Raw genomic sequence first — 70349 nt, 5'->3', positions numbered from 1 at the left:
GAGAAGAAGCGAGCGAAAGTCTCGCGAGTGGGGCGGATGCCGATGTAGGCCTCCATGAACGTAGCATAGCAAGAAAGGTAAAAAACGGCGTAGCCGGGAAGATGGTGAGGCTGGAGTTGATAGAAATCAAGAACTTGGCGGAAGAAATCGGAGGCGGGAAGGCCGAAGCCACGCTCGAAGTGAGCGAGGAAAACTACAAACTTACCGGGTTTGAGTACCGGTTCGATCTCGTTGCCAGGAAGCCGGCAGGAGACTCCCTCCGGTATCCTCCTGGACCGGTAAAGCCAGTCGATCTCATGTTGTGTCACGTCGGAACCTTTCCAGGCTCCGCGTGTGATACCAAAAAGATCTTTTCCGGAGGCCTGGCTGGAGCTGCCGGCCTCTTGGTCTTTGGCGGATTCAGCTTCCATCCGGGCGAGATCTGCTGTGAGACTGTTGACTGCCAAAACCCACCGGCGGGCAGCGGCCTTGTCAACACCGTAGAGCCGGGAAGAGCCTAGAGCTGCGGCTGGCTGAGACCCCTCCGAGCGACGGCCCGCAATGCTCTTCTGGTCACACGCGGCGATGCGAAGTGCAAGGGCGTGCCACCCGACCTATACCCGGTCGTGAAGGTGATGGGGATGCCTCGCTTAGTTTCTCCGCGGGCATACATGTAAACATTAAATACGAGCCTCGATCGGCTCTCGGGTTATCCCGTGAATCGGCTCAAAGAGCCGATCCACCCATGATTCGTACGGGGTGCACGAATACTTGGTGGTCCTGCTTGATCAAGATAAAGCTAATGAGATCTACGACGATTTAGGGTTTTCACCGCATAATCGGATCATCCTACTCCGAGGTTGGGCCTCGCGGCCACGCACGGTGCTCGTAAGCCGATCCTAAACAAGGCCTAAAAACCAACATGAAGTTGATCCTCGGAACATCCTGTTTAGGACTTGCGAACGCCACCCTACGTGCCACTCGGATCCTCCCCCTTTGTAAGGCCTAACTATTGCAGATATTAAACTAATCCTTGTAGAACAAGGAGCAATCGTAACGGATCAGATCTACTAAATAATGATCAAGCGGGGTGCCGCCCCACACCCGAGATAGGTGTGAGGGCGGCTAGATATGCAAGGGTTGCACTACGTAAGCATGCTTAAACGAAGAACAATGCTAACCCTAACACATCTATGATAACTACGTTGCTCGCCATCAAAAGCGCTTCGATACGAGCAACGCATGAACAACGTGGGGCTTGTGCTGCCTAGATCGCAAGATGCGATCTAGGCGGCATGTCGCTTACCCGATAGAAACCCTCGAGACGAAGGAGTTGGCGATGCGCCGAGATTGGTTTGTTTTGGGTTGAACGTGAGTTGTTGTTTATTCCATAAACCCTAGGTACATATTTATAGTCCAAACGGACTTTCTAATGTGGGCGTGCACTAAACCGTGCACGAGATAAACTCTAACTTTTAATCTAGATACAATCTACCATAATTAAAGATACACGGGCAACTTAGCCCAAATTCTCCGTGCAAGACCGCTTCAGAGTTCTTCCCCGTGTAACCTTCCAAGCCCGGCCCTCCTCTGGATTTGTCCAAAATCTGGTGATAACACATGCCCCCTGGTTTTGGAAATAACATTTCCAAAATCATTATGCTTTCCTTTCGAAGGGTCATGTCGTGGCAGAGCAGAGCCGTTGCAGCATCCGTCATCATTATGCCCGGTCTTCTCAGCTTCTCTGCAAATTCTGATAGCTTTGGCATTGACTCCTTGGAAACTGCAAGGGCATTACACCTTCACCAGATTTCTCATTATTTAACCGTGCCGACTGATTAGCTCTCTTTATCCTCTGTTCTGTCCCGGCCATCGGCACCAAAAAACCCTCTCCTCCTGTAGCAATGTCTTCCTCTTCCTCCTCCTTCTCAAGCCTCTTCCCCCAATCTTTGCCGAAGAAGAAGAACGAGGACAGCCTTCACCCCGCAGTGAACCCCCTCTCCTCCGACAAGGAGGAGAAAGAAGGAGAAGCAACGAAGGCCAAGGCCTCCTCCTCCGCCAAGCTCCCACCGAAGAAGCGCCCCCGCATGTGGGCGGACAGCGAGGACGAAGATGATGACGAAGAAGAAGAAAAGGAGGAGGATGAATCCTCTTCCTCCATCGGGTATCCGCCGACCAAGCGCTTCCGCTCCTGGGCGGACAGCGAGGATGATGATGATGACGAGGAGGAAGAGGCTCCGGCCAAGGGCTGGGGCAGCAGCGACGAGGAGCTCCCTGGGAGTAGCGCCGATGACGTCGACGGCGGCGATGACGAGGACAGCGACGACTAGTAGTATAGGACTAGTAGTAGCAGTGCACTAGGCACCAGATCCCTCTTTTGAGAGCCATCGGCTCTTTCTTGTAAAGCCGCTCCTTGGAATTAATGAAATTGTTCTTCCCATTCATCCTTTAATTACTCCAATTTCATTCCTTCCGCCTGTCATCAATGTTAAGAAAATCGGTAATCGTTAACTGCTCGGTCGGCTTGGAAGTAGCGATTAATCGGAATTCGGACGATTAACTGATTTAATCGGTCGGCTATTAATCGGTGCAACCTACACAAATTAGCACTTAAAAATAGTTTATATAAGAAAAATAATAGTATATGAGTCTCCATATGTCTGGCCCTAGTTCTCTAGAGCCTAAAATTCCAGAAAAACATGTACGCTTCTCCTCCGTGACCTAATCTTCAAGATCACGAGCGAATCAGGATCCACTAGCCAAAGCCATGTTCCTTCCTTCCAATTCTTCTCCTCTCACCTCTAAAGTTTATCTTCTCCCTCCAGCTACCTAGGGTAAGACCCCTCTTACACCTCAACCACATAACCTATTGAAGGTGTCCTCGAGCTCCTACACGAGCTCCTCAAGGTGGTCGAGCTCCTGTATCTGAGGTCTGGGCAACTATGAGTAACTTGCTGGGAGGGCAAGGAACTAGTTGGCAAAAGTGGAAATCGAGCTGTTGGAGGCTGCAATCAAGTGGGAGCTTCGCAAAACCTACTTTATTGGGGAGGGTTAGCGCCTGTACTAGCGATATGCATTGAAAATTTCGTATCTTTTTGACCAAGTGTAGTAGTTAATCGGGAACATACCTAGTAATCGGACTTTCGGTACGATTAATCGGGCTAAAGGATTAACACAAGAGATTAATGGTAATCGGCACGGTCAGGCCCCTAGTAGCGATTAATCGGCCTAGTAATCGCTGAATCGTCCTAGTTTTTGAACAGTGCCTGTCATGCTAAGACCGATAGCAACGCCTCGGACCCCTTTTCTTTTGGACGCTGATGAAGCCGGATTCTAACTAGCTCGAAGGCCAAGAACTTCTCAATTTTTAGGCTGCGATTTGATATCTGACTAAAATTCTTCGCAATTCCTCAGCCGACGACAACTCATCGGCTATTTTTGAGAATCCAGTCCCTTTCCTTCTCTTGCAGTACCAGCACGGTCCAAGCCTTGTACCAGACGACGGCTTTTCCTTCCCATTTCCTCCCTGGGATGATCATGATGCAGTCGCGGCCGAGGTAACTCCAATCGGCTCTTAAAAACAGGGCATCTACCAGGTTTGTTGCCCCCGAGTCTCGAGCCAAGACAAGACGAGACGAGGATACGCCAATTAGTCTGTATGGACCTGGGCTTGATCATGTCCGAGGGAGCCTCTTATACGGAGCCGGCCGATCTGAACATAACTCGGCTTCTCAAAGCGAGAGAACCTTCAAGGTGAGCTGCCCCCGAGCTTCTTCAATGCTCCTTTCCTTTGATGAATCCGATACAATTCATCCTTGACCTGATCCGCACGTTCAGGCTGCTCTTGGCCTCGTGTTCCATTGACCCTCTGATCGTAACAGTTATTCCTCTTGAGTCGATGTCTGCTGCATCGGCTGTTCCAAAAATGTTTTTTATTTTTATTTTATTTGGCCGATTTTTCTTAATCGGCCCCAAATGTCTCACTGCACGCATGTTCGCACATGTTTATCTGCATATGTTCATCTGATTATATGCCCCCCGAGCCGATATCTGCCAGATTACTGCAGATATCGGCTTGTATGGTTAGCCAGGGCACTGTACTTGCACGTCGGCCTCGCAAAAATCCATGCTGACTCTCGTCTGCCGACGTGGCCACTGCTCAGTAGATCGGTGCTGAACGCAAGCGAGAACATGTGATGAAGGTAATTTTGGCCGATTGCCGGAATCGGCCTCCATATCCATTGGAGAGCTGGCTGAAGGTCCTGTAATGTCCCTTCATAAACTTTTTGGGGCCGATCACAAGGATCAGCCTCGCCTGGTTTGCTCATTGGTTTAATCTTGTTACTTGGTCAGGCTGGATAAAACCAACCCAACCTCTGACTTGATGCGCCTGCTGTCGTCCACCTTGAGTGCATCGTAAACTCGTGGAGCACTAAGCTCTGTCGGAAGGACGAGTACCATGTTTGTACCAGCCGATGTCTCATCATCGGCTTTCCTCTGTTTGGGGCGCCACCCCATTTTCCGTGGACGACCCTCTTCATCCAGGGTTCGCTGAACCTTTGCAGCCAGATCAGGTCGTGCCTTCCTTAGCGTATGCAGGTATAACCTTTCGGCTTCCTCCGAGCCGCGCAATCGCCGAACCCTGCGCTTTTGGGAACGGCTGAGTCCGTCGGGGCACCACCTTGGCCGGTGGTACCTGTCTTCTTCTACTTCTCCCTCGTCTTCTGAATCCTCAAGATCTGCCCAACGAGGTGACTCAGCGCGTTTGCTTTGTGGCGGGAGAGGCCCTAGGCGCTCGAACACAGACACGTTGGCTGCCTCCTTCTTCTTCTTGTTGCATTCTGGGCAATTGCCGATTGTGGGCAATCGGCTCATTCCTGAATCCCAGCAGTGTCTGAAGAAAGGGCAGTCCCAGTGCTTGGCGTTGTCATCTTGCTCCCTTGATTTTTCCGTGGCACGGCGCTCGTGCTCCTCCTCATCGTGATCATGCCGACGATGTCTTCTGGCTTCTCTAGCCAGACGATCTCCTTCATCATCATAGTTGGTCCGACGGCGTTGGTCATACTGACTCACATATTTGTTGAGGAGGTGATCGAGAGAGGGTCGCTGATATCTTATATTCTTCACCTCTCCCTCTCGTGACGTAGCGCTTGCCATCATGACGGAGCCGATCGCATGGAGCGGCCTCCTTCGTATCCTTGCTATGAGAGCAGCTGCCCTCATCTCCATCTTTGCCGAGTGGTTCCCGGGTCCTACCATGTTGATGCCGAACGAGGGACCTAGCCGGCAACCCTCGGGGTAGGTGACTTCCACCATGTTAACGGCGGGGAAGGGTTGGGTGTCGACCTTCATGGCGTACTGGTTGAAAATTAGACGCCCCTTCTCTATCGCCGCTTGGATGTGCCGACGCCACACCCTGCGGTCGTTGGTGGCATGGGAGAGCGAGTTGTGGAATTTGCGAGTACGGCTTTCCGTTTAGCTCTTTCGCCGTGGGGAACTTGAGACCTTCAGGAATCGTCAAGCTGTTTCTCCTTGAGCAGGAGGTCGAAGATTTGTTCGGTCTTGGTCACGTCAAAATCAAATCCCCGGGCGGCCCCGGTGGCTTTACCCATTTGCAGGACACGGGGTTCCTCCCCGAGTCCACTCGGCCATCTGCTACTTCTTGGTCTCCCGCGAGCACTTCATCTTCCTCTCGTATCGACCATGACTACTGCACGCTTGAACTTGTCTTGGTACAGGTCCGGTGGCGCTGTTCATATGCCGATAGTTTCGAACCATGTGCGCCGCCGAGGGATAATCTCGCTTGGGAGGCCATGTCCTTGAGCCGTGTTGCAAGGCCTGCTACCGCCAACTCGACTCGCTTCCTTTTCGGTTATACGAACCGAATAACATCGGTTCCTAAGATTCCTGAAGCGCTGGATGTACTCTGTCACCGTTTCCCCGCGCTTCTGATGTAGTTGTGCTAGATCGGCAATGCCAGACTCGGAAGCTTCTGAATGGTATTGCATATGGAACTGTTCTTCCAATTGCTTCCAAGACTGGATGGAGTTTGCTGGCAAAGAGGTGTACCATCCAAAAGCCGATCCCGTGAGGGACCGTGAAAAGAGCCTCACGCGTAGCTGATCCGACACCGAAGCCGGTCCTAGTTGAGCCAAATATCGGCCGACGTGCTCGATGGAGCTGGAGCCATCCGATCCATCGAATTTGGAGAAGTCGGGGAGCCGATATTTAGGTGGCAGCGGGATCATCTCGTAATCGTCGGGGTACGGCTTGGAATAGCCGATCGCCCTTCTTTTCGGCACCATGCCGAACTGGTCTCTCGGTATGGTACCGATCCGATCCGCTGTGCTTGGCTGTAGGAGTTGCACTCGAAGATTCGCCGGGGTGGCGTACTTAGCCAGCCATGTTTGCTTTTCCAGCTACGAGCCAAGCTGCAGGAGCTGGGCTCGGGAGTTTCGTCGGTGTGGCGCACTTAGTTAGCCACGTCTGCTTCTCAAGCTCTGTTGCTGACGTTCCTCCTGTCTTCGCCGGAGTCCCCGGTGTTGTGGCCTGGTTTGTGAGTGCCCAGTTACCACAATCTGGCACATACGTGCACGCGTATCCTTGAGGGATCTACTTAGGCGCCTCAGTCAAGAACTGGTAGTCACTAGGGTCACCACCAATCTTGTAGACGACGAATGCCAGTGTAGTCGGCACTTCAGCAGGTGCTGCCAACGCATATGGCAGCGGTGGACGGGACTGGAATGGCAACTCTCCTTGATGAGTCCCGAGAGCTGGTCCTGACGGCGAGTACCGGTGGCTCATGACCTCCTGGATTACGCGCGAGCGACACGCTCCAACACGTTGACCAAGTTTTCGAGTGGCGATGTAGCGAGTGAGCCACCAAGTAGTTGATCTCTGCCGCGAGGCCCCGGTGCGTTCCTCCGACGGGCGGAGAGATCTATCCCATCGAGTGCACCTTGAGGTGAGAATCCCTTCCATCCGATGCCATGGGAACGGGTTCTGCGAAAGGAGCCGATGAGGTCGGCTTCGAGGGTGGCCTTGATCTCGTTGTATTGCTTCTTGAGCTCGTCGGGCAGCTCCTCGTAGGTGACTCGGGCGTGCCGTCCGCCATCTCGGATGTAGATGGCGATGTGGTTGATGTAGACGTTGGTCCCACCGGGCGTGCCGAGAATGTGTTGACTGCCAAAACCCACCGGCGGGCAGCGGCCTTGTCAACACCGTAGAGCCGGGAAGAGCCTAGAGCTGCGGCCGGCTGAGACCCCTCCGAGCGACGGCCCGCAATGCTCTTCCGATCACACGCGGCGATGCGAAGTGCAGGGCGTGCCACCGACCTATACCTGGTCGGAGAAGGTGATGGGGATGCCTCGCTTAGTTTCTGCGGGGCATACATGTAAACATTAAATACGAGCCTCGATCGGCTCTCGAGGTTATCCGTGAATCGGCTCAAAGAGCCGATCCACCCATGATTCGTACGGGGTGCACGAATACTTGGTGGTCCTGCTTGATCAAGATAAAGCTAATGAGATCTACGACGATTTAGGGTTTTCACCGCATAATCGGATCATCCTACTCCGGAGTTGGGCCTCGCGGCCACGCACGGTGCTCGTAAGCCGATCCTAAACAAGGCCTAAAAACCAACATGAAGTTGATCCTCGGAACATCCTGTTTAGGACTTGCGAACGCCACCCTACGTGCCACTGGATCCTCCCCCTTTGTAAGGCCTAACTATTGCGAGATATTAAACTAATCCTTGTAGAACAAGGAGCAATCGTAACGGATCAGATCTACTAAATAATGATCAAGCGGGTGCCGCCCCCACACCTGAGATAGGTGTGAGGGCGGCTAGATATGCAAGGGTTGCACTACGTAAGCATGCTTAAACGAAGAACAATGCTAACCCTAACACATCTATGATAACTACGTTGCTCGCCATCAAAAGCGCTTCGATACGAGCAACGCATGAACAACGTGGGGCTTGTGCTGCCTAGATCGCAAGATGCGATCTAGGCAGCATGTCGCTACTCGATAGAAACCCTCGAGACGAAGGAGTTGGCGATGCGCCGAGATTGGTTTGTTTTGGGTTGAACGTGAGTTGTTGTTTATTCCATAAACCCTAGGTACATATTTATAGTCCAGCGGACTTTCTAATGTGGGCGTGCACTAAACCGTGCACGAGATAAACTCTAACTTTTAATCTGGATACAATCTACCATAATTAAAGATACACGGGCAACTTAGCCCAAATTCTCCGTGCAAGGCCGCTTCAGAGTTCTTCCCCGTGTAACCTTCCAAGCCCGGCCCTCCTCTGGATTTGTCCAAAATCTGGTGATAACAGAGACCGTCGGATGCTTCGCTCCGATGGCTACTGGAGGGTGACTCGGAGAAGGACTCTTCACTAGACATACAGATCTACCCGAAAAACAGATTTCCCAACAACTACCCTCGCGCGAAGATCTACGAGTAAGAGGAAAAGCAAAAGAAAAGAGGAAGTAAATATTCTACCGGCCCAAGATCTGAACAGCGAAGAAAAAAAGATGTAAATGCGAGTCGAGCCTAACCTGAGGCGGCGGAGACGCTTGGGGAGAAGGTCGCCGGAGCGGCGGCAAGCTCGTGAGGGCCGACGGAGGCTGGCGACGGAGAAGGGTGAGAATCGCCGAAGGAAACTCGGAGCAGTGGCGGTGAAGAAGCACCAGTGAATCTCTCCACGGCGAAGATCTTCGGCGCAGCAAGAGCGACGGCGCAAGTTCGTCGGAGCAGGGCTCTGGCGGCGACCGACAGCGAGGAGATTGCGCGAGGCGAGGAGCTCTAAGCACTGGGAAGTAGGCGAATGCGGAAAGAGATGAAGTGGAACCGCACTCCCTCTTTATAGCAAGAAGAGGTAATGGGCCAGAAACCGCTGGGCCGTGGCGGTTCGCATCGTGGGCCGCCACGTGGCGCGAGGTTACACGCGCAGAAAACATAGTGCCACAGGGAAGCCACACGGATCCGGTACGGCGGTGGGGATCCGTTGTGGCGCCATAAATGCTGCCGCAGAAGCCGAAGGGAAGTGACCCCTGACACTGGCGCGTCAGGTACAGTGCGCATGTCACTGACAGGCACTGTACCCGAGAAATTCTCGACTTCGCCGAGGAGAGAGTTAATGTCAAAGATACCGGAGAAAAAGATACCGGAAGATGCCTTGCAAAGAGAGGAAATGTGAGTCCGGCAAAGATGCCGGAAGAACTAAAAATTGACCACCGGAAAGATTAAACCGGTACCTTAAGTTATGGGAACCTGGCATGGTCTGTTGGATAGAATCCACCGGACTATACCAGCTTCGGGGACTAATGTTGGGGGGATGACCCCCGGTATGCCAAAGGCATGCCAAACCGGATGGTTTGAGCCGTCAAGATACCGGTTTAATGTTTATACCGGAGCACAAAGTTAAGAGTTTGGCTAAGTAAAGCTAAGCCGGTATCCCCAAGAGGGGTATACCGGAACCGGATAAAGAAGATACCAGGCTACCGGTAAGAAGTGCACTGTAGCACGTCGGCAAGACTGGTCAAAGATTCTCTCCAGAGCTAGAGGACAAAGATGAGCTAAGCAAAGTAGCTTTAAACGAAGCCCTGACGCCAAAGAGGAGGGTGACGCTGAAAGAAGCCGGAGGACGTCAGCCTCCCTGATTAAAGAAGACCCCGGTGTCATCTATGATTAAAGTAACTTTGTAAAGTAGTTTGTCTAGTCAAAGATGCCATTAGGGTTTCTTCCTCTGTAAGCCACCCTCTCCCCTATATAAGGAGGGGGCACACCCGTACACAAGAGGATCGACCTAGAGAGAACCCTGTATGCACAAACCTGTAACTTGTTGAGATCAATGAAGAGAAAGATCTAGAGCAGAGTTCTTCCTTGTGTGTTTCTTCTTCTACCTTTGCCTTTGGCTGAGTTCTTGAGGAAAGCATCCGGAAGTTCATCCAATCTAATCAAAAACCCTCCCCCGAATCCTCTTGCGCCCATTCGGCCCCAACTTAAGCCATCCTATGGCATCTGTCTGTCCCCCACGACGACAGGTCGTGGGCCTTCAGTTACTCCCGGGTACCTTATTCGGCAGGCCCATCAGGGATGCCTATGTCAGTGGGATCCGGCCCGGAGACAAGGTGCCAGATCCGGCTCATGGTGAAGGTCGTTCGGATTTGTGATGTGCACGACAAGAAATACTTAACGTAGTCTAGGCTTAGTCGTATCCGGTAGGATCTCTACCCGTGTAACCCTAGATCCAGAGCCTTGATAAGACGGATCCTAGGAGCCCTTGAGATAACTCAACTCATTGTAATCTCACACAAGTTGCCTCATAATCCCAGATAACTAGTAGTAGGGCTTCGCTACCGTCGTGAGGTTTCCGAAGCTAGGCAGGTCGTGTGTCCCCGTCCCAGTGACTCCTCATCCTATGACCCCCCTCTCTCTCCCCTCCATGAGGATCCTCTCACCAGAGTACCGTCGAATAAGCAACGACATGAACCGTCCCCTTTTTCCCCGTTTGCAACTGAACTGTGCCGCCACTAACAACTCCGATTGAGGACGGAGCTCAACACCGCTATTGGAATCAAGGGAAAGGATGGGGGATTCTACGAGAGATCCCAATCCCAACTTGTGTGAGATTCCAACGCCTTTGAGGAAACAGAAGGCTTTAATACCACTTGATATGACTGGACTATGGATTTCAGTACTAAGGTAGAAGAACATGTGAATTTCTACCACTTCTGATATTGAGCATGGAGGATTATGCAGTACCTTACGATGAAGATAAGGCCAGACCATCAAGATAAGAGGCTAAGGTTTAACCCACTTATAGATTGATGCCCAAGCCCAATCCCTAGGGGAGTTCAAGTTATAAAGCAAAACAAAGAAGAAGACAAACTACATAGTGGTTGGCTGTAAAGCGAGTAGGTTCAAACAACTGACTTTTTAGCTTGATCACTTTGGCGTGAAGTTCTCTGAGCCATCCGATGGTGAATCCACGGTAATTGTCTCTTGATCAAGTAACACTTGTAACTGAATCTTACACTCGGGTACTAACAATCCCCCTATTAAGAAACGACTTGCCCTCAAGGAGTAAACAACTGGAGACACTTGTAATTGAATCTTACACGGTTACACTTTGATCCTGAGAACGTACTAGTGCAGGGAAAACTCTCATTTGCAACTAGTTGCACATGCACCCCATATTCAGATGTTACACTTCCAAGTTTTCAAAAATATGAAAAGAAATCTGGAACATATATTATGTTATGCATTATGCGGATCAAAATATTTGAAAATGTCTGTTCTGCACAAAAAAGACAAATGATATGTGAATAGCTCCTTCCTTGTTAAAAAAGGTCTCTCGCTCGCTCCGAACTATTTCATCAAAAGCATGCTACTGGTTTGGAAGATAAGTTCCTGCTTCTTCTGCTTATCCTTACTTTCAGTCAATAACACTATTCACTTTGGTCTTTTTTTCCACAGGTCACATATTATCATATTTTGGATCAAAAATTTAATGTGCACAAGATACAACATTATATATAACCCATGTCCACGATTTTATTTCACACTTGTAACTGAATCTTACACTTGGGTCCTGACAACGTACTAGGGGCAGGGAAAGTACATGTGCAGAACCCAAGTGTCCCTTGTTGCAAAATTGCCGCCCACTAGTCTCCGCGCTGAACTCGGTACGCGGCGCAAGTAGCAGTGTTTCCTTCCTGATGATATCGGCCACCCATCAATCTCCAATCAGAACTTTCCATATCCTTGAATCCTGGTGGATCCCGTAATCGCTTTCCATATCTCCAGAATCCAAGAGTAGCATATTTCCGATCTAAACTTTCCATAATCGTTCGCGTACTCGCTTCCCTGCTCCGCCTCGGCTCCAACCGCCTTTCCTTGCAGCAGAAGCCGCGCGCGTGCTTCGACTTCGAGTCCTGCTCGGCTCCGACCTCCACCTAGGTTTAACCACCGTCCGTCTATATAAGGCAGCAAGCAGCGCCGGCGTTCACCACCACCCGCACCGCATCAACTTTCTCCTCCGGCCTCTCGCGATCGCACGAGCACCAAACTCCGTCCCGCGAGAAGCGACCGATCGGAACACCGGAGGCGAAGCAGGGTCGATCGATGATGCCGTCGTCGTTAGCGGGCACGTCTGGCTCCGACTACGCCGCCGTCGCCGCGGCCGCCGCCGCAGCGCCGCAGGTGACCAGGAAGGCGATGTGGAGCTCGGACGAGGACGGCGTGCTGAAGGAGCAGGTGCGCCTGCACGGCGCGCACAACTGGGACACCATCTGCGTGGCGCTGCCCGGGCGGAACGCCAAGTCGTGCCGCCTCCGCTGGTGCCAGCACCTCGACCCCCGGGTGGACGTCGTCAAGCCCTTCACCCCCGAGGAGGACAAGCTCATCGTCAAGTACCAGGCCGCCTACGGCAACCGCTGGTCCACCATCGCCGAGTTCCTCTCCGGCCGCACCGACAACGCCATCAAGAACCGCTGGAACTCCGTCCTCCGCAAGCACCACGGCCACGCCTCCGCCTCCGCCTCCGCGGCCGACCAGGGGCCTCCGCGCCAGTACTGGGCTCCTTCCGCCTGCCGCCACGCTGCAGGCCCCGAGTTGACGCCGGGCTGCCTCCCGCTGTTTCCTCTGGAGAAGGGCGATGTCAGGATGGACAGGAGAAGCCCTCCGCTGCCTCATCACGCGCCCGAGGACGAGGACATGTCTGATGCCGAGACATCTTCGGCCGCGTCTGTGGAGTGCCTGCAGCTGTTCCCTCTGGCGCCCGGGGATGTCAGTGCCAGCGCGGGCGCGGCGGCGTCGAGTGGCATGTCCTGCGGAGCAGACGACCCGCTCACCCAGCTCAGGCTCGCGCCGGCGGCGACGTTGGTGTTCGACGTTATGCCGCTGCAGTCGTACCAGATGTAGATTTCGTTCATCGTGGGTAATTTCGCTGGTGGAAGTTAACTCCGAATTGAAGAGCTGTGGATGATCAAGAATGTCTAGGCTCTACCGTAACTGAAGAGCTATGAATGTTAGTATCATTAGAATTCTGAATGAGTTTCCCCTAATCGTCTTGTTGCTTTGGTTACCAAGAAAATCCTGACTGTTTGGAAGCAATTATAATGGACGTCCTGTGGATCTTGGATTCTTGGTATCGATAGAAACTCTGAATTCTCTGTAATCGTCTTGCTTGGTTGCTGATTGGTACAACTCTGAAATTTCTGTAATTGTGTTGCTGCTTTCTTGGTTTGGTAATAAGAAAACTTTTCTAAACGTACAGACCCTGAACTTGTAATTTCCTTGCATGTTGGTAATCAACAACTCAACGTTTAGCACTTTTCTTGTTCAGTAATAATCATTATGGAAATTTCACCTTCTCTGACTTTCTTGCTTGCTGGTATAAATCAGTCCATAAAGATTCTACGATCTGCTTGATGGATTTTTTTTTGATAAAGGGAATATATTGATATCAAAAGATACTAATTACACCCAGCCTCTGCAACAACGCCCCACCCTAATGGCAGTACGGATACACACAGCCAAAAAAGAGAAAAGAAAACTAAAAAATTAAAAGTCCCGCTACAGCCTTCTAGACCTAGGAACAACAATACAACCACCACCGTGACAACACCTGAAGTACAGACTCTCCAAAAGCAACGCCTTCAAGAAGGAAACAGTGCACCAGCGCCGTCGTCGCCCGACCAAAGGTCTTAGGATTTCTCCCTGAAGATAGTCTCAACTCTCAAAACAATGCCTCCAACAAGAACATTGACAGGCACAACCAGTTAAGGCCAGACCTTGGGTTTTCACCCTGAGAGGTAAGACTCCGAACTTTCCCTGTGCTGCCGCCCCCACATGCATACCACTGCTGCAAGCCTGGAAAGCCAAGCAGATCCCTCAGCACCACGTTGACTCGAACCTCCTTTAGTCAGTCCACCAATCTGGCCTTCATGATATTCCTTCTTCTGACTTCACCATGGACCAAAAAGTCACTAGATGTCAACACAGAATATAGCTTCGCGGCGCTCCCTCCGGAACCAAACGGTCGGAATAAAAACATGGGTGCGCGCGACCGAATACCACCCGATCCGGCAAACTGCAGGCAAAATATGCACTGTTCCATTCGCCAGCGGAGCTTTCCGGAACTCTGCGGTGACCCAGCATACCACTGCATGTTGTAGTATACAAGTCGTTGATATGATCTTTGTGAAGGGACTTCCTCACAAATTGCCATATCCCTCAGAGTGGTACAACAGAAACATTGCGAGGTCATAACACTCCATACTTTATTACAAACATTGTCTTACAAGTTGGTATTCTCACGAGGTCCTATGAGAACACCCTAAGAGACTACTAAAGTACCATTACAACTTATACTAAATATGAAAAGAGCTCAACAACTTATTTAGGTAAGTTCTACGTTGCTCGGCTCTATGATACTAAGGTATGTTACTACTCCTCCACCTCCGTGTCCTCTGGTCCGTAGACTATCCCATAGTCTACGCCTTCCCTCCGCCGGTAAGATCGGGTTCTTCGTAGACCAGCTCGTAGCTTCCTTCGGTGCTCCATCGTTGATAGCCTCCACTTCGGGATCACGAGTCTAGCAAGGGTGTCGAAAGAAAGTGAGTACGAGAGGTACTCGGCAAGTTCTAAAAGAATAAAAGGTGTTTGATGCACTAGCTACGACCATTGATCAGGAAATCGCGAGGTCAATGCATGTTTTGCAAACATTTCTTCAAAAGGTTGCTTTTATTATGAAAACTATGCCCGTCGGTCTTCACGGGTTGACCGGAACTTCGTGGAGTTCCTTTCCTGCCGCGTTCGCGAGTTCCTTCCCGGAACAAGGAGTGACGGCCACAATTTGATACACTCTGCGGAGGTGCGTTACTTTTCCCACAAGAGATCTCACCCTTTTTGCCATCCGCGAGGACTTGCCCCCGTTCACACTTCCTTTGGTGTGAGGCCAGGTATAAAGATCCAAGCCCACACCGCCTTCTCCGCGACTGCAAACCCACCCTTTTGTCCACCCGTACACCTCCAGTAGACTTCCCCCGATAATACGGCTTTACTCATGGTGTACTTTGGACAATCCTTCATAGATCGTAGAGCCATCATCACTAATGGATGGGGATTTAAAGGCCATCCCAACCTACGGCGAGTGCCTCCAACACCCCGCCGGCTCTACCAATCCGTTGGCGTGCGAAGGGAAAAGATACGACTGGCTTCCCAGAGCCATTATAGATCTCATGGTCAACGCGGTTTGTACGGCGCTAGAATCAACTGGACGGCATTGGTAATTTAATCCTAGGGTGATATAACCCATTGCAATGGAACCTCCACCATATCAACACATACCATGGTTCCATTGCCGGCCACATAGTCATATTCATAGTTGGAAATTAACATTTCATTTGCGATGCAGGGAATGATAAGTATATAGCTTTGCATTAAAAGTAGTAGAAGATAATCAAGTTGACATGAGCAAGGGTGAACTTGCACGTGGACTGCGAGATAGTGCGGTTCAATGCGGTTGATGGAACCTGGACCTCGGGTTACGTAGAAGCATCATTGTCCGGTAAGGACAATGTTATAAAAATCCAAATAATGCAATCATGGATGTATTATTTTATGTTGAATCCCTTTACCCCATTGAATTATTACAATTTAGGGTTGTATTTAAGATTTATGTCTTTGACGGTAATTTACAATTGATTTAAAAGTATTAATCATTGTAATTCACACAAAGTACAACAATTCAAAGTAACATGAGTTTACTTGGTAATTACCTTAGTCATTCCAAAATAATTTGAAATTATAGAGTTACCTCTATAGTTTTTGGAATAAAAGGGAATATAGTAGTTTTCAGGGAAAAATTCTCTCGGTTCAAAAGAGATGACTTGGAATAATAGAATCTCATTTTGAAATGTTTGAAAATAAGTTTTTGAACTTATTTGAGATTTTTCCTTGAATTTTAAATACAAGGAAATAATAATTGAAAATTCCAAGTGATTATTTAAATTCGAAAATTCATGATTTTGAATTTGTTTCATAAATTCCATTTCATATTTTATTACTGGTTAAGATTTATTTTTCATTCATAAATCCAATTTTTATTGGATTTTTAGAGTTGTTTATGATTTATTAAAATTTGGTAAAGTTTTGATCTTTTATTAATTAGAAAAAGACCAAAATACCCCTTGGACTCATATTGGGCCCGGCCCAATAGACTAACCCGAGGACGGCCCAAATAGGCTGGCCCCCTTTTTGGGTTTGGTGGCGGCCGAGCGGCCCACCACTCTCACTCTCACTCGGCCCTCTTCTCGCTCGTCTAACCCTAATCTCCGGCGACCACGAGGCGATGGCGTCGCCGCCATGGCCGCCGCACTGCTCCGGCCATCACCGGCCTCCTCCGCCGTGGCCACCTTCCGATCTAGAACCGCCTCGAGCGAGATCTATCGATCCGTCCGAGCCGTTTCTCTCCTCTCGTCCTCTCGCGGCGAATCGCCTCGGTCCGGATCTCTGGAGAATCGCCATGGGCGATCCGGTGATTCTCAGACGAGCTCTCGCCTTCGTCGTCGACGCGTGCGCCTCCGAGACCGACCCGGCGCGGGTGCTGCGCTGCGGCGCCTGTGCCGTCGTCTCCATGCTGTGTCTTCTTTGTGGTGGTGTTCGTCGGCGTAACGCCGGCGACTTCACTGGCTTTGCGGTCTGCTATGGCCGCGCGGGCATCTGCCTCGCCATGCCATAGCCTACGCCTCCGAGCGCGGGTAAGGTTCTCTGCTCCTCCTCCTTCTCTTCTGTGCGCCTCCCTTGCCACTGTTCTTCTTCCTCCTCATGATCTGTTGCTCTTTGGTGGTCTTGTGATCATCTAGAGTCATACTCTTGCTTGCGCAATCTTCTGTGCTTCGGTTTCACTGCAAGTTCATGGTCGAGTACCGATTCTTTGATGCTGGCACATGTTGATTTGCTTGCTATCTATCTTGTGCTTACTTCTCTGCTTGCTCCTAGCATGCTCTGTACTTGCCATGCTCTCTTGTGCTTGCTCAAAAGCTATCTATTCCATGCTATGCTTGGTTATGACTTGCTTATGCTTCTTGGACTATCATGCTTGCTTGTCTAGGTGTACTTGTGATGCATGCGTGACACTTGTGTGTGTGCCGGAGGTGCACGTGACATGATTCGAGTACTAATTACGCAATCTAATGATCCATTGGATCATTTCTTGCTTGTTGGCAAATCTCTCTGTGTAGCTTGGTTTGCTATGATTGATCAATTTGATCAATTGTTTGTCGATGATTATGCTTGGCTAACACTGCGTGGTTATATGGTTCACTTATTTGGTGTTGCGATGCTCAAGCATCAACTGTGTCTTGTTGCTTACTTGCTCTAGTGGCTATGAATTAAGTTGTATTGCTTAACGAGTATCTTGTTGTCATGCTTAGCATGGATGCTGTGATAAATTCATGCTTAATTTACTTAATTATGATGAGCTGCTTATGCGGTGATGATTTAAATGTCTTGCTTGTATATGAGTTTGCTTGTTCATGATTCTTTTACAAGCAATTAAACTCGAATCCATTTTCTGGATAGTGATGTGGTCTATTTGGCTTGCTCTTATTTGGTGCTAAGTGTGATGTGACCTCAGTAGCCTTGCTATTGACTGGTTGCTCACCTAGTGGTTGGATCTTGTTGGCTACTCAACTTTGCTTGCATATTAGGGGATCATATTAAGTATGAATGCCAATATGCTTGCCTGTGAAGAAATCTAGGGTTTCTGATGGTTGCTTGCTTAGGATCTTCTTGTGTAGTCTTAGTTGCTAATCTATGCTATCTACTGGTGCTATCTGTGCATGTGTTCTTGTTAGTGTGCATCCGTGCATCTTGTCTAGCTTACGTGCACCAGATCACGTATCCGGATGGTTTCGTTTTAGTAGCTTTTGGTAGCGGTAATCCTTGGTGAAAACCAAGTGATGATTTACCCATATGAGCATCTGCTCATCCCATGCTTATGCATATGATGGATTAGATCCATTGGATCTCTTCCGGGAACTAGGTATACCTTGTTCCGGCTCCTAGAAAGTAATGCTTTGTTGATGCGGACTTGGGTTTGTTCACGGCCCTTCACCTCCAGAGCTTGGATGATCTTCTAGGTCACCATGATCTCACGGTGGCTTGAGGAGTTGTGTGTTGGTTCTGTTCTTGCTCAAGAACAGATGAACTATGCTTGTTTTGCTTCACCCTTACCCGATGATCTTATCTGGTCGATCTGTGCCATTGGTTCTAGGGTTTGTGTGCCTATTTATATGGTCTCTACTTCTTCCCTGGCCATGACACACAAGCTGGCATGCTTGGTGACTATGCCTTTGCATGGCCTTGCTTTATTGCTGCCCTGACACACTTGAGCTGTGTGCTCTCATATGCTGAAACTTGAGCCCCTGTGAACTGCTCGGTTTTGGTCTAGCTGTCGATCCTATCTTGTCTTTGTCCTGGTTTTGGACAAGCACAAGTGTCTTGTGACTTGGTTCTGTCCAAGCTGAAGATTGTGTCACTTGCTAGCTGTCTAAGCTGAATCTTGAGCTAACACTTATATTCGGCTAGTGTTTGTGATTTGTTTTGCAGGTTTTGAAGTTGAATATGACCAGAATATGTTTTTCAAGCATTTAGTTTAGGTTTTAGTTATAGGAGCAAATTGTAATCTCCATTTTCATTTACGTTTATTATTTATCAATTCTTGTATCAAGAATATTGTAAAGACTATGTATTATGTGTTGATGATCAATAAAGCTCAAGTTTTTGTTTATGAGCTTTTGGATTTATGTAATGTTTAAATTCTGAATTACATATTGTATTTATGATTTACTTTGAAATTCAAAGTTGTTTAAATTATGAATTCCATTTATATTGTTCAATGTTTATAGTTTAATGTATTAACACTTGTCAAATGCAAACATTCCCCAAAGTAACAAGTTACAAAAGAGATCATGTCGAAATTTCCCTAACTCACATTGCCTAACCCTAGATGCAAAATGAGAGAGAACCTCGATCCCTCTTAGGTTTAGTTGCAATAAGGCGCGAAAATTTCCCCCGTTTTGCAATGAAATGCACATCCCATTTCTAAATCTACCCTTCGTTGTTCCTATGTTCGGGTTATTACGGCCTCTCCCCATAACGAAACTTCGTCCCGAAGTTAAGATTGGTACTGAACATCTCGGGGTAAGACTTCCCGAGTTCTTCTTCCGTCTCCCAAGTAGCTTCTCGCTCGGGATGATGTTGCCATTGCACTTTGCGATATTTGATTGCTCTGTTTCTTAATTTCTTCCATTGTACTTCTAAGATCTTTTCGGGCCTTTCCACATAAGTTAGGTCGGATTGCAATTCTATTTCTTCATAGGTGATAGGATCATCCAGGTGCCTTCAAACATTTTCGAGTTGTGAAACATGAAATACATTATGAACTTGACTTAGTTGTGCCGGTAACTCCAACTCAAAAGCTTGTTCCTCGATTCGCTGATTATCTTAAATGGTCCAATATATCGAGGGCTTAACTTTCCTTTCACTCCGAACCTTTTAAGTCCTTTCATTGGGCTAACCTTCGGATAAACCATGTCTCCCACTTTCGGTTCCCAATCTCTTCTCTTTAAGTCGGCGTAACTCTTCTGACGACTCTGAGCTATCTTGAGTCTATCCCGGATCACCTCGATGACGTCTTGTCTTTCTTTGATGTAATCCGGTGTAAACTCCTTGTTTTCTCCGGTTTCAAACCAACAAATTGGTGATCTACACTTCCTTCCGTACAATGCTTCGTACGGTGCCATCCGAATGCTACTACGATAACTATTGTTATATGAGAACTCCGCTAAAGGTAAATGATCCTCCCATGAGCCTCCAAAGTTCAGAGCACAAGCTCTAAGCATGTCCTCAAGTATCTGATTGGTTCTTTCGGTTTGTCCTCCGGTTTGTGGATGATATCTTGTCTTGAAATCCAACTTGGATCCCAAAGATTCTTGTAGTTGTTTCCGGAATGCTGATGTGAAAATCGAACCTCTATCCGAGACTATCTTCTTTGGTACTCCATGTTTACTCACAATTTCCTTCACATAAATATCCACAAGCTTTTCTACGGTATCTTTTGTGTTTACGGCTATGAAATGAGCGCTCTTGGTAAGTCTATCCACTATTACCCATATCATATCCTTCCTCTTATTAGTCATTGGTAAACCAGTAACAAAATCCATTCCGATTTCATCCCATTTCCATTCCGGTATCTCTAGTGGTTTGAGTAATCCCGCAGGACTCTGATGTTCTGCCTTCACTCGTTGACATGTATGACATTCCGAGACATATTGTGCTATTTCTCTTTTCATGTTGTTCCACCGAACATCTCCTTCAAATCCATATACATCTTGGTACTTCCTGGATGTATGGAATAAGGGGTTTCATGTGCTTCTTTTAATATGATTGACTTCACTCCTGGATCATCCGGTACACGGATCCTTTTCGGAAATATAATGAATCAAAATCCCCTAGATGGAATTCCGATGGTCTTCCTTCGCCAATCCTCTTGATTTCCTCTTGAATGAACAAATCATCCGCTTGCTTTCGGATAATCTCATATTTCAAGTCTGAGTACATCTCATCCATAATCCTCATGGTTGCTATACTTCCTTTGATATCACCTTGAATAAACAAAATCTGAGCATCTTCTAACTCCTTCCGAAGTTCCTTTGGAATCTCCCATTCCGTAGGTTGATTCTCCGTACTTTTCCTACTTAGGGCATCTGCTACTACATTAGCCTTGCCTGGTGTATAGTTGATCTTAAGGTCGTAATCCTTAATCAACTCCAACCATCTCTTATGTCTCATGTTTAATTCTTTACGGGTGAAGAAATACTTCAAACTTTTGTGATCGGTGTATAACTCACACTTGGATCCATATAGAAATTGTCTCCAACTCTTCAAAGCATACACAAGCTGCCGCTAACTCGAGATCATGTCTTGGGTAGTTGTGTTCATGTGGTTTCAAGCTGTCTTGATCCATAAGCTATTACCTTCCGATCTTGCATAAGAACACATCCAAGTCCATTCTTGGAAGCATCACAATACTACCGTGTAATCCTTTCCGAGTTCAGAAGCTGCTAACACCGGTGCTTGTGGTTAACTTATCCTTGAGTGTTTGGAAGCTGGCTTCACACTCATCGATCCACACAAATGGAGTATTTTTCTTGAGTAACTTGGTCATTGGTCCTGCAATCTTCGAAAATCCCTCTATGAATCTCCGATAATAGCTCGCCATACCAAGAAATCCTCGTATTTCCTTAGCATTTTTAGGTGATTTCCATTCCAATACGGATTGAACCTTGCTTGGATTCACCGCTATGCCTTCTTTGGTTATGACATGTCCAAGAAATTCAACACTATCTAACCAAAATTTGCACTTGCTTGAACTTTGCATATAGGCGATGTTCTCTCAAAGTTTGCGGAACTATCTTCAAATGTTTGGCATGTTCTTCTTTATCTTTGGAATAGATTAAAATATCATCTATGAACACTATCACAAACTTGTCCAAGTACTTCATGAATATCTTGTTCATCAAATTCATGAAAATTGCTGGTGCATTGGTTAGTCCAAATGGTACAACCAAGTATTCATGGTGTCCATACCTTGATACGAATCTTGTTTTTGGTACATCTTCCTTCTTGATCTTGATTTGATGGTATCACGACCTTAAATCTATCTTCGAAGACTCCTGCTCCTTGAACTTGATCAAAAAGATCTTGAATTCTAGGTAAAGGATACTTGTTCTTGATAGTTACATTGTTCAAATTTCTATAATCTCCACACATTCTCTTTCCTCCATCTCTTTTATCCACAAAAATAAGCTGGTGTACCCCATGGTGACACACTTTCTTGAATAAATCCCTTCGTTCCAGTTCATCTATCCGAGCTTTCGGTTCCACTAACTCCTTTGGCCCCATCTTATATGGTGGTTGTGCTATTGGTGCTTTGTGCCGGAATCGAGTCGATTGTGAATTCGATCTCTCTATCGGGTGGCATTCTGGTAGTTCCTTAGGAAATACATCCTTAAACTCATTCACTACGGGAATATCTTCAATTCTCACTTCTTTCAAGTCTGTTGAGTTCCAATCCAATCTCTAATTCACTGTACTTATCTCCTTGGAACACTATTCTACCTCAGATGGAGTTGCGAAGTGATCTTGTTTTGTCTCCACGAGTTAATCACCGCTCCATTTTCAGTCAACCAATCCATCCCTAGGATGAGCGATATGTCTTTCATGGGTATGATTAATAAGTCCGCGAAATACACACGAGTCACATATGGTTAGGACTTGTGCTTCTTTCACGTGGGTCACTAAGATCGTTCCCCCGCGGATAGGACGAGTTATAGGGGTTTCTAACTTAGAACATCTAAGCCCGAATTTTTCCACAAATTCCAATGCAAGAAATGATGTGGTTGCTCCGAGTATCAAATAATACTTTGCCAGGATGAGTAAGAATGCTTAGCGTACCTAAGACTGTTTGATCCGACTCTTCCGCTTGTTCCAAAGATGTGCAATTCAGCTTTCCGTAAGGCTTTCCCCTCTTATTGTTGTTGTTGTTGTAGTTGCGGTTGTTGTTATTGTTGTTGTTATTGTTGTTGTTGCCACCTCGTCCTCCGGAGCTCGTCCACTCCAAGACGACTTGTTTGGACACTCCGGCTTAATGTGTCCTTCCTTCCCACAACCATAGCAAATGATTACGGGTTTTCGACAATCCTTACGCAAATGACCTCTCGAGGCCACAATTGTTGCGGATGATCCGGTTAATTGGGTTCGACTCCGACCTCCCGATTGTATTGATTACCGGTGGTAGGTCGATATCGAGGTTTGAAACTCCGATCGGGTAATGGTTTACTAATTGGGTACTTCCTTGGCTCTATACGAGCCCTCTTCCTCCCTGTCCTCTGGACTTGCCTATAGTCATCCTCGAAAGTGATTGCCGAGTCAATCGGTTCTCGGAATTCGGCGGTTCTTGCCAACCTCGGTTGCATCTTCATGTATGGATTCATGCCTTTCATGAACCGCTTCTTCCGTTTCTCCTCTGTATCCACATCCTCAGGTGCATATCTGGATAACCTATTGAAATCCCGAACATATTGCATGATTGGTGCAGTATTCTGTCTCAGTTCTTCAAATTCCCTCTTCTTCAGCTCCACCACGCTGTCCGGAACATGAGCATCCCGAAACTTCTTCTTGAACTCCTCCCAGGTGAATACCTTATCTGGAGGGTGTACTGCTACAAGGTTCTCCCACCATGATGCTTGCTTGGTCCCGACAACGGATAAGTGGTATATACGATCTTCTCCTCATCGTTGCAACCAACGGTCTTCAATTTCCGTTCGGTATCCATAAGCCAATCTTCGGCGTCCATTGGTTATGGAGCTGATGTGAATGGTAGTGGTCTTGCATTTTGGAAGTCCGATAGTGTTACTCCCTTGCCTTCATTACCCCTCTCATTGATGACATGGGTAAAGAAATCCTGCATATTCTTGCTCTGGCTTTCCTGGTAACGCCTTCTATCTTCCTCCATTGACCTCATATACTGTTGGAAGTCTGGGTGCAACATTGGGTGTGGGGGTGGTGGTGCGTTTTCTGCTCTAGCTGCTGCATCTGCCTCCTCTTTTTCTCTTTCTTCCCGCTCTCTGCGAGCCTCTTCGGTTTCTACTAACGCCATTTCCCCCTAGTCCTGTAACAAAGAGCGATTACTCATAATTACACCATGCGAATGTTTTCCGAGCTCAACTCATTGCCCGAGTACTAGTCACACAATTAAATCAAGAAGCAAATCCAAAACAAACATTTATTATGTATATACACCGTATAATACATAACACATTCACAAACTTATATTACATGTGGTATATATAAACCACTTATTTGGCTCCAAGCCCAAGCCAACGGGAATTTAAAATACGTTCTATTACAATACCACCTAGATTACTTTATTCTTCCTTGGAGCTCTACTCCTCATCGTCTTCATTCGCCTCCGCGTACATCCCTGGGGTCCAACCGATACGGCGACTAGTCTTCCGAACACCGTCCGGAACAAAGGTCCTTCCGGTAGGTATGTAATCCGAATCGGACGAAGTGCCGAGACGAGATCTGTCATTCCAAAGTAACTAGATAAAGACTCATACATATCCCCGGTGGAATACGAGTGCCTCTTCTCCGAGTCATCCATGGAGGATTCCTATTCACTTGACCCCTCATCTTCTTCTTCTTCTTTTTCTTGGTTCCGAACTCTCACCTACTACGTACTTGCGATGGTTTAGATATGCCCATCTCCAAATCTACGAAATGGAATCAGTACCTTTCTCTTCCTGCTCGTAGTGTTGGTTAACATTTGGGTTAACCGCATCACTCTCATCTCCTGTATCACAAGGAATTGGCTCCTCCTCATCACCGAAAGGTTCCCCGAAACGCCAACCCGTCGAGTTTTCAATCGGTGACTCCGAGCAATTTATGTTCCATGAGTGGTCTCCCCATATCCAGTATCATATGATGCTGACACATGTGGATAGTGCGGAACAAAGTTAGGTGTAAGTGGGTCTCTTGTAGGTAGATTTCTCTTGAACCACTGGTCACTCAAATCTACATCACTATCTGGGTTAAAGAAGGGTGTAGTATGTTGTGGTTGTGCCCTCAAGTCATGCATCCGAGTTTGGACTTTATCAGGGTCCGTGAACTCAGTTAGCATGTGGTCAATCTCACCTCTCATCTTCATGTGTAAAAGATACATCGTGGTCAATAAAGACTTACAGCTATCCATGTCTTGTCGCTGCAGCTTCGGGACTTACGTGGGCTAACACCAAATGATTAAGAGTGGGATCCTCATCTTCCTCGGCATGAGGTATATGAGAAAACTCCGAACATAGGAGTTCTACTGACTTGTGCTGCCTTATCTCAAGGATTGCCTTGAATAGGCCCATATGGTAGAGCTGTGGTGATAGTTTTGGCTTCTCCGTATGGCATTATACGGCTCATCGGCAGTTTTTCCGGTAGTTGGACCGATACTCCGCACTTGGCTAGGATTTCCCCATCATAGTAAGTATACTTGATAACGAGTATCCGTGGATCGCAATGAAGTTCCTTCGGCATCCCACACGGAGAGCTGTTATTGGTCCATCATAATCACCGAGCCAACCCTCAACTTTCCTCAAAGTCCTCTTGGGAAAAGTGTTCGCCATTATGGCTGTATACAAAAGCGGAATATTAGTAGTGATAATGCATCATAATAGCTATAATAAAGAATTATCGCACTAAAATATATGGTTTTGCTATTCTCAAGTGAATAACCACCATATTTCTAGAGAATCCTTTACTATTTCTACTAGGCTCCTACAGGGTTTCTTCCCTATACTAGGTTTTTCCAACCTAAGGTCGCAACATTTGCTGCGATACCACTGCGGTGACCCGACGATACCACCGCATGTTGTAGTATACAAGTCGTTGATATGATCTTTGTGAAGGGACTTCCTCACAAATTGCCATATCCCTCGAGTGGTACAACGAAACATTGCGAGGTCATAACACTCCATACTTTATTACAAACATTGTCTTACAAGTTGGTATTCTCACGGGTCCTATGAGAACACCCTAAGAGACTACTAAAGTACCATTACAACTTATACTAAATATGAAAAGAGCTCAACAACTTATTTAGGTAAGTTCTACGTTGCTCGGCTCTATGATACTAAGGTATGTTACTACTCCTCCACCTCCGTGTCCTCTGGTCCGTAGACTATCCCATAGTCTACGCCTTCCACTCCGCCGGTAAGATCGGGTTCTTCGTAGACCGGCTCGTAGCTTCCTTCGGTGCTCCATCGTTGATAGCCTCCACTTCGGGATCACGGTCTAGCAAGGGTGTCGAAAGAAAGTGAGTACGAGAGGTACTCGACAAGTTCTAAAAGAATAAAAGGTGTTTGATGCACTAGCTACGACCATTGATCGAGAAATCGCAGGTCAATGCATGTTTTGCAAACATTTCTTCAAAAGGTTGCTTTTATTATGAAAACTATGCCCGTCGGTCTTCACGGAGTTGACCGAACTTCGTGGAGTTCCTTTCCTGCCGCGTTCGCAGTTCCTTCCGGAACAAGGAGTGACTGCCACAATTTGATACACTCGCGAGGTGCGTTACTTTTCCCACAAGAGATCTCACCCTTTTTGCCATCCGCGAGGACTTGCCCCCGTTCACACTTCCTTTGGTGTGAGGCCAGGTATAAAGATCCAAGCCCACACCGCCTTCTCCGCGACCGCAAACCCACCCTTTTGTCCACCCGTACACCTCCGATAGACTTCCCCAGATAATACGGCTTTACTCATGGTGTACTTTGGACAATCCTTCATAGATCGTAGAGCCATCATCACTAATGGATGGGGATTTAAAGGCCATCCCAACCTACGGCGAGTGCCTCCAACACCCCGCCGGCTCTACCAATCCGTTGGCGTGCGAGAAGGAAAAGATACGACCGGCTTCCCGCAGGCCATTATAGATCTCATGGTCAACGCGGTTTGTACGGCGCTAGAATCACCTGGACGGCATTGGTAATTTAATCCTAGGGTGATATAACCCATTGCAATGGAACCTCCACCATATCAACACATACCATGGTTCCATTGCCAGCCACATAGTCATATTCATAGTTGGAAATTAACATTTCATTTGCGATGCGGGAATGATAAGTATATAGCTTTGCATTAAAAGTAGTAGAAGATAATCAAGTTGACATGAGCAAGGGTGAACTTGCTCGTGGACTGCGAGATAGTGCAGTTCAATGCGGTTGATGGAACCTGGACCTCGGGTTACGTAAGAAGCATCATTGTCCGGTAAGGACAATGTTATAAAAATCCAAATAATGCAATCATGGATGTATTATTTTATGTTGAATCCCTTTACCCCATTGAATTATTACAATTTAGGGTTGTATTTAAGATTTATGTCTTTGACGGTAATTTACAATTGATTTAAAAGTATTAATCATTGTAATTCACACAAAGTACAACAATTCAAAGTAACATGAGTTTACTTGGTAATTACCTTAGTCATTCCAAAATAATTTGAAATTATAGAGTTACCTCTATAGTTTTTGGAATAAAAGGGAATATAGTAGTTTTATGGGAAAAATTCTCTGGTTCAAAAGAGATGACTTGGAATAATAGAATCTCATTTTGAAATGTTTGAAAATAAGTTTTTGAACTTATTTGAGATTTTTCCTTGAATTTTAAATACAAGGAAATAATAATTGAAAATTCCAAGTGATTATTTAAATTCTGAAAATTCATGATTTTGAATTTGTTTCATAAATTCCATTTCATATTTTATTCTGGTTAAGATTTATTTTTCATTCATAAATCCAATTTTTATTGGATTTTTAGAGTTGTTTATGATTTATTAAAATTTGGTAAAGTTTTGATCTTTTATTAATTAGAAAAAGACCAAAATACCCCTTGGACTCATATTGGGCCCAGCCCAATAGACTAACCCGGGGACGGCCCAAATAGGCTGGCCCCCTTTTTGGGTTTGGTGGCGCCGAAGCGGCCCACCACTCTCACTCTCACTCGGCCCTCTTCTCACTCGTCTAACCCTAATCTCTGGCGACCCTGAGGCGATGGCGTCGCCGCCATGGCCGCCGCCCTGCTCCGGCCATCACCGGCCTCCTCCGCCGTGGCCACCTTCCGATCTAGAACCGCCTCGAGCAGATCTATCGATCTGTCCGAGCCGTTTCTCTCCTCTCGTCCTCTCCGGCGAATCGCCTCGGTCCGGATCTCTCGGAGAATCGCCATGGGCGATCCGGTGATTCTCCGACGAGCTCTCGCCTTCGTCGTCGACGTGTGCGCCTCCGAGACCGACCCGGCGCGGGTCTGCGCTGCGGCGCTCGTGCCGTCGTCTCCATGCTTCGTGCTGCTTGTGGTGGTGTTCGTCGGCGTAACGCCGGCGACTTGCCTGGCTTTGCAGCTGCTATGGCCGCGCGGGCACTGCCTCGCCATGCCATAGCTTCTGCCTCCAGGCGCGGGTAAGGTTCTCTGCTCCTCCTCCTTCTCTTCTGTGCGCCTCCCTTGCCACTGTTCTTCTTCCTCCTCATGATCTGTTGCTCTTTGGTGGTCTTGTGATCATCTAGAGTCATACTACTGCTGCGCAATCTTACTGTGCTTCGGTTTACTGCAAGTTCATGGTCAGATTACCAGTTGCTGGTACTGGCACATGTTGATTTGCTTGCTATCTATGCTGTGCTTACTTCTCTGCTGCTCCTAGCATGCTCTGTACTTGCCATGCTCTACTGTGCTTGCTCAAAAGCTATCTATTCCATGCTATGCTTGGTTATGACTTGCTTATGCTTACTGGACTATCATGCTTGCTTGTCTAGGTGTACTTGTGATGCATCTGTGACACTTGTGTGTGTGCCAGAGGTGCCTGTGATATGATTCAGTACTAATTCTGCAATCTAATGATCCATTGGATCATTTCTTGCTTGTTGGCAAATCTCTCTGTGTAGCTTGGTTTGCTATGATTGATCAATTTGATCAATTGTTTGTCGATGATTGCTTAACGGCTAACACCGTGGTTATATGGTTCACTTATTTGGTGCTTCGTTGATGCTCAAGCATCACCGTGTCTGTTGCTTACTTGCTCTAGTGGCTATGAATTAAGTTGTATTGCTTAACAATGATCGTCGTTGTCATGCTTAGCATGGATCCGTGATAAATTCATGCTTAATTTACTTAATTATGATGAACTGCTTATGCAGTGATGATTTAAATGTCTTGCTTGTATATGAGTTTGCTGTTCATGATTCTTTTACAAGCAATTAAACTCTGAATCCATTTCTGGATAGTGATGTGGTCTATTTGGCTTGCTCTTATTTGGTGCTAAGTGTGATGTGACCTCAGTAGCCTTGCTATTGACTGGTTGCTCACCAAGTGGTTGGATCTTGTTGGCTACTCAACTTTGCTTGCATATTAGGGGATCATATTAAGTATGAATGCCAATATGCTTGCCCGTGAAGAAATCTAGGGTTTCGATGGTTGCTTGCTTAGGATCTTCTGTGTAGTCTTAGCTTGCTAATCTATGCTATCTACTGGTGCTATCTCGTGCATGTGTTCTTGTTAGTGTGCATCTGTGCATGCTGTCTAGCTTCTGTGCACCAGATCTGTATCTGGATGGTTTCTGTTTTAGTAGCTTTTGACTGGCAGTAATCCTTGGTGAAAACCAAGTGATGATTTACCCATATGAGCATCTGCTCATCCCATGCTTATGCATATGATGGATTAGATCCATTGGATCTCTTCCAGGAACTAGGTATACCTTGTTCCAGCTCCTAGAAAGTAATGCTTTGTTGATGCAGACTTGGGTTTGTTCACGGCCCTTCACCTCCGAGCTTGGATGATCTTCTAGGTCACCATGATCTCTGGTGGCTTGAGGAGTTGTGTGTTGGTTCTGTTCTTGCTCAAGAACAGATGAACTATGCTTGTTTTTGCTTCACCCTTACCTGATGATCTTATCTGGTCGACTGTGCACTGGTTCTAGGGTTTGTGTGCTATTTATATGGTCTCTACTTCTTCCCTGGCCATGACACACAAGCCCGGCATGCTTGGTGACTATGCCTTTGCATGGCCTTGCTTGTTGCTGCCATGACACACTTGAGCTGTGTGCTCTCATATGCTCGAAACTTGAGCCCCCTGCAGCTGCTCGGCTTTGGTCTCGTCGTCGATCCTATCTTGTGTTGTCCCCTGGTTTTGGACAAGCACAAGTGTGCTTGTGACTTGGTTCCGTCCAAACCGAAGATTGTGTCACTTGCTAACTGTCTAAACTGAATCTTGAGCTAACACTTATATTCCGGCTAGTGTTTGTGATTTGTTTTGCGAGTTTTGAAGTTGAATATGACCAGAATATGTTTTTCAAGCATTTAGTTTAGGTTTTAGTTATAGGAGCAAATTGTAATCTCCATTTTCATTTCTGTTTATTATTTATCAATTCTTGTATCAAGAATATTGTAAAGACTATGTATTATGTGTTGATGATCAATAAAGCTCAAGTTTTTGTTTATGAGCTTTTGGATTTATGTAATGTTTAAATTCTGAATTACATATTGTATTTATGATTTACTTTGAAATTCAAAGTTGTTTAAATTATGAATTCCATTTATATTGTTCAATGTTTATAGTTTAATGTATTAACACTTGTCAAATGCAAACATTCCCCAAAGTAACAAGTTACAAAAGAGATCATGTCGAAATTTCCCTAACTCACATTGCCTAACCCTAGATGCAAAATGAGAGAGAACCTCGATCCCTCTTAGGTTTAGTTGCAATAAGGCGCGAAAATTTCCCCCGTTTTGCAATGAAATGCACATCCCATTTCTAAATCTACCCTTCGTTGTTCCTATGTTCTGGGTTATTACAAACTCATCTCTCCAGCCAGATCAAAGCAAACTGACATCCGGTAGATCTTCATCTTCGCTTGCGAGAAACCCGAGGACCGCCACCAAAAAGAAAGCAAGACCAGCAGCCCCCACGCCGCCAGTCCCTCCTGCCGGATCACCAGGGAAGAAGACGGTGGCGCGGATCATGCGTACCACCGTTGAACCGTCACCGGGGCGGAGGCCGCCACCGCTCCATCGAATCCTCCATGGCTACCGACAGAGAGCATCAGGCCCCGGCCAAGTAGTCATGCCGCCCGGCTTCCTCCACCGGCGCTTCATCACCTCCCATGGAATGCCACCGTGGAAACCCTCTCCTCCCCCTCGTCGTTGGACGAAAGGGGCGCCGCCACCGCCACCGTGGCCAAGGCCGGGGCCGGGGCTGTGGCCGGGCCGGGGCCGAAGCCAGGGCCAAGGCCAAGGCCGGGGCCGGGGCCGAGGCCGGCAGCAGCGGCGGCTGGGGTGCGGCGATCCGGGGGTGGCTGCTCGGAGCGGGGCGGGTAGATCCTCCGCCGCCGCCCGGGAGGGAGGCGGGAGAGGAGGAGGCGGCGGCTAGGTTAGAGGAGGAGGAGGATGATGATCTTAAAGTATAGGGAAACTGAACAATTGCATCCGGAAAATTATACAGGTGTATATACCTGTTAGCACTGAATTTACAAATGTTCATTTAGTTACCTTGCTTCTACTTTAAACTTTCATAATAGTTTAGATTGAAATCAGAGCGTCCAGTGAAACAGCTGTTTCTGTTGTTTGCAATGAACTCTGAATTCTGCAACTGCTGGGATTGGAACGCTCGTTTCTTTCCAAATACTTTATTGTAATTTTCTCGCTTCTTGGAAATCAAAAGTATCCTTACGTTCTTGTAATTTCTTTGACTGTTGGTAATTAGCCACTCAAATCTTTAGCAATTTTCTTGTTCAGTAATTGTCTGGAAATTTTGCATTATCTTTATTTGCTAGCTTGTTGGTAGCAATTAATCTAGAAAGATTTTACAATCTTTGTAAGTGCATTTCATTTTTCTTTTACTGTCCGATCCACTTAAGTGGAGTAATCAGGCGTGTCCGATCAATGGAACAAAATCTTCCGTGCATAATTTTTGTTATATGTGTACATGCAACAAAAATTTCGAATACACTCGCCTAAAAAAACAACGAATGCCCAATGGGTTGCAACATAGCATAAAAAGCGTCACCTTTGCAACAAAAAAAACTAAGTCATACAACATACAGAGATAACAACATCATAGGAACACGCCTGCAACATTGAAGAAGTTCATTTGTATAGCTTACGCCTAGAAAGCATTGCAACATTTTACTCGTGCCATGCAACAAAAAGATATACATCATAGTGTATTGAAATATCCTTTGCAACATCCAGAAAACTAACATCCACCATCACTAAGCTCTCCATCCCTCGAGCTCGCCTTAGACGAATACTGCCAGCTAGAGCTCCAACGAATCCAGATATGCCGACCTTCAAACTATCCTCCTCGGACACCCATCTTCTGTGGGCCAGTTGTTCGCACCAACGGCTCAAGAACCACCTGTCTTTCGGACGCGTCCATGGCGAGCTCACCGACCTTCACTCGTGGGCGGTACAACTAGAAGGGTGGAGATAGGCAGGAACCAGCGGAGGAGAAGCTACCAGTGAGCAACAAGATGGGTCAGCAGTGGTGGCATTCATGACGTACTCACCGACCTTCACTCAGGTGGTAGTGCAAGAAAGCAGCCGGCGAAAACAAGGCAAAGGCGCATCGCCGGTGCATACGCATACCTCTAGGGAGAAGCCCCTATCGGCGGAGGATGGGGAATAAGGAGATCGCACTAGGTCCTATACATGGGAGGAAGACGACTTGGAGCGGAGCCTTTATTTTTGGGCGAAGCCTTTTCTTTTAATATTTTTTTTCGAATTCCTCTGTGGTCATCATCAGCCGGTAGCCTTCGAGCGTATATGTTTGGGAATCAAGATTCGACCTTCCTAAGGCCATATTTGGTATTGGAGGCTTTTGTGAAAATTGGTGGGATATTTGTTCTCTGGGATTATGTGAAACTCTAGCTTCACCTAATCCTTTGTAATCTACCATCTCCAACCAGCTATGTACGGGTATAACATTAGAGATTGGAAAAAATTCACTAGAAAAGTGAGGATTAAATTAGACCCAATACACTAGAACCAAACATGTTTCCAGTAATAAGTGGGGATTTGAGATTTGAGGGGGATAGGGGGGTTATCCCCCTAAATACGCTAGTACCAAACAGAGCCTAAAAAGTTCGTTGGGGGTTTTGGTGTTCAGTTAACACGCTTCCATCAGGAAAATTAAGCTTGTCGACCCACGTTGATAGGTACGTAAATATTTGGTACACAGTGTATATGGAAGCAAAAGTAAAACCCTGAAACCAGAGTCGTCAACAAAAAAAAAGTGAACTTGTATAGGCTGCTGTTATTCGCAGCTTGCAGTTTATGCCTTGCCGGACTCCTCGCAGCCTGGTGGCTTGTAGGCGATGAAGCTGACGCACTGCACTTGACGGATGTTGTCGAAGCCAATGATGCGGATATAGGCGTCAGGGTACTCCTTCTTGACCTCCTCCACCTCCTTGGCGACCTGTGCGGCGTCGGTGCAGCCGAACATGGGCAGCTTCCACATTGTCCAGTACCTGCCGTCGTAGTATCCGGGAGTGCTGCCGAACTCGCGGAAGACGAAGCCGACCTTGCTGAACTCCAGGCAGGGAACCCACTTGGAGCGGATGAGGAAGTCGATCTGCTTCAGGAGGTCCTCCGTGGACAGCGGTGGCAGGTAGGAAAGGGTCTCGAACTTCTTGATGCCCTCAATCGGCCACACCTGAATTGTTGACAGAATGCACATACCAGTTGGAGCTCAGCTCAACACTTTGACACACTTGGCACCAAGTGAATTGGGCTGACAAGATAACATGGTAGGCTACATGTTTCCTTCAGAATAACCATACCTGCATGCACCTAATCCTTCCGCCGTTGCTGACGCTGCCGAGGCGAGCGTTGCTGCGGCGGCTGACCGGGAGGCCAGCGGTGGACTTGAGGCCCTGGAAGGGCGCGACGGAGGTGGCTGACGAAGCCATCACCGCGGGGGCCATGGTGCTAAGTATTATTGCTAAGGAGAGAATGAGATAACTAGCTGGGCTATGCCTGAGGCCCCTCCATGCCCGAGTCGCCGCGTTATATATGTCTCGGCGTAGGCTCAGCGCCCGTTCCTTAATTTGATACAGGATGTGGAAGGGGTGGACGACGTTCCCTGGTTGCATGGCGCCTTATCCCTCCGGATCAGTGCAAGAGTTGGTATAGCCGCCCGTCGTCGGATGCATGGCGTGGGTGAGTGCACATGAGCACAGAAAAATTCAAATCACTGAGGAATTAATATTCCCTCTCATATTACCAATTATCATGGTAGTACGACAAGTATTTCATTGCGACGACTAAGTGCACCTACCGTTTAAAGTTCTTTCGAAAGAATAACTCCTCACTCCTATATATAATTGATATTCTACCTTTTGTCTTAAGTCCAACTACTCTAAGAGCAACTCCAGCAGCAGCGCCAGAACCCAACGATGTAAATCACATTTAAAGCGCGCTGCAACAGGATTTAGCGTGCACTGCCGGAGCATCCTTCACCGAAGGCGGCAAAGTGCAGCGCGCGAAAAAGAGCAAAAACAGCCCTTCACCGGATGGTGAAGTAGCGTGCGGCGGGCGGTGGAGTGGCGCATGGGAAATATCTGGCGGTTGGGAGCGCACGCGTCCGCGTATTTTATCGCGTGCCGGATGCTACGTGCCAAATATCTCGCGCGGGAAAAAAATAGCGCGCGTGCATTTTTGCCATGGTGCTGGATCTTGAGAAAGCTAAAATCCTAAAACAAATTCTATCAACGTGTGTGCAACTCTCGGGATTCAAAATAAATATCAATAAGAGTGAAAGGGTTTGTTCCGGGGACACCCAAGATGCAGCCGCTCAGTATGTAGATCTTTTTGGTCGTGAATAAGTTAAATTTTCTATAAGATACTTGGGTATTCTGATTCATTATGGGAGACTGAGAAACGCCAAATGAAAAAATATCTAGAATCACGTGCAGAAAATGGCTATGCAGTTGGAAAGCAAAACTATTGATGGAAGATTTATTATTAATTCTACTTCCATCCTAAAGCTTAAGGCTTATATTTTTAATCAAGTTAAGTAAGTTTAACTAAACTTTTAGAAGAATCTATCAATAAATATGATATTTTTTAGATACCATATGAAAATATATGTTATTATCTATCTAATGACATTAATTTTGTATTTTGTATGTTACTAATTTTTGATAAAAACTTAGTCAAACTTAACTTTGTTTGACTTTTACAAATAATATAAGTCTTTGGCTTTGGGACGGCGGTAGTATGATATTTTTTTTTCAATTACGCAGTCTTGCCCATATTTGATTACTCCCGTCCAAGATTATGTTGGAAAGGGATAGTGAAAAGGAGAAAGACATATTGACTAGATGGGATGTCATTTGCCGACCTAAAGATCAAGGGAGGCTAGGTATTCATGACCTTCAGGTTAAAACCTCTGCCATCCTCGAAAAATGGATGTTCAAGGTTCTCAGCAAGGATTGGTTTTGGCAAACTCTTCTAAAGAAATAACAATATCATGGCAACAAAAGTATTGTAACAAGTTGTTTGGAAAATAGGCGATTCACATTTCTGGGATTGTCTCAAGGAGAAAAAGAAACACTTGTTCCGGTTTAGATCATTTAATATTCAGAATGAATCAAAAATTAGCTGCTGGTAGGATAAGTGGTTAGGGAGTACCACACTACGAGAATAATATCCAGCTCGATATAACATTTTACGTCACTATAGTGATATAATTTTCACGGTTAGATGGTTGGCAATGGTCCGATTGTCGGAGGGGGCCGATGAATTTTGCTGCAATGTACATGATGATGGTAAGTTCTTAGTTAATTGTATGTATAGAGCACTGGTTCATACGGAATTTCCAATCGATAAAAACAAGAAAATATGAAAAATAAAGTTTTCACGCAAAGGTGATTTTTACCAGATATAACTTCATAAAACTCAAATGACATGGGGGCAAAAAGTAGTTCTGCCCATGCTAAGATAATCACTTATTCTTCTCGTGTAAGTTTGCTCGTTCTAAATGCTCAATCATCCAAATAGGTTCTAACTTGTACCTGTCATGTAGTGTTGGAAACGTTTTTATCCACTCAATACATGCAATTGACCACATGTTTAAGACTCTTATTGGAGTAGGAGCGCATGCTATAATATGATCGTTTTGTCTATGATTTAGCTAGGAAAGGGACGTCCTCCCTAAGATGGCGATCCACATCACTGTTGGTGCCACCACGTACCGCAATCTGGTTCTCCCGCACCTTCCACCCATCCCATGGGCGACATATGGCGATTGCGGAGGGCACCCGAGGTTCCTTTTCCCTTTTTTATATACCTTATAATATGAAAAATAAATATCTTTCAAACTAAGTGTCCATATCATGATATGTTTTCACGATTGTGCTGGTTATGTTGAGATCTTCAAAACTATATTCCATGCGAGCATATTTTGACAGTGTTTTTTTGTAATGTCTTTAATGTATCGGCTGCACTACCTTTCTGGCTTTGCACTATCTTCAGGTCTTTCAGTGCACTATCTTCTCTTCTATGCATTACGATGCCTTCTATTTTGCATTGCACTGTCTTTTTTTTCCGGTTGCGGTAGTGCACTCCGTCGGGTTGTTTAGTGCATTGCATTAGGTTAGGAAGTGCACTGCTTCCGGTTGTGCAACGCACTGCAGGTTTTTCTACACATTATTGGCCGGAACCGATCACTATGTTTGACTGCTCTTGGCATTCAGAGCAACATATAAATTTTTCATACTACACCTGTCCAAATGATATATCGTAAGTTCATATGAATTTAGATGTATATATGCACTCTTTAGTGTATAGGTATATCCAATTTTAACAAATTTTTGATATCCTCTTATGGAGGGATGGAGTATATAGTTTGCTCAGATCCGTCGGGCTGGACAATGGGTTCGGTCGGGCAGATCGACAATACTGAAGTAAGTACTGGTTCCCCCTGAATTTATATCGATCATTGTCCAGTTTACCTTGCTTCTATTAAATTCAAATAACAGAACGTCCGTTGAAGCAGGCTTGTTCAGCTGTTTTGCATTGAACTCTGAATTCTGAAACAGCTGGGGATTGGAACGCTCGTTTCTTACGTAACCCGACTAAAGGTTACACTAGTTAATTACAAACCGAGCTATATATAGGACTACTTTAACCATCTCCGCCACCGCAAAGACCCACACATTCTAAAAAAATGACAGTGCTCGTCCCGGCTTCTGCTGTGTATGTTTGCCTCGTCGTCGGCATCCTTCTCTTGGCAATCACGACGGTCTCCACGGTCGGCGGCGTCGCCAATGCCATGGCAGTGGCCAGCAGCAGCAACACCATGAAGGCGAGCGTCTCCCCGGCGCCACCGGCGGCCAACAACTCTGATCAGTACATCTGCTACCTCTGCCGCCAGCGCAACACCCTCATGATCAAGCGGTGCCCCCTAGACGTCGACGACTGCCACATCGCGTGCCTCTCGTCCCCCTCGTCCTCCCAAGCTTCCCGCCGCGCACTGTCACCCCCCGGCCACGACGGCGGTGACAGCAACGTGCTGGGGAGCGGCCCTGGCGGCGCGGACCCCGACGACTGCTACGTCATGAAGCTGTACCCGGACGGCACGTGGGTCATCGTCTACGCGGTCAGCTGCAAGGCCGTCGCGGGCTGCTACCTTGTGTGCGGCGACGGGGACGACGACGTGCGTGGGAGGAACACCTCCCCGGCCGTGCCCAAGGGCCCTATGCCGCACCTCCACGACGCCGAATTCCAGCGCTGCGGCGATCAGATCACCGCGGCCCTCCCCGCCGTCTAGCCACGCCGGCGTGTTGCGATGTCTTCGAGACGCATGGCGCACACAGATTGCTGCAGAAACAAACAAAAATCACTTCTAAGTTCTGACTTCTGACTGAGAAATGGCCATCAGCGTCAAGACGGCTCCAGAACATCAAGATTAGTCGAAGCAAATCTCGAAAAAAGGATTAGCCAAAGTGCAATTTCATCGGACAGCTGCCAGTATTGAAATAACAGTTTATGATTTTAAGAATTGCATCATTTGATTTGGACGGTTTGGATCATCATGAATGAGATTTTAGGCATTCTAGTTTCCCATGCGACTGTAAAAATATTTCTTCCATGTCAATTCAAACTAATCATCAGCAAGCTCTGCATCCGTTGTTCGTTTTCAACTCTCCTCCTCGTTTTGTGGCAAAAAGAAAGTTTTTCGGCGGTTTGTTTTCTCGAAATGGCTGTAGCATACTGCATGGTCAATTGCTTTCTGAGCTAGTCAAGCACGTTATCCATGCATGAAATCGGGCATGTTTAATTCTTGGATTGTTCTTATAGCTCGCCACTCTCCAGGTCGGTCGATTACAGAGAAACCATGATGGCGCGTGTTGCTGCGCCCGTCCATTTTAACAGTAAATACACTTTTGTAATAGGGACACATGAAGCACACTAAGCTAAAGCTGCGTCAGTTTTAGTTTTAGTTAGTTCCTCAATTTTGATAAACTCTATAAATGAACACAAAAATACCAATTAGTAGGAGCATATAAAAACTAAAAAGAGGGCGAATTTTTGGCTAACAGCCTACTTGCTGAAGAATTATACCATGCACATGATTGGTAATTTCCTAATAAAATATGGTTATAATTGAAGTTAATTGTGGCTAATTACAAAGAGGCTCATCTTGTTTTGTTCCATGTTCCTTTATGATATTGTCCACTCTTACACTTTTTACTCTGCAATTAAAAAAAAATCTTAGTTTATTCCCTTGTTAGTCGAATGGCCTATACGAGCACAAATAAGTGAGCATGAGGATGCATGATACATCAGGGCCCAAGGAATGGTGCTTGTGCACTCTGTGGAGGACCTAAGGATGCGGGACACATCTTCTTCACGTTCTCCTTAGCTAAGTTTTCGTGGAGCATTGTGAGATAACTTCTTGAGTGTAGATGGTACACAACTAACTTCCCGCAATTTCATGCTATTCTTTCCAGTTCCTCGGGGTATCCGCGGAAAATGCTTTGGGTACTATTCCTTGCGCAATCCTAGCGTTGTGGCATATTCGAAATAAACTAGCCATTGAAAAGAAAGTGATTAACCATCCCGCCATGTTAGTATATAAAACTATGATTTTCTTGCAGCTATAGAGCATCAAATTGAAGGCTCGGGAAAAAGAGGGGCTAAACTGGATGGTCCAAAAGCTAAGGAAGATGTACCTGTCCATGCCTCCAAGAAGCTGAAGACTACGTCAAAGAAGTGAGGAGATGCTCTCATCTCTTAGGAGGCGTCGTCGCTGGTGGATTGGGAGGCGGCCACTTCTGCAACCGTTTCTTCTTTTGGCTTGTTAGATCTTGAACCTGTTATGTGCCACCTTTATCGCCATGCCTGTGTGCTACGTTTATCTTTCCTCTAATTTGGTTGCTTGGCGAAAATGTATGCCGCGAGCATGTAAAACTCTGTGTTTGTTCCAGACTTTATTAATTTAAAGTCGACCTTAGGCCTTTTATCTAAAAAAATAAGTGAGCATGAAAGGCGTCGTCCACAGTGAATAAAATGTATGTTACACTTGATGGTAATTCAACAGGATGCATGTTCATAGGACTGCTCCACCATCTAAGTCACTGGATATCAGCATGCTAATGCAAACTGGCCAAAAGGATGTTATTCAAAATGAGGGTGTTAATAAATATTAAAAGTAGCACACACATAAACCAAGTACCACTCACAATTCAAGGAGAGCATAGAAAACCGAGCGACTACGAAGATTAATCAACTTGAAGAACCAAGTACCACCAGCGACGACCGATGACGAGAACTCCAGCGGGAAAATCCCTGAGCCGGCGAAATCTGGGGCTAGGGTTATGCGTTCAAGAGAGGGGAATTGCGAACAGAAATGGAGATATACGGTAGTTGTGTTGGTTTTGCATTGTACCCCTCAGCCTTCTCCATTCTTCACGCAACGCTCCTCCAACGACTGACAGTGGGCCTAGATGCGCGCCTCCAACCGCCAGAATACACCGCGCGACGACACGTGGTGACCATCGATGGGACAGCCAGCCATATCCAGTTACCATATTTCAGTATTCTTGAGTATGGTGATAGAGGCGGGCAAGGCTAAAGTACGGGCCATGTATTTTACTCAGTGGTAAGGAAATCGGTAATCGTTAACTGCTCGGTCGGCTTGGGAGTAGCGATTAATCAGAATTCGGACGATTAACTGATTTAATCGGTCGGCTATTAATCGGTGTAACCTACACAAATTAGCACGTAAAAACAGTTTATATAAGAAAAATAATAGTATATGAGCCTCTATATGTCTGACCCTACTTCTCTAGAGCCTAAAATCTCAGAAAAATATGTATGCTTCTCCTCAGTGATCTAATCTTCAAGATCACGAACGAATCAGGATCCACTAGTGGAAGCCGCGTTTTTTCCTTCCACTTCTTATCCTATCACCTCTGAAGTTTATCTTCTCCCACCACCTACCTAGCTAGGTTACGACCCCTCTTACACCTCAATCATCTAACCTATCGAAGGCGTCCTTGAGCTCCTGCACGAGCTACTCAATGTGGTCGAGCTCCTGTATCTAGGCAACTGAGGGTAACTGGTCTGGAGGGCAAGGAACTAGTTGGCGATAGCGGATTCGAGCTGTTGGAGGCTGCAATCAAACGGGAGCTTTGCAAAACCTACTTTATTGGGGAGGGGTAGCGCATGTACTAGTTATATGCATTGAAAAGTTTATAACTTTTTTGACCAAGTGCAGTAGTTAATCGGGAACATACCTAGTAATCGGACTTTCGGTACGATTAATCGGACTAAAGGGTTAACGTAAGAGATTAATGGTAATCAACACGGTCAGACCCCTAGTAGCGATTAATCGGTCTAGTAATCGCTGAATCAGCCTAGTTTTTGAACAGTGATTTTAGTCCCTAAGAAGAGAACGTTTGCCACATAGGTTTCTGTTCTTTGCTCACACACCCCTCTAGAAGTGGAATATTGCAGAACGAATCCATTCAGATCTCACGCAAACCCGCGGTGAGTCCCGACTTCTGACCGTTCCCGTCAATTTCTTATTTGCGTTCAAAAAAATAAGTAAGATTTCTTCTACTAAAAAATTTCAAGACGAAATTCTCCATTCTTTCTGTTTTAAGGAACACACAGTTGCGAACCCTAGTTCGAATGTTGGATACGAAATTCGGTTTCCCTCCCGCAGCCGCAGCCGCAGCCGCAGCACCAGACCCAAACCCCAAGCGGAGGAGGAGAGGCGGCGAGGCCGCGGCGGACATGAGGGAGGAGGCGGTGGAGCGGCTGCGCGGGGTGGTGCGGGACAGCGTCGGGAAGCACCTCTACACGTCCGCCATCTTCCTCGCCGACAAGGTGGCCGCGGCCACGGGCGACCCCGCCGACGTCTACATGCTCGCGCAGGCGCTATTCCTCGGCCGCCACCACCGCCGCGCGCTCCACGTCCTCAACAACGCCCGCCTGCTCCGCGACCTCCGCTTCAGGTTCCTCGCCGCCAAGTGCCTCGTGAGCTCCACTCCCACCCCCTTCCCTTTTCCACTTCGGCATTTCGTCGAACGGGTTGCGCGCGTGCGTCCCGATTATCAAGATCCAATTCCCCTTCCCTAAGTACCCATAGCGCGTGTGGCCTGACATTTCGTCAGGACTTTTGGCCGAATATCTCGTGGGTATTTGCAAGCATCCGGTAGAATTCGTATGTTTTCCTTTCAGCGGGAGGTGCTTGACTTGGATTGAGCATTTTGTCATATATAGTACTCCTGCTGCGGCTACAGCTGGTGGTTTTGTTTTTGGCATGTACCAACTGCCCTGCTAGTGCTCAGAATGATCAGCGGAGTACGTCTGCATTGTTTTGAGTGTAAGCTGTCAAACATATTGGGTGTTCGATTCAGCTCTGATTAGCTGGTATATGATTTGACATTTTGGTTGTATGTAACAGATTGCATGCTTTCTGCTGTGGGTTGCTAGAAGTGAATTGAATTGAGTGCTGTTTTTTGCCCAATTATCAAATTGACACTGTGTCCTTTTTTTGTGTGTTTTGGACTCCTGACCTGATCCGCCTCCCTGCAACTTAGGACGGAAGTTAAATTCCTTATGGGGGGAAGGATCAAAAGACCTCCATGTAATTAGTCGTTTAATTTGATTTATTTCTCCTAACTCTGGAACTACGAAGCGTACTATAACACTGTCTAATTTATGGTCCCCATACAATACTTCATTGGCAACTGTAGACAGATTAAAGCCTTTTGATTTTATAATTTTCATCATTTTGGTTTATTCACTCAGCAACGAAATTCCCCCTTTATGTTTAATTATGCTGCATTCCTCACAATTTTTCTTCGATAGGAGGAGTTGAAAGAATGGCATCAGTGTTTGATGATGCTTGGGGATGCCAAAGTCGATGAACGTGGCAATCTTCTTGACCAGGATGATGGCAGTGACATCTATTTTGATAAGGATGCTGAAGATCACGAGATCAATGTGTGACTTCTTTTGTGTGTTTCTCTCGTAGTAGTTGCTATTATGGTTGCTTATGATTGTGCCTCGTACTTTTCCAGATCAAATCAGCTATATGTTTCCTACGTGGCAAGGCGTATGAAGCACTGGATAATCGGGATCTTGCTCGGCAATGGTGAAATCAGCAACTTCCATTTACTCTTTCTTCCATTACTATTTGTATATTTCGAAACCCTTGGTATAACCACTTTCAGTGTGTTCAGTGGTACTGACGATTACTTTTTTCAAGTCTTTTTCTCTGTGCACCTTCTAAGTTGAATTACAACTATTTTGGTTAAGAAGGATTAGTGACTTCCTTCTACTGTTATATCAGGTACAAGGCAGCAGTTAAAGTTGATCCGTTGTGTTATGAGGTGAGAATAATCACCTCACTCCATAAAGATAAGAAATTCTGATGCTTGTTAGCTTTGTTGGTATCATTGCAACAAAACACCATTAACCCATCATCAATCCTTACTATCATAATTATGCTTGAAGATATGTTGCCATTGTATTGATGTTGTGGTTGTGGGAAAATCTCTGAGCTGGTTAGATCCTCAGATCTGGTGTCCTGTATTATCATCATTTGGCATGATCCTAATAGTCTTTTTGATATACTTTTCAGGCTCTTGAATGCCTTGTTGATAATTACATGTTAACGTGCGAGGAAGGTAAGTTTCCAAGTTGAAATCTGTCTTTTTCTTCTTGTTATGGGGTCTATCTCGAGGTTTGCTTATATCGTGCATGCTAGTGTTATGTCTTGCACTGCTTTTCAAACAAGAAGTGCATTCGTTCTAATATTTGCTCATATCTTGAATGCCAGATTTATGTCTTGCATTGCTTTCACATATGGACTGCGTTCATTTAGTATTTGTTTGCATCTTCTTTCCTTTTGGTAAAGCTGTGTGCTCAGCAGTCTGATGGTTGCAAGTGTGTATGAGCTGGAAAATGCTCGATACATATAACTAGATAAGCTTGGCAAAATCGTTCTGTTCTTCTCTATTTTAAGTGTCATCTGCGTCCTTTGAGGATATATCTATCATATGTCTAATGTCATCACTTGACCAATTTATAGAAGACAAAATTTACCTGCAATTTCCACTTAGTTCTCTGCTTATTGAAACAAGAGTATGATGCCACATTGTATTTCAGAATCTGAGTTATTGTCCTCTCTGAAGTTCGGGAAAGAAGATGGGTGGCTGTCAGCATTCTACACATGTTTGATTAAAAAGGTAACCAACTGAACAACCATACCATGCTATACATTGCATACAAATGCATGATCGATTTTGTAGGTCATTATTGATGCTTTTGTTGGTCTTGGTATTTTTTTTGTTGCCTTGTAGCATGAAAAAGAACATGTGGTGGAAGCAAAATTCAAGGAACTTGAACGTCAATCTTGCAGTATATCTTCTTCAAGTTCTGGTCAAATGATGAAAAACAACATTGACGTTTTGGCTTGCAAAGCTGAATACTACCATCAGAGTGGAGAATACCAAAAATGTTTTGAACTCACATCCGTGTAAGTTGGTAGCGTTCCTGTTCCATTGCTGTTTACATTCTTATGATAATTTGTTTTTCTTTCAGGTTACTTGAAAGGGATCCTTTTCATTTAAAATGCACATTAGTGCATTTGGCTGCTGCAATGGAGCTTGGGCATTCCAATGATCTTTATCTTTTGTCATGCAATTTAGTGAAAGACTATCCTCAAAAGTAAGTATCTACCTTAATAATTGACCGATCAATTATATTTGAGAATTTGTTGTACATGGTCCCATAAGACAGGACTCAACAGATCTTCATCTCGGCTCTTACTTTCATTTGTGTATTAAACAGTTTGAGACATAGAATGGCATTCTTATACAATCTATGCATCTTCCTGTAGTATTTTAAACTAGGAAGAAATTATACTTGTCATTTGCAGCCAACCATTTGTGAAGCATATATTTCTGATTTGTTTTCTGACCCTCTATAGGGCTATTTCCTGGTTTGCTGTGGGGTGCTATTATTACTGCATTAAGAAGTATGATCAAGCAAGAAGATACTTTTGGTAAGCATATTGTCCTGTACAACTGTCAACCACTGTCTATTTCTGAATATTTTTTTCTGTCATTTTCTCCTTGGAAAATCTGGCAGTAATTGTGTTTTATATGGTTAGAAGCACTTTCTTTGTTTTTTCTTGATTGTGTGCACATACTGCTCCCAATTAGTTGAGATGATGCAGGATATGTTTTCGGATATTCAAATTTGGCCACAAAGTTACCAAATGTACTTTACACTAATGCATTTCCTATCAGCAAAGCTACAGGGTTAGATGGAACATTCCCTCCTGCTTGGATTGGTACTGGTATCGCTTATGCTGCTCAAGAGGAGGGTGACCAGGCAATGGCTGCTTTTAGGACAGCAGCTCGACTATTTCCTGGGTTAGTAATCCATTTACTTTGTTTGTTTCTGACAGTTACTGCTTATCTGAAGATCCAATCCATGTTGTCTTCTCTTATCCTGCTGTACTCTGCAGAAGAATATTCTTCTACATATTCTTTTATTAAATTTTTAATACTGCATGCCAGCTTAATATTCCTAACTATCTCCTGGGCACTCAACTCCAAACTGTGCCAAACTTTTCTCATCCGTTCAACTATCTCCTGGGCATTTTTTTATTTAGTCCAAAATCCATCAATTGTTTCTTGTGGGATGCGTGACAAGCCTTATTTGTCTATCGATCATAATAGTAAATAGTACTATCCAGATATTGATTATGAAAATTGTGTATTAGTTCATACTCTCTATTTTCGGGTATAACTATCTCTTATTTTGCTTCTATCTTACTTCTTTTATTTTCATTTCATTTCAGATGCCATCTCCCAACTTTATACATGGGCATGCAATATGTGCGAATGCATAATTTCAAACTTGCAGAACAGGTACTTGAGGTCTCTTAGTAGTTTAAATTGTTGGGTAGAATCTGTGTACTAGAGAAACTCAGTTAGAGCTAGTGTTTCTGCCCTATCATCTTTCTGTTTGCCTCGATACTTTCATATTTTATGGAAACAGTAGGGTTTAAGTGCCGATAATTGTTGGAAAAATATATTTAGGGAGCAGGAGATTTTAGATGTTGCAGATTATTGGCCACACTGACAGAAAAATGAGTAAATCATCATGTACGATTCCTTTTGGCTTTTGCTATTTGTTCAAGGGGTGGTTTAGTTGTTGCTCATGGTGGGAACTACAACTGTAGCAGTTGCTCATGGTGAGAACTACAACTGCAGCATTCGAGAATATCTCCAAAATTATCGTAAACTTTGACATACTTAATAAAAGACCAAATAGGCTACGGCTCATAATGGTTGCAATGATGCTCCTCTAAACTGCGCAGCAGTTAGCGAGGCTGGTACTGTAAAAAAGAATTGCAATGTATCTGTCATGCTGGCTACCAAATGTAATGTCCGCATGAATGCATTCATGACCAGCGTTTAAGAAAGTTTAGTTTGAATTAAGTTGATATTAGAATTGATGATTGTTTTTGCTCCTGCTTGAGCTTGGTTCATTTCAGCAACTTTGTTCATTTACACCCTTAGTTTCAGATTTAAGATCTTAAATGCTTGTAGTTGTTGACAAAAGGATGCTATTACATATGGCTGCACGGGACCATTTACTACAACTGCCAGCCACAGTTATATATATAAGCTTGTGTGTGACAAATAAATTTGTTGTCATTTCTTATTAATCCAATTTGGTTTCTGTGCTGCAGTTCTTCATGCAAGCGAAATCCATCTGTCCATCCGATCCACTTATATATAATGAGTTGGGTGTTGTAGCTTATAATATGAAAGAGTAAGAAAGCTTCTCTGCTCTAAAGGTTTTTGTTAACCTAGTATGATGTACCCACCAAATGCCCCACTTTAGTTCTAACGGGTTAGCTCCAAGAATGGCTTCCCAAATGGGAGGCTTGCTTGAGTTTACTACAAAAGTGTCATGTTAGGAATTTCTGGTGGACAAAAATGTATGTATTTATCACACGGCTCTGGGACATCGGGAAATACCAAACAGGAAGTTGTTAAGTCTTCAGAATGCCTCCCATGATGTACATATGCCCTTTAAGGAGGTTCTTGAAATTTTGAACAAAATTCTTGCTCCAGCATGTTTCAAATGTGCGCAATTTCCCTCTGCATTTGAGATTGTTAGATTTAAAAATTTCATACATATGATCTGTGTAAGAACTGTTGTTTTCCTTGTTTGTTTTTCAAATCCTCATGCACTTTCCGCTCAAAGACTTATGAAATTTCATATTATTGGATTGGGTAGTTTGCTGGATAGAAGTATCATAGTAACATCAGATTTTTTTGTGTGTGGTTTTTGCTCCTTGTGACTTGATGATCTTGTTTATTTAATTTTTAGGTATCAAAATGCAGTTCAGTGGTTTGAGTTAACACTGGAACATACATCATCGTCCGTGAATGAAATGTGGGAACCAACATTGGTGAATCTTGGACACGCACTGCGAAAACTGAAGTAATTGAAGCAGTAGCTTTACATGTTATGTTTTAGTTCACAAATTCGCCTGCTCTTAACTTGTTTATACTAGCTGAGCTAGGGATTTGCTAAAACTGATCTCATTTAAATGCCTGGATTATGAATGTCGTTATATGCAAGTGAACAGAAAAATGCAAGTGAATATGAAATGAAGTGTTTTACTTGACACATCAGCAGTTGATCTGTTAAACCTCTTATAGTCTACAAAATAAATGATCCTTTTTATGTACGAGTGCATTTGACTATGGGATTGCTTGTTTGTAGAGCCAAAATGAAGCTATCAACCACATCAGAATTTATTTAATACTGTATATACATTATATTTTGTTCGCTTGTGCCTAACATATCGACATATTCTCACCTGTATTAGAATTTTTTTTTGTTAAACTATAGCAACTTATCCAGTTCCTTGTTATGCATGGATTAGTATAACTAGGAAGATAATTCTACTTTCTTGTTAGCTCTGATCAAACTACCATTTCCCAACTAACATTTTATTGTTTCAACAGGAAATATCAAAAGGCAATATCATATTATGAAAAAGCACTCGCTTTTCCAACAAAAACTCTGAGTGCATTTTCTGGTCTTGCTTACACATACCAACTTATGGTATTTCCTTGATCCTTTTGATTTACTGTTTTGTACATTGTTACTTTCTGCTTCAATGATATCCTCCCAATCTATTACATAATAGCGATAGAACCTGGCAGATGCAGTATGTTATCGGTCATATTTCTTTGTCCATGAATAATCTTTATATATCCGATCGTATGTACCCATATGATTCTGTTACGACTGCCCATGTTATACCAACATCCGATGCAAGTAAAGGAACACTGCATTTTCCAAGATTGACATTACAGGGATATTATATTACATATTTAGAAAGGAAAATATCTATTCAATATATATAGTGTTGTAGGCAAAGAGGGCGTGGGGGCAGCAGGAATTGTTGGTTGGAGGCTGCACATGAGTGAGTTGGGTTGAGGCTGTGATACGGGTAGGGGTATTTCTAGCGTTTATATTTGGGTTGGGCTTGCGCTGTAATTGTAGGTGTTTTGGGCGAGGGATTATCCCTACATCCTGTTTTTTTAGTAGGGTCTTTTAAGTCAACTTAAAAGATGAGCCCAAGCCTTGATTCTTTTTCCAATAGAAATCGAGTAGTTGTACAATTTAGATGTTATACACAACTTGGTTGACTTAGACATAGCAATGCTATTTATTTTACTTCAAAAATATGCTGGATACTTTGGGATACACATGTATCCCAGTGTATCTCATATGCACACGACAGTTTCTTTTTGTGTAAGTAACAGGGTAACATATATTCTTTACCGAGTGCAAATAATTAGATGTAGCAGTCGATCAGGCAATGTTGGGATGCAGTAGAAAGTACCAAGAACTTGAGAATAGTGGGGTCCGACTTGGTTTTGAAAGACCTAGTGTGGTAGAGACTAGGGTTCTACCGGGTCTAGGGCGGAGATTGTAAGGGTGGAAGTGAGGGCGGAGAGGTTGGAGAGCTCGGCGCCGGCGGCTGGGCGCCGTCGCGGAGGAAGGAGGCGGCGGCTAGGGTTGTTGCGGCGGGGGCACAGGGGTCTCCCGTCTCCCTTCGAGGAGACGAGACGGTATTGATACTCGAATATTGTCCGATTAATCTCGAAGGGATACAAGTGTTTATATAGGAGGACGGCCTCCTCTAAACCCTAATTTACTTGGGCTAAGCCCCTAATTTACTTGGGCTAAGCCCATAACTAGCCACTAGTGGGCTTCCTGCGTGTATAGGTCAAACCGACCATAACATCTCTCCCCGCCTTCTCAAACGGCTCGTCCTCGAGCCGAACTTCGGAAACTGCCGGCGGAGATCTTCAAGCTTCTCCCAAGTCGCCTCGTCCTCCGTCGAGCTCGTCCAATGCACCAAGACGTGCCAAACACCACGGCGGCTGCGCGGGCCTTCAACACGCGAGCCACGCTCGCCGGGCGAGCTCGAGACGCCCATCCGAAGTAGGTGGAAGAGCTGGTGGTGCGGAAGGAGGGTCGCCCCGGTAGGCCTTCGGAGACCGACGTTGAAGACGTCGTGGAGGCGCGAGCCCGCGGTGCAACTCGAGGCGGTAGGCGAGCTTGCCGATGCGCTCCGACGACACGGAAAGGACCGGCGTAACGAGGGCCCAACTTGTGCCGGGAGCGCGGGTCCAGGGCCCGGGTCGTCCGGTGAAGAAGGCGGAGCCGGACCCGGTCGTCCGCCGCAAACTCCGCCTCGCGATGATGAGCATCATAGTGCTTCCTAGCCGCTGCGCCGAGCCCGAAGAAGTCGGCCGGCGCGCCTCGGCCCGATATCTCGTCGCGGGTACGTAGCGAGGTCATCCGCCGTGTCGGTACGGGCCGTGCCGGACGCATAGGGAAGCATCGCCGGTGGTGGCCTCCCGTGAGACCACCTCAAAGGGAGTAGTGTGCAGCGCGGAGTGGTAGGACGTGTTGTTGCGGTACTCGGCCCACGCCGGCCCGGTCCACCCAAGCTCGTGGACGATCCCCGGTGATGCGAGCGCGAGTACATGGCGATGATCTTGTTGACGACCTCCGGCCGGCCGTCCGTCCGAGGATGAAACGCCGTGCTCATGCGGAGCTTCACGCCTGCCAACCTAAAGAGGTCCCTCCCGGACGTGACCCGTGAACACGGGATCACGATCACTGACGATGGAGGACGGAAACCCATGGAGGCGAACGATGCCGTCGAAGAAGGCGCGTGCCACGGACGTCGCCGTATAGGGATGGCCGAGGGCGATGAAGTGCGCGTACTTGGAGAAACGGTCGACCACCGTGAGGATGACGGACTTGCCGCCAACCTTCGGCGACCCTCGATGAAGTCCATGGAGATGTCCGCCCACACCGGGACGGCACGTCCGGCCGGTTGCGGTAAGCCCGCCGGACGGAGCGTTTCCGTCTTGTTCCGCCGGCATGTGACACACGCTCGCACCCGGTCTCGCGCCGGGACGCCATCCCCGGAATGTGAACATCGGCGCGCGGACGGTGCAGGGGTCTTACGGGACGCCCTCGTGACTGCGGAATGCGCCAAGGACAAGGCCCGGTGGCGCGAGTCTCCATGATCCGGCACAAAGATGCGGCGCCCATGGAGGAGTAGTCCCTCGTCCGGGCGCCATGGTGCGGCCAGCTCGCGCGTCGGCCGGCGGCGGCGCGGCTGCTCGCGCATCCGCGGCCTCGGTAGTAGCGCGGCGAACCTCGTTGATGAAGGCGAAAGATGGCCCGGAGTGGATGCGGAGGGCCGCGCCGACCGTGGGCGCGTCCGCGACGTCGTCGATGTCGCGGCGGGACGAGGCGTCGGCGGCTTGTGTTGAGGCGGCCGGGACGGTACTCGACGGTGAAGTCGAAGCCGAAGAGCTTGCCGATCCACGCGATGTTGCGGCAGCGTGAGAGGCGGCGATCCGGCAAGAACTTCGAGCCGTAGTGGTCCGTGCGCACACGGAATGTCCGGCCCCAAAGATACGCCCGCCGGTGGCGCACTGCCTGGACCAGCCCGATCGGCTCGCGCTCATATGCGGCGAGCTTGTGGTGGCGCGCGGCGAAAGGGCGGCCGAAGAAAGCGAGTGGCCCCTCGCCTGGTGAAGGACGGCGCCGAAGCCGATGCCGGAGGCGTCGCGATCCACCACAAGCGGCTCGTCGAAGTCCGACATCGAAGAACGGGGCCCGTCGTGAGTGCCCGCTGCGGGCGGCGAAGGCCGTGGCCGCCTCTCGTCCCGGAGAAAGCGTCGCGGCGAAGCGAGCGCGTGAGGCGCGGCGATGAGGCCGAAGTCTGGATGTACCGCCGGTAGTATCCCGCGAGGCTCAAAAATCCGCGAAGAGCTCGCGGCGGCCGGGGCGTCGGCCGGGCGGCGACGGCGGCGACCTTGTCCGCGTCCATCGCGACACCGTCGGCGGAGATGACGTGGCCCAAGTACGCGACGGAGGTCGTGCCAAACGAGCACTTCGAGCGCTTGAGATGAAGACGATGCGCTCGAAGCTCGTTGAAGATGATGGCCACGTCTTGCGGGTGCTCCGCCCGGGATGCGGCTGTAGATCAAAATATCATCAAAGAAAACAAGCACAAAGCGTCGTAAGTAGGGGCTGAGCACGTCGTTCATCGGGGCCTGGAAGGTCGCCGGCGCGTTGGAGAGGCCGAACGGCATCACCAAAAACTCGTAGTGGCCATGGTGAGTGCGGAACGCCGTCTTGGCGATGTCGTCGGGTGCATGCGCACTGATGATAGCCGAGCGCAAGTCGAGCTTGGTGAAGAAGCGCGCGCCATGCAGCTCGTCCGGGAGCTCATCCACGACGGGGATGGGGAACTTGTCCTTGGACGTGACGATGTTGAGGGCGCGAAAGTCGATGCGAAGCGCCACGTGCCGGTCGGTCTTGCGCACAAGGAGCACGGGGGCGCGAACGGCGACGTCGAAATCCGGATGATGCCCTGTGCTAGCATGACCGCCACACGGCGCTCGAGCTCGTCCTTCTGCAGGCGCGGGGTGCCGGTACGGCCGCACGGCCGACGGGCGCCGTGTTCGGCGGCAGGTGTATGCGGTGGTCACGGGGCCGCGAGGAGGAGGCCCTGCGGCTCGTCGAAGAGGTCGCCGTCTGCTGCTGCGGTAAGTCGGCCAGGAGCGGGTGCGCCTCGTCCAAGTGCGGCGGCCATCGGGTGGAGCTGCGGGGATGCGCCGGTGCTGCCCAAGCCCGTCCGGTGAACACGGCGGCCGCCCTCGCGCCGGAAGATGAGGGACGGCACGTCGAGGTCCCAAAGGATGGGGCCTAAGGTGCTCGGAAGTCGAGGCCGAGGATGAAGTCGTAGCAGCCCAAGTCGATGCCGACGCGGTCGATGGAGAATGGCTCGTCGCCTACGAGCACGGGAACCTGTCGCGCCACGCCACGGCACGTAAGACGGTCCCCGTTGGCGACGGTGACGCCGTACTTCTCCGATCCCGCCGAGTCGGAGAGCGAGGCGGCGCATGGCGGTGTTGGATAGGAAGTTGTGCGTCGAGCCCGTGTCCACCGGGCCGCGGTGAGACGCTCCCCGTTGATCGTCACCGGGAGCAACATCGTCTTTGCCGTCTTGATGCCCGCCATAGCATGAAGAGAGACGACGAAGGCGGACGCGTCGACCGGCGCGTAGGTCGTGACACCGGCCTCAGTGACGGTGGCGGCCGCGAGCTCGGCGGTGAGAGCCTCCACGTCGGCGTCGTCGACGGTCTCCGAGTAGAAGAGGCGGGCGCACGTGTGGCCCGGAGCGTACTTCTCGTCGCGGTTGAAGCACAACCCTTGGCGGCGCCGCTCGAGGTTGCTCCGCGGCCGTCGGCCGCTTGAAGGGCGAGTCGGCGCGAGGAGGCCCGCGGGAGCGGCGGCCGGCGCGCGGGCGCGGCGGGGCGGTGGGCGTCGGGGCGGGTCGGAGCGCGGGACGAGCGGCCGCCACGTTGCGCGTAGACCCTGCTGCATGGCGATGGCGCGCCGCTCGTAGGCCCGCGCGTAGTACATGGCCGTCTGCGAGTCCGCGAGCTCGCGCATCTCGACGTCGACGCGGATGTAGTCGGGGAGGCCGCCGACGAAGAGATCGGCGCGGCGCGCCGCGCCGAGACGCCCGGGGCATGGCACGCGAGCGCCCGAGAACGGTCGGCGAAGTCCTGGACCGTGGTGGTGAAGGCGAGGCGTCCCGGCTCGGCGAGGCGGCTTCCGCGTAGGGTCGACCCAAACCGGCCGGAGGCACGGGTCGCGGAAGCGCTCCCGGAGGCGGCATCCCGCCCTCGTCCTGCTCGAGGGCGTAGTACCAAGTACGCGCGGCGCCCGTAGGTGATAGGAGGCGATCCACGTGCGGTCGGCGCGAGCGTCCGCTGCCCCCGAAAGAACCGCTCACGCCGGTTCGGCCGGTTCGGGGGATCGGTGGCGCCGTCGTAGGTGGCGAACTCCGGCTTGGTGAGCGGGGCGAGCTGCGTGCTGAGGCGGGACCTCGGGGGCGCCCTCCGGCGGCCCGGGTTGAAGGACGTGCTCGCGGCGAAGGGGCCGCAAACCCGCCGGGACCGCCAAAGGGGTGGGCGGGCTGCTGAACCGTCGTCCGCGCCGCGGTGCCCGAGTGTAGACGGGCGACGCGTCGATCCATGTGGGAATTGGCGAAGGCGATGGCGGCCACCACGCGGGGCGACCGTTGTTGGCGGCGGAGGCGGGCGGTGGGCGGCGGCGAGCGGCGGCGGCCGGTGGGGGCGGCGGCGGAACGGCGGCCGGTGGGGGCGGCGGCGGAACGGCGGCCGGCGGGGGCGGCGGGTGCCGGCCGGCCTTGATCTCCGCGAGCTCGAAACGGATGGCGCGGAGGCCGTCGGCGAGTCCGCCAAGTAGCGGGCGGGAGGTCGAGGCCCGTGGGGGCGGCGGCGGCCCGGTCTCGCGTGGAGGCGGCGGCGGCTCCCTGCAGTGCGTGGGCGCCGGTCATGGCGGCGGCGGTGGCGGTGGTGGTGTTGGTGGCGGCGGCGGACGTGGCGGCGATGGGGTCGACGGGGAGGTGTTATAGCTGCGTGATCTCGTCCGCTGCGTCGGGGGTCTTGGGCGTGCGGTTTCGCCCACGGGCGGCGGACATGTTGTTTCTCCCGCGGGCAGCGACCTCAAAGTTTGCGCCATCGACAGTCATCCGGCGGGGAGAAGGCATGGTGTCACCGACAGGAGCGCACCGCGTAGCACCACTGCATTCCGCCGCCGGCCGCCGCGCGAGCTCCTTTTGTCCCGCTGGTTTCCATGGGATCCGGTGGGTCAGTACGAGTGCACCCGACGGGCGGATGGTGTCCACTTTATGTTCAGGGGTCAACAATAAAGCGTCCCAGTCCATTTCAGGTTGAGAGTAATAAAACAAGCCGAGATGTAAAAGGCTCATTTTTAGGTGTTAGGTTTGTGTTGCGTCCAGGTGGGGTGTAGTGTTAGAGTACGTAATGGGCTTGGGCTAGCGATATAGCCCATTAGTCTTAGGGTTAATTAGAGATAAGGGTCGCTTGCTTAGGGGTCAAGTAAACCTCTTTATATAAGGAGAGGAGACGTATCAATCTAATCAAGCAAGAATTAAGAAGGAAATCCCTTCCCTCTTGCCACCGGCCGTGGGCAAGGCCCCCGGCCGGCCCTCTCGCGCCATCCCTCTAGCAGCGCTATAACACCTTCATTTATTTTTTCAAGTTTGACACTTTGACAGTTTGAGCTTAATTAATAACACCGTCATTTATTTTCTGAGTATGTATTTGATATAGTAATAATTCTTTTCCAATATACAGGATAATTTTGAAGACGCCATAACTTACTACCACAAGGTGAGTTTTTATGTTTAGCCTTCTTTTTTGAAAGAGTGTTCTTCATTAAGCACCTTCATTCTAGAAGTTGGGCCTTCTGCAAAATAGATGTTTGCTGAAATCTTCCATTTTTTTTTCACTTCTTATGTGCACACAATTCCTACTTTTATAGAAAGGGGCCATTGGACAAATAGACACAGTTCAAATGGGAACCATCACATCATTTTTCAGTTCGTCCCTTTCATCAACAAAAAAAAGGTTAGACAATGATTCATTTCTCATCTCTGCTTTTCTTACAGGCTCTATGGTTGAAACCAGACGATCAATTCTGCACAGAAATGCTAACTTCAGCTCTTGAGAGCAGTTGCCAGAGCACTGCTCGGAGAAAATAGTTTAGGCATAGTCGTTCCATGCAAATTGCGTATTTTATTTTTTTGGGCAAATCTGGCCTTTTGACAAAACTAGTCCCCTCTTTTGACCCCCCGGTAAAACTATTTCGGAATGTGACCCCTATGGTCGGCGCCACAGAGGACGACACCGAAGTTGTGCAGGTTGACGCCAACGAAATTTAGCACGGAACAGCTCTAGGAGCTTGGCGCCACATTGGCACCGGCCTTGTTCCGGCTCCACGCGGCTTGGTGCCGACCCTGCTTCGGCGCCAGTCAGTCTTGGCGCCGACCTGCACAACTTTAGCACCATTCTAATGGCGCCGATCCTAGGGGTCAGATTTCGACATAGTTTTGCCGGGGGGCCAGACGAGGTAGTAGTTTTGCCGGAGTATCATATCTGTCAAAAAAATAAGCAAATTGCAACGGGTGCTGTTGTAACTCAAGGGTGTTGCCCTGGCACCAAATGCATTCATTTGTAGCCAATTGTTGTAAAGTTATTGATGTGCAAAGTATGTAATGGCTCAAGTTCATTTGTAACCACCCACAACCCAGATAGACAGATACTGGATTTCCCGGTGTACTATTGTGTGACATTTTGCTGGTTTTTACTACTAATGTAAATACCACCATGCCTTTTTGACGACGGGTGTAATTGTCCGTGGGTATCATATGCATTTTGTGTTGTTCTGCTACTATAATTCATTTTCTCGTGCTTAGAAGTCGTGTTAAGCTTGAGGTTAGTAGTCTGCATATATTCGGAATTTTCGGAGGTTGTTCATCAAAAGGTAATATGGTTAAAGGTTCTGCTGGCATTTTTTGGTTTCATCAACAAGTCTGCATAATTTAGGTCAGATTAGTCAACCTTGTGGTTTGATGTGGTTATTTTTGATTTGATTCTCGCCCTAATCGAGTAATTATTTACTATAACCATTCTGACAAGTAGTACTACCGTTAATGCGTGCTTGCTAAATTTGATTCTCGTTTTGATTTGAGCTGTATTTATGATGTGTTTAATAAGTATGGAAACGTTTTATGTTTGTAGGAGGGAGCTTGTCGGTGGTTGTTGATCTGCCCTGGCCATCGTGCACCTACGGCGCGTAACGCGCGTCCATTTTTTAGTTAATAACTAGTAGTACTACACTAGCAGCAATAACGAGATTTGAGCAGGCGATCGTGCCAAAAAGGCGCTCAAGAGACTTGCGCTGGACTCAAACCCCAGCCGTGGCGCTGGAGGTGGATTTGGATCGTGGCAAAGCGACCGACGCATTTGCGAATGTGGGTTAGCTAGCTGACCAATACCATCAATCAATCGAGTAGTAGTACATCGCCACCTTCCGCCACCACACCACCCTGACTGACAGGAAGTGCGAAAAAACGCCATCCCAGGAGGAGGACCCGAGCCAAACCCATCAGATCTCCATCCTCCCCCCGAGGTCTCCCTCCCTCTCTATTAAGAAGCACAAGCAAGGCGCCACTCAGATCTCTCCGCCCCTTCGTCCAGGCTTCCACCCCCTCGTGCCCCGCGCGCCCGTCAACGGGACGAGAGATGGCATCGCCGGCCGCGGGCCCGGCGGCCGCGGCGCTCCTCACCCTGCTCGCCTTCGCCGTGGCCGGCGTCCTCGCCGACGGCTCCGACCACCGCTACAAGGCCGGCGACCCCGTCCCGCTCTACGCCAACAAGGTCGGCCCCTTCCACAACCCCAGGTAACAGCCAGATCCCATCCCTCCCCAGATCCCTCCTCCCTTTGGCGCACACCCCGTGGGGGTGATCGGATCCGTCAGATTCGCCGGAGCTCCGTCGGCTGTTCCGGCTCGGTGTCGGGGTCGAGCTGTTCCAGGGTTTACGCTAAGTAGTAGTAGGGTCAATCAATAGCGCATAGGTTTTGGAGATCTAGCAGAGAACCTACGTCTGGATTGGGCAGAATCGCAACTACTGGTAGTAGTTCAGCGCAGCGCCACCTAATTTAGCAGGCTTCTATATCTGTTAGTATAAACTGTGGGGTTTGGGCGCGGCATCTGGATGCATTCAACCTTTTGTCTGCTGCCCGCTGCGGCAGGAATCGAATCGGATCTATTTGTAAAGCAGTTTTTTCCTCCTTCCTAAACGCCATACATGCATTCTCACGCCTCCCTCCTTTTCCTTGCAGCGAGACGTACCGCTACTTCGACCTCCCGTTCTGCTCCCCAGGTTAGTTCGCCACCATCCCACGCCTTGCGTTCTCTCCCAAGCAACAGCACGCTTACACATCCCGCTTCGATTTGCAGAGGAGGTGAAGGAGAAGAAGGAGGCGCTGGGCGAGGTGCTGAACGGGGACCGTCTGGTGGACGCGCCCTACAAGCTCAACTTCCGCACCGACCACGACTCCAAGGCGGTCTGCTCCAAGCGGCTCACCAAGGAGGACGTGGCCCGGTTCCGCGCCTCGGTCGCCAAGGACTACTACTTCCAGATGTACTACGACGACCTCCCGCTCTGGGGCTTCATCGGCAAGGTCGACAAGGGCAACAAGCTGCCCCCCACCGACTGGAAGTACTACCTCTACAAGCACATCATCTTCGACATCCTCTACAACGGCGACCGCGTCATCGAGATCAACGTGCACACCGACCAGAGCGCCCTCGTCGACCTCACCGACGACACCGAGAGGGACGTCGAGTTCCTCTACACCGTCAAGTGGAAGGAGACTGCAACGCCGTTTGAGAAGAGGATGGAGAAGTACTCCAGCTCGTCAAACATGCCGCACCACCTCGAGGTTCACTGGTTCTCCATTATTAACTCCTGCGTCACCGTCCTGCTCCTCACTGGGTTCTTGGCCACCATCCTCATGCGAGTGCTCAAGAATGATTTTGTCAAGTAAGTTTCTACTAGCTTCGTTTTTTTTTGTTTGAAGTAACTAGTTTCCCGCTAAAATCTATATGTTTTCTGTTTCAAGATTGTGCTAGAACAATGTTACTCTACGACTAAATCCTACTTTAGTGCCAGACAGTACAGAAACATAAATCTCAAGTCATATGCTTTGTTTTGTTCTCAGTTCTTACTGCAAAATAGGTAATCATGGTAAATTTGCATGAAACATCTCTGATATACTAGTTATTTAGGGCCTATTTGATTCTTAGGATTCCAAAAACGCAGGAATAGAAAAATAACCCCCATAGAAATGCAATGTCATGCCAACACTGAATCCTACATGATTGATTTTGCACCAAATGTTATCTGATCACACCATTAGTAAAAAACAAAGGAATCTGCTGAATACTGCATGAATAGGAAAAACCCGAAGAAATGCAATGTCATGCCCACACTTGAGTTTGCACCAAATGTAATTTGTTGCACCATTAGAAATAACAAAGGAATTTTTCCAGAGATTTGATTCAGTGGAAAATTGACAATGAAAAGTACCGCGGAGAAATCATGAGGAAAAAGTCCTATGATAAAAATTCCTTCCAATCAAACAAATCATGCAAGAAAAATTCCTGAGTATCATTTGAATCGAAGAGTCCCTCATGAATAGATATATTATCTTGTCATAAATGGATATACTCTCTTACATCCATTGTTCTATGCACTCTACCAATTCCACATTGAGTCTTCCAGTGCTGGTAAAAGTTACTCTCCTAGATTTTGATTAGGAAAAAGATCTTATGGTTTGCCTTTCAAATTTTCTCTGGTTACTTGGCCTCAAGTTCCCCTAATCAGACATGTTCATATTTTTTTACCCATTAATCATTTATTTAGTGATGCTTCTCATTTTCGGTCTGCTCTGTTGACATATATGCACAAGAACATTGCCTACATTTCTTCTCTATATTTCTAAACATTGTGTATATATTCATTTGAAGATATGCCCATGATGAGGAAGCAGTTGATGACCAAGAAGAATCTGGATGGAAGTACATTCATGGTGATGTCTTCCGCTTCCCCAAGAACAAGTCATTGTTTTCGGCTGCTCTTGGCACTGGAACTCAGTTGTTTGCTCTGTAAGTGCGGATGTTCTCTCTTTGTCATTCATACCATTGCCATATCTGGCATGAATAAAAACATGATGTTGCCACACTGGGAATCACATAGCTAATGATCTTGTTTGGACATGGCAGGACAACCTTTATATTCCTGCTTGCACTTGTTGGAGTATTCTACCCTTACAATCGTGGTGCACTTTTCACTGCATTGGTCGTCATCTATGCACTTACTTCAGGAATAGCTGGGTACATTGCAACCGCGTTCTATTGCCAGCTAGAGGGAACAAACTGGGTATGTGTTGTCTTTATTTATAAGAATAAGATAACCTTAGATTCTTCTGTTATGTTGAGATTGCTAAAGGAATGGATTATATTCATTGTATAATGATACCATTTTATGTTTATATTCTCAGGTGAGGAATTTGCTATTAACAGGATGCCTGTTTTGTGGACCTCTCTTCCTGACATTCTGCTTTTTGAACACTGTTGCTATTGCTTATAGTGCAACGGCTGCATTGCCATTCGGCACCATCTGTGTCATTGTGCTCATCTGGACCTTGGTTACATTTCCTCTACTAGTTTTGGGTGGCATTGCTGGTAAAAACAGCAAGAGTGAATTCCAAGCTCCTTGCCGTACCACCAAATACCCTAGGGAGATTCCTCCACTTCCCTGGTACCGGACAACAGTTCCACAGATGGCTATGGCTGGATTTTTGCCATTCAGTGCTATATATATTGAGCTCTACTACATCTTTGCAAGTGTTTGGGGCCACCGAATTTACACCATTTACAGCATCCTCTTTATAGTCTTTATCATCCTCCTCATCGTCACTGCCTTCATTACTGTTGCGCTGACATACTTCCAGCTTGCTGCTGAAGACCATGAGTGGTGGTGGAGGTACAGTAATTTTTCTTTTTCTTTTTCTTTGAATGATTGATTATTTTCAAGTATTATTTTGGTCGTTCACTAGTCTACTATACTAGCGCCACTTTTAAGATTTGTGAGCACAGAAGCCCTGCTACTATTTATGTATGCAATTTATCTGGTTGTTGCTGTTGCTCTTTCTGTTACATTTGCAAACTGGTTGTATGTATATAGATAGTTTAGTTTGTATATAGTGTATTCTACCGTTGGTTTGGTCTTCACTTCAGTTATTTCTGTTAATTCAGAAACCATTGAAGTGGCTGCCATCTTTTTCCAATCCCCATTTTTTATTTATTCCTGGGCTTCTCTTTCCCCTTTTCACCATAATTTGGCAATGGAATTACAGCTTAGCAATATATTACGGAAAATCTGTTATAGCTCTTGAGTTCCAATCGTGTTTTCTAGCACAAGTTTTGTTTTTCTTATGTGAATAATGTCATGGATACTCCATATGCTGATATGCCATACAGTAATGTACTGAGCTCTAGGGATGGGAATGGATTGTGAATGTACAGGATATTGGTCATCCCATGATTTTAGAATTGACTATTTGGATAGGAAGTCTTTATCATATTAAAACCCAATTGAATTTTGATCTGTATCTATTTTCCCTCTTAGGCGAGTGTAGAATGAGCACTCAAAAGATATGATCAGTACACTTCATTTAGTAAAAATTGTTGGGCTAAACATTTTTTGTAATGTTTATCATACAGGTCATTCCTAATTGGAGGATCCACTGGATTTTTCGTCTATGGCTACTGTCTGTACTACTACTATGCACGATCGGATATGTCTGGCTTCATGCAGACATCCTTCTTCTTTGGCTACATGGCCTGCATCTGCTACGCATTCTTCCTTATGCTCGGCATGATAGGTTTCCGTGCCGCCTTGTTCTTTGTTCGGCACATATACAAGTCCATCAAGTGTGAGTAAACTGCGGTGGAGAATGAAGAGCAGCAGAGTTGTACTCCTTTTTGGTGCCCTCTAAGAAGTCCCAGTATAGAAAAGGTTAGCTCTCGCGTGCAACAGGAAGCAACTAGAGAGGTTGGCATGTTTCAGATTAGGCCATTATTCATAGGAACAGGTAATGAACCTATAAATTTGTTGTTCTGTTTGTGCGACTGGTATGATAAATCGTCTTTTCCTTCCTCCCATGTATTATCTCCTATGTGACATCCGGACAGTATTACTTTGTTGAACCATGACCCTACATGAATATCTATGGAAGCTCTTATTATGTTATGTCATATTTGCTATGGCAGAATAACAGAAGTGTAGAGATGGTTCCTCAAAAAGGGCATGTCCAGTCAATTTGTACTGTTCTATGTGTATCATTTGCGTTCTAGTTACTCCGTATGTTTTTTTCAGATTTTTAGTTTCTGTAATCTATTTGTTGAGCTCATTGTTGTGGCTGGTTTGCAAAAACATGTAGCTGCTGAGTACTCGTGAAGTTTATGTTCCTTGTTCTGAAATTTAGCGATGGCACTTGACAAAAATTGGAGAAAAGAATACCACCAATTTAGAATTCTAAGAAATATTTGTAAGTTGGACTAATCGACTAAGAATTGTGATGCAACGCATGCAAACGATTGCATGGACTTGGCCGGTATACTGCTCCACTACAAAACCGCGAGATGGCATGATCAAGGCCTCCTTTTCTTGACTGGGTTGCTGTAACGTCTAAGGAATTCCTTTCCCGTACAAGTGAACATCAGCTACTAGGCATGAAAATAGAGCGGAAACTTTCCGACTTTTCCTATGGAAACTGGAAAGGAATTTTAGGGAACGGAAACGTAATCTTTCAGTTGAACATGGAATTGGAATAGTGTTTTTTTAGGTGGAACAACCACGGAAACTGAATTTACATTTTCGACTAATACGGAGTTTCTGTTTTACGGTTGTTTTGCATAGGCAGTCTAGCGGGCACAATATGTTCAAAGTGACACGTCTAAGCAATTGTGCTACTACCTCCGTCCCAATTCATAGGGCTTGCGCGTATCTCTAGGTTGTTAATTTGGCCAACCATAATATCATTTGTATGTTATAAAAAATTATATCATTGGGAAGTAGAATATCTAAGCTTTCTAATGATATATATTTTGTAATACATATGTTGCATTATCATCGTTTAATTTACGACCTAGGGACACGCGTAAGCCCTGTGAAATGAGACGGAGGGAGTAGGTTGGAAAGCAAGTTGGTTCTATCTGCATTGAAAGCGGGGCCATTCCTTGATAAGAGTATATTGAATCCATATGTCATCTTGCCATGAGTAGATTGTATCTATTGGGAAAATATAGGTTCGATCAAGATTTGCTTCTCTGGAATACCAAAAGCAAGCATGACGTCGCTTTGAACATAAATGCCCAGGATATGAAATTCTAAAAAGAGACTAGGCCAACTTAAATGAGATATCATAACTTCTACTTGAGTTATTCTGTATGATTCAAGGCGTCTCATGGTTCCGGCAATAATCGGCTTTTCTCCCATGTCCGTACAATATTCGGTCCATATTTGTTTCCGATGGTATCTGTTTTCATATTTGTTTTCAATTTTTTGTATTCCCTTTAGCCTTAAGAAAAAGTGGCACTAGTCACTTTTGTCTGTTTCCACTTCTTCATTGCTACTTGCCCCATTCCAATGAATAAGGCGTAATCGTTTTACGTGTTTTTCTTTAACTAAAAATTATTTACAAAATTTATGAAAATATTAATATAAAATTAGCATCATTAGAAAGCGTTTTTGAATACGAATATAATGGTACTTATTACATATAATATAATAAAGATCTGGTTGCTCAATTTCTTCTGTCAAAGTAATCGAAATGGAGGTAGTATCAGCTAGCACACGGTACATGGGACGCCCTCTGCACGAAGCACGCCGCGTCCAGTATACCCTAGTTTAGTCCTCTAACTGAACACTACCTGAATTTCCGCTTCTTTTAATCAGCTCAAGCTCACCCACCCATGCCACTGGCAGTGACCGAGACGAGCTCACCTCACCTCACCTCTCATGCCGTCAACGCCTCGATCGTGCGTGTATATATGTCGTATCCTGCCGAGTTTAATCTGAACTGAAAGCGTCCAGGCACGCCGCCCGCTGCAACCCTCACAGTCCCAGCTCAAGCCCCAAGTCTCATCTCAGGCCATGGGCGCCGGCAAGACGGCCGCGGGCATGCCGCGCATCGGCATGGGCACGGCGGTGCAGGGGCCCAAGCCGGACCCCGTCCGGCGCGCCGTGCTCCGCGCCATCGAGCTCGGGTACCGCCACTTCGACACCGCCGCGCACTACGAGACCGAGGGCCCCATCGGCGAGGCCGCCGCCGAGGCCGTGCGCTCCGGCGCCGTCGCCTCCCGCGAGGAGCTCTTCGTCACCTCCAAGCTCTGGTGCAGCGACGCGCACCGCGACAGGGTGCTCCCCGCCCTCAGGCAGACGCTGCGGTACGCATACCCATGATCCCCAACCTCTAGTTTTCCTGGATTACATGAGAATTAGGACAAGAAAAATCGTGATTTAGGGTCGGAGTAGCACCAAGATAATCTTGGCCACCTCTTCGCAATACATTTTTTTGTGTGTGTGATAAAGGCCTAGAAAACATTGAATCAATTGCTAATATGAACAGTTTGCTGGTGAAACAAAACCTAAAAAACAGAGGATGAGAGACATAATACATGGAATCAACTCGAACTGTGTACCCCAGTCCAGTCCAGTTGGGCCAACCGCTTGAATACCACTAGGGAAGAGTGGAGTGGATTTGGCAGACATGCCTAACCCATGACTGGTCCTACTAGCTTGTCTCAGGCTTCACGCACGTCTCGATGCTTGTCATGTTCATATGCATCTTTCAGGCATATCAGTTGAGCCCTCATATCAACCGATGTCGGTCCAAGTTCCAACAAATACGGTTTTATTCTCATACCACAGCTGATCTGACAACCTAGACAAGAAAACCAGTAGAGAATTCACTGGCATGTACAGCCAATATGCCAATTCCCACAAGACACTAGCTGCTGGAGTCAAGAAGCTAGTTATAGCTCCAGACACACGCAGACCAAATCAGTCTTGTACTCCTGTCCTGCATCGATCATCTCTGTCACTCTGATGACAAAGATGACACCGCAGCACTGAATTCAACATAGGAGTGCACTGTTGAGCTACCGAGTAACTAATCTACTGTACTATTGATTCATACTACTAGTAAGAAAGGTGAACTTTGACAAGAATTTTACCATGATGCATTGGCATTTGCAGAAACCTTCAGATGGAGTACGTGGACCTGTACCTCGTCCACTGGCCGGTGACCATGAAGGCGGGACGGTTCAAGGCCCCCTTCACGGCCGAGGACTTCGAGCCCTTCGACATGCGAGGCGTGTGGGAGGCCATGGAGGAGTGCCACAGATTGGGCCTTGCCAAGGCCATCGGCGTCGCCAATTTCTCCTGCAAGAAGCTGGAGACACTGCTCTCCTTCGCCACCATCCCTCCCGCCGTCAACCAGGTCCCTAATTGACCAGAAACATTTGAAATTATTAAGCTGTTAAATCGTAAAGTGAGTGATTGATCATGTTGTTTTGGTTGTCATGGCAGGTGGAAGTGAACCCGGTGTGGCAGCAGAGGAAGCTGAGGGAGTTCTGCAGGGGGAAGGGCATCCAGCTGTGCGCCTACTCGCCGCTGGGTGCCAAGGGCACGCACTGGGGCAGCGACGCCGTGATGGACACCGGCGTGCTGCAGGAGATCGCCGCGGCCAGGGGCAAGACCGTGGCGCAGGTGTGCCTGCGGTGGGTGTACGAGCAGGGCGACTGCCTCATCACCAAGAGCTTCAACGAGGAGAGGATGCGGGAGAACCTCGACGTCGACGGGTGGGAGCTCACGGAGGAGGAGCACCGGAGGATCGCCGAGATCCCGCAGCGGAAGATCAACCTCGGCAAGCGCTACGTGTCCGAGCACGGGCCGTACAAGTCGCTGGAGGAGCTCTGGGACGGCGAGATATGACGCCGCGTACGTACGGGCTGGCGGTCAGAGCGTGTGTGCCTCTGCTCTGTGTTGTGAGTTGTGACTCTCTTTGGCCAGGGAGCGGGGATGGCTGATCAGGGGACAGTTTGATGCTGATCTGCCTTGCAATAAAATGATGTTCTGCATTGCGTTAATAAAAAATATATCTGCAGTGTAAGTTCCTATTTTTTTTAAAGGGAAGGCCTCCAGGCCCGGCTTTATATATAAAGCCACACACGGCATAATAGTCAAGTTACAGCTCCTCACACACACAACCAACATAAGTTCAAAGACACAGACCACACCCGGGTCACAGGACGAAAAGAACGCGACACAGCCAACAAGCGCAAACCAACCCTAGCCTATGATAAGTGGTGCGCTGGATCATGGCATCAATTACCAAGTTCCTATTTTATCCTTTCCGGGAAAAAACATGTGTCTGTTTCATGGCATCAATTACCAAATGCAAGAGCGCGTCAATTTTTTTTACCAAATGCAAGAACAGAGTAAAAGATGGGGATCTTGGGATATCATCTAGGTATGTTAAGCGTACTTCGCACACTAGTCAGGGACTTAGGGTATGTGTATGGTTTCTACCGCCTCCATCCTAGAATAATTGTACTTCCGGTATTCATGATCGTAACATCCCAATTTTTAGGATTGGAAATTACACAGCATAAAATCTGCGAACTTTATGTGTAAATTACTCTCGAAAATTTTATACAAAATATACTACTATAGAAAATTGCAATAGTTTTCATATGCAAGAAGAATCAACTTAAAAATCATTTACAGAAAATGAATTATATAAAAAAAATACTCAAACCAATAGAGTAAAATTTGAAAAATGTAAGTTACGCAGACTTGGAAATTAATGGTTCTACTGTGTTCTTCATAACTTAGCGAATCCAGGGACATATTCTTTTATATTTTTTGGAATTATAGAATGGCTTGTGCTTCCATAGATCCCCCAAATCTCAAAACAGTGTAAAGCACCGAAGAGGTATCTTCGTGAGTGAAACACAAGAACGGTTGAGATTTAACGATACCTATTCGGTATTACAAGTAGCATAGATGGGATTAAATGGTCCCACGATACCTCTTCGGAGGGGTACATTGTTTTAAGATTTGGGGATCTATGCAAATTAATAGGAAAAATAGCTCGGCACGTTATGGCTCCCTATTCGCCGGTACCAATTCGGTAGGGGAAGCGTCTTTGGCCATCAGATCAAGATCCGAACCCAGATCGGAGGTGCGGGGCTCACTGGCTATGACGTTGGCGATGGCTCAGGAGGTCAATGACACTGGTGTTCCTATGAGACTGAGCGAAGGCGGAGTAGACAACATTTATTCTACACAAATAGTACCATTGGATTCACTAGAGAATGTATTTTCATCATATAACTATTTAGTGGCGTAAATGTTATTAAAATTTTGTGTAAGCTTTGGTCAAACTGGAAAATGCTATTTTTTCCACAATTAACATTAAGCAAGCGAGGCAAATAAAAGGTTGGCCACAGGTGTGTCAAGACTTGACAAAAGGTTGAGTCTCTCACACCTTAGTTATTTAGATACTTCCTCCGATTCATATTACTTAACATTAGTATAGATGTACATAGAACTACAATAAGTCTAGATATATCTATATTAGTAGCAATGTGTAAGTCACAACTCACAACTATGATGAAAACCAAAAACACATCTACAAATCTGTGGCATGCCTAGCTTAATTGCTCCCGAAAGCAGAATTTATGTCAAACCGTTCAGAGGAAAAAGGCGTATCAACACGAATGGCACATCCTGGAACAAAAGCGAAGAGAAAAAAAGATGAGCAGCAAGGTAGCGCGGGTAACACTAAACAGAACAAAGGATCATCGAAGTATGAACAAAGAGAGGAAGCGTTGCAGCTAACGAGCGGGTTCCATCATGGGCCGTATGCCTCGTGCGACGCAAGCACCCGTCTTCTTGGACTCAGCCGAGTGACATGACCAGGCAACTGAACCGGCGCGGCAGGCTTGTTATGATGGGCGGCAGAGCAGCCCGCTGCCCGGCTAAACGCCGGGCCTACCGGCCAGGGCCGACAAGGCCGGCGGAGTGCCTATAGAAAGCCAAGGTGAACACGCCTATAGAAAGTTCCATTTTGTTTAAAAAATGCTTGCATATAGGCCATGTTGTATTTTAGTCAATACGAAAAAACTTATATTTCAGAATCAGCAGCAATTAAAATTGTGTAAATTCAGGTGTGGTAAACGGTGCAAAATTCGAAACTTTCTAAAATTTATCAAATTTGTAATTTTACGGAGCCTAAAATAAAACATATCTTGTGTAGAAAATATGCACACCCGTACCATAGAGGTCTTTTGGTTTGTAGGATTTGGACCTATAGAATTTTTTCATATGATCTACTCCCCATTCTCTGATTCTCAAATAAGTGAACATGTGGGTTTTATGAAGATAGATTATCAACTGGAGAGAAAATTATATTGGGAAGATGCAAACTAACATCTTTCTCCTCTTTAATTTTTTCACGCGTATTTTTTCAGATAAAGGGAATATATTAACATAAAAAAGATACAATTACACCCAGCCTCTGCAACAACGTCCCACCTTAGTGGCAGTACGGATGCACACAGCCAAAAAAACAGTAAAGAAAACTAAAAAATAAAAGTCCCGCTATAGCCTTCTAGACCTAGCAACATCAATACAACCACCACCGTGACAACACCTGAAGTACAGACTCTCCAAAAGCGATGCCTCCAAGAAGGGAACAGTACACCAACATCGCCGTCGCCCGACCAAAGGTCTTAGGTTTTCACCCTGAAGATAGTCTCCACTCTCAAAACAATGCCTCCAACAAGAACATTGCCAGACACAACCAGTTAAAGCCAGATCATGGGTTTTCACACTGAGAGGTAAGAGTCTAAACTTCCCCTGTGTTACCGCCCCCACATACATGTCACTGCTGCAGAGCCCGGAACGTCAAGAAGATCCCTCAGCATCACGTAGATTCGAACCTCCTTTAGCCAGTCCACCAATCCGGCCTTCATGATATTCCTTCTTCTGACTTCACCATGGACCAAAAAGTCACCTGATGTCAACACAAAATAGAGCTTCGCGCCGCTCCCTCCCGAACCAAACGACCGGAATAAAAACATGGGTGCGCGCGACCGAATACCACCCGATCCAGCAAACTGCAGGTAAAAGATGTGATGTTCCATTCGTCAGCGGAGCTTTCCGGAACTCATCTCTCCAGGCAGATCAAAGCAAACTGACCTCTGGAAGATCTTCATCCTCGCATGCGAGAAACCCGAGGACCGCCACCATAAACAAAGCAAGATCAGTAGCCCCCACGCCGCCAATCCCTCCTGCCAGATCACCAAGGAAAAGGACAGTGACGCGGATCATGCGTATCGCCGCTGAACCGTTACCAGGGGCGGAGGCCGCCACCGCTCCACCGAAACCTCCATGGCTACCGATAGAGAGCCTCAGGCTCCGGCCAAGTAGCCGTGCCGTCCGGCTTTCTCCACCGGCGCTACATCACCTTTCATGGAACGCGTCCGCGGAAACCCTCTTCTCCCCCTCGTCGATTCAACGGAGGGGGTGCCGCCACCACCGCTAGAGCCAGGCCGAGACTGGGGCCATGGCCGGGGCCGAGGCATGGGGGCCAGGGCCGAGGCCAGCGCCGGGGTCGAGGTCGTGGCCGGCAGCGGCTGAGGGCGATGGGCGGTTGTGGGGCGCGGGGGAAGGAGGAGCCTCCGCCGCCGCCCGGGAGGGGGCGGGAGAGGGAGGCGGCGGGTTAGGGTTCCGCCCGTACTAAATGATGCTAATGGTCTTAAAAATGGGGAGAATTTCACTTCCCGGACTCTGCACTAACCAGGGATGCACACAACCATTTGGCATGAGTACTAATATTTTTAATCTTGGTTAAAATTAAAGCATAGTTCTCAAGATAAATTGCATGAGTACCAGGACCAGCCCGTGCCTCCAGGCTCAAGTATAAATAGGAACCTAAATTCGCATCCGTGAGAATTTGAATTCAGCTGCTGGGTTTGTACTTCCACTCCCCCAACCAGTTGAGCTAGGCTCACTTCCCTAGATAACATGTGCCTTATATTATTGAGTTTGATTTTCGTGTGATGAGTGAGAAATATGTTTTGCTACTGTAAAGTGCATTGAAAAGATAGAAATACACTCTTTCATGGATAAAGTTTGAGGTAAAATATCCACTTATTTAAGAACGGAGGAAGTACTTTGCATGTAAATTTGTAGGAATGTTATAGAAGATTCAACCTCATGAAAATTTTCCTTTATTTCTATGACAACTATGGCAAACACAAGGCTCTTGACAACAATGGCTGTGTTTTTTCTGCGGCGCAACCAAATACCACGTAATATGAAGTGCTTCATTTTTAACTCTTGTATGATTAAACATGTCATAACATAATTTTTCATACGAACCAAACAAACCCCTATCGGTTAATGGTTAAAGACTTGATAATTATTGTGTCGAATCAGTCTGAGGAAGTTGACTAGAAACGCCAAGCTCTTACTTTTGCCCCGGACCAAAGTTTCTGAAAAAAAGATCATGAAAGCTCAAACCCCAAGGGCAGGCCACAGTGAGGGGAGCATATTCTCTTCTCTTTAGTTACTGCGGTATAAAAGTGCCATCGCGTCGCGTGTGCTTTTGTTTTACTAGCCGGGACCAATTTCACAGGGAATTCAGCACCGGACGATGGATTGCACTCGCGCAGGTGCTGCTGACCGACCGACTCGTGCGGTAAAAAGCTGCACACGTGAATAACGCAACGCAGGCCACAGGGATAAAGGCATTTTTTGGTTCCTTTTGCAAAAGAAAGGCCACCTCTCTGCTGCTGCTGCGACGCCTACTTTTCTCAGCCACGCACTCGATGCTGCTGGCAGCTGATACATGAGCCAGCAACATGGTACAGTTTTAGACAGTTTTTTTTTCTTCGAAGTGATTGTTGCTATGGAGTTTCCATGATTCTTCATAGAATGGTGGCTACCTTTATCCAGCACGTCTTTCTTTATTGAATTATATTTAGTTCATATTGGATCAAGTGAACGTCGGTTATAGATAGTCGGGTCACTAAACCCACAAACACAGAAAAAAAACCCTATGAAGGGACAAAATACTACTCCTACATAGAACATAAGTTTAAAAATTCTTGAAAAAACCGTAGCCGGACTAACAAATGTTGCGGCACTATGGCTCTCACTGATGAACAAAACCGAAAAATTCACCCATCAATTGCCACAATGGTAGACCACCATGTAGAACGGACATTTGCAACTGAGGCAAACATATCGGTGGGGCATTCTAAATCTAAATCAGGCAGAGACACTAGCATTTTTAGACCAGCCTATGATCTTGCTCGCAAAGACTCGAAAGAGGAGGTCGTTGAAGACGACGCCGTCGCCCATGGTGCCCATGGAGTCATGCCTAACAAGACAAACAAAATAGCCGTATGTGAAAAGCGGCAGAAATTCCCAAGCTCCTAAACAATGCTAAACTAAGGGCATCTCCAACCGAGCGATCCAAACGGACGCGCTGGGCCGTCCGTTTTGGGCCGTTTGGGTGGCCGAGCGGCCACTCGGACAGCGGCCCGCGTCCGCGTGTCCATTTGAGTCGCACGCTGCGCCCAACGCGCGGATGCAGCGCATAATCGAAAAAATAGAAAAACAATAGTAAAAAATGCAAATTTAAACGAAATTTGATTAAGCATATGCCCTATTTTGGGCAAATTTGTACATAGCCCTATTTTGGGCAAATAACTAACAAAAGAAGCCCTCTATATGGGCTTTAAAATTTAAACTAAAAACCCTATGTTAGGGTTTGGTCGACGGCGCGGTGGCCACCGGTGCGCTGCCTAGCCCCTGTGGGAGTCGTCGGCGTCGACGCGTCCCCGGGCGGCGAGGCACTGTTGTGGCTCGAGTGCGCCGGGGACTCCGGCCACGGAGACCACAGGGCCTCCTCCCAGGCCGAGTGGGGGTCCGGAGCCACCCGAGGAAGCGGCGGCGCGCGGCGCCTGGCCCCCTCCCGCCGTGCCGCTTCCTCCTCCTCCCGTCGCGCCTGGCGGGCCTGGGCGTACAGCTCCCAGGCCTCGGCTTCCTCCACCTCCCG

General features: G+C 47.3%; 5 protein-coding genes across 5 annotated transcripts; 4 read left to right on the top strand and 1 right to left on the bottom strand.

Annotated features, from left to right (window-relative positions):
* The first annotated feature begins 12204 nt into the window (after positions 1 to 12204).
* Positions 12205 to 12909, top strand: LOC124700137 (transcription factor MYB77-like). Its single transcript, XM_047232312.1, has one exon. It carries the CDS (start codon positions 12205 to 12207, stop codon positions 12907 to 12909), a length of 705 nt encoding a protein of 234 aa, XP_047088268.1.
* A 19856-nt stretch (positions 12910 to 32765) lies between these two features.
* LOC124701927 (ribulose bisphosphate carboxylase small subunit, chloroplastic 1-like) lies at positions 32766 to 33620 on the bottom strand. The gene is made up of 2 exons (XM_047234027.1): positions 33425 to 33620; positions 32766 to 33297 (listed from the first exon to the last, which is right to left on the bottom strand). The coding sequence occupies exons 1-2, from the start codon at positions 33566 to 33568 to the stop codon at positions 32917 to 32919; spliced, it is 525 nt and encodes a 174-aa protein (XP_047089983.1). The 5' UTR covers positions 33569 to 33620; the 3' UTR covers positions 32766 to 32916.
* A 7254-nt stretch (positions 33621 to 40874) lies between these two features.
* LOC124701925 (anaphase-promoting complex subunit 6) lies at positions 40875 to 54976 on the top strand. Its single transcript, XM_047234025.1, has 16 exons — positions 40875 to 41132; positions 41970 to 42104; positions 42182 to 42255; positions 42454 to 42493; positions 42745 to 42790; positions 43272 to 43351; positions 43466 to 43641; positions 43707 to 43832; positions 44095 to 44169; positions 44417 to 44542; positions 44974 to 45043; positions 45871 to 45953; positions 46518 to 46631; positions 47162 to 47261; positions 53933 to 53968; positions 54247 to 54976. The coding sequence occupies exons 1-16, from the start codon at positions 40890 to 40892 to the stop codon at positions 54337 to 54339; spliced, it is 1617 nt and encodes a 538-aa protein (XP_047089981.1). The 5' UTR covers positions 40875 to 40889; the 3' UTR covers positions 54340 to 54976.
* Positions 54977 to 55698: 722 nt separating this feature from the next.
* LOC124701924 (transmembrane 9 superfamily member 3-like) lies at positions 55699 to 60460 on the top strand. Its single transcript, XM_047234024.1, has 7 exons — positions 55699 to 56040; positions 56484 to 56524; positions 56602 to 57187; positions 58174 to 58311; positions 58429 to 58585; positions 58707 to 59191; positions 59932 to 60460. The coding sequence occupies exons 1-7, from the start codon at positions 55883 to 55885 to the stop codon at positions 60149 to 60151; spliced, it is 1785 nt and encodes a 594-aa protein (XP_047089980.1). The 5' UTR covers positions 55699 to 55882; the 3' UTR covers positions 60152 to 60460.
* A 1699-nt stretch (positions 60461 to 62159) lies between these two features.
* On the top strand, positions 62160 to 64390 carry LOC124701926 (deoxymugineic acid synthase 1-A). The gene is made up of 3 exons (XM_047234026.1): positions 62160 to 62658; positions 63470 to 63713; positions 63803 to 64390. Exons 1-3 carry the CDS (start codon positions 62366 to 62368, stop codon positions 64205 to 64207), a joined length of 942 nt encoding a protein of 313 aa, XP_047089982.1. The 5' UTR covers positions 62160 to 62365; the 3' UTR covers positions 64208 to 64390.
* The last annotated feature ends 5959 nt before the right edge of the window (positions 64391 to 70349 follow it).

Source organism: Lolium rigidum, chromosome 3 (assembly GCF_022539505.1).
Source record: "Lolium rigidum isolate FL_2022 chromosome 3, APGP_CSIRO_Lrig_0.1, whole genome shotgun sequence".
Lineage (NCBI taxonomy): Eukaryota > Viridiplantae > Streptophyta > Magnoliopsida > Poales > Poaceae > Lolium > Lolium rigidum.
Note: the sequence above shows the minus strand (reverse complement) of the source record. Positions and strands in the feature narration are given on the sequence as shown.

Excerpts from the sequence above, each read along its gene's own strand:
- LOC124701927 (XM_047234027.1), bottom strand. The coding sequence starts at position 33,568 with ATGGCCCCCGCGGTGATGGCTTCGTCAGCCACCTCCGTCGCGCCCTTC. Across the intron at positions 33,298-33,424 it reads GAAGGATTAGGTGCATGCAG|GTGTGGCCGATTGAGGGCAT; the intron begins GTATGGTTATTC and ends TCAACAATTCAG.
- LOC124701925 (XM_047234025.1), top strand. The coding sequence starts at position 40,890 with ATGAGGGAGGAGGCGGTGGAGCGGCTGCGCGGGGTGGTGCGGGACAGC. Across the intron at positions 42,494-42,744 it reads TTGATCCGTTGTGTTATGAG|GCTCTTGAATGCCTTGTTGA; the intron begins GTGAGAATAATC and ends TATACTTTTCAG. Across the intron at positions 43,833-44,094 it reads GTGAAAGACTATCCTCAAAA|GGCTATTTCCTGGTTTGCTG; the intron begins GTAAGTATCTAC and ends GACCCTCTATAG.
- LOC124701924 (XM_047234024.1), top strand. The coding sequence starts at position 55,883 with ATGGCATCGCCGGCCGCGGGCCCGGCGGCCGCGGCGCTCCTCACCCTG. Across the intron at positions 56,525-56,601 it reads CCTCCCGTTCTGCTCCCCAG|AGGAGGTGAAGGAGAAGAAG; the intron begins GTTAGTTCGCCA and ends TTCGATTTGCAG. Across the intron at positions 59,192-59,931 it reads GACCATGAGTGGTGGTGGAG|GTCATTCCTAATTGGAGGAT; the intron begins GTACAGTAATTT and ends TTTATCATACAG.
- LOC124701926 (XM_047234026.1), top strand. The coding sequence starts at position 62,366 with ATGGGCGCCGGCAAGACGGCCGCGGGCATGCCGCGCATCGGCATGGGC. Across the intron at positions 62,659-63,469 it reads GCCCTCAGGCAGACGCTGCG|AAACCTTCAGATGGAGTACG; the intron begins GTACGCATACCC and ends TGGCATTTGCAG. Across the intron at positions 63,714-63,802 it reads TCCCTCCCGCCGTCAACCAG|GTGGAAGTGAACCCGGTGTG; the intron begins GTCCCTAATTGA and ends TTGTCATGGCAG.
- LOC124700137 (XM_047232312.1), top strand. The coding sequence starts at position 12,205 with ATGTGGAGCTCGGACGAGGACGGCGTGCTGAAGGAGCAGGTGCGCCTG.